The sequence below is a fragment of the Ictidomys tridecemlineatus genome, chromosome 8 (assembly GCF_052094955.1).
Source record: "Ictidomys tridecemlineatus isolate mIctTri1 chromosome 8, mIctTri1.hap1, whole genome shotgun sequence".
Lineage (NCBI taxonomy): Eukaryota > Metazoa > Chordata > Mammalia > Rodentia > Sciuridae > Ictidomys > Ictidomys tridecemlineatus.
Genome location: NC_135484.1, coordinates 140,809,917 through 140,882,005, shown reverse-complemented (window position 1 = coordinate 140,882,005; position 72,089 = coordinate 140,809,917). Strand labels below are relative to the sequence as shown.

At 39.0% G+C, this 72,089-nt stretch overlaps 2 protein-coding genes across 2 annotated transcripts in view; both read left to right on the top strand.

Annotated features, from left to right (window-relative positions):
* The window catches only part of Eef1e1 (eukaryotic translation elongation factor 1 epsilon 1), a 17,288-nt gene extending 13,879 nt beyond the window's left edge, over positions 1 to 3,409 (top strand). Inside the window, exon 4 of the mRNA XM_078020515.1 lies at positions 2,760 to 3,409. Within this exon, the coding sequence (XP_077876641.1) occupies positions 2,760 to 2,900 (141 nt within the window). The 3' untranslated portion in view covers positions 2,901 to 3,409. The remainder of the gene's footprint in view (positions 1 to 2,759) is intronic.
* A 10,974-nt stretch (positions 3,410 to 14,383) lies between these two features.
* Bloc1s5 (biogenesis of lysosomal organelles complex 1 subunit 5) lies at positions 14,384 to 49,351 on the top strand. The gene is made up of 5 exons (XM_005327481.3): positions 14,384 to 14,545; positions 18,771 to 18,853; positions 31,098 to 31,227; positions 39,697 to 39,755; positions 47,825 to 49,351. Exons 1-5 carry the CDS (start codon positions 14,431 to 14,433, stop codon positions 48,002 to 48,004), a joined length of 567 nt encoding a protein of 188 aa, XP_005327538.1. The 5' UTR covers positions 14,384 to 14,430; the 3' UTR covers positions 48,005 to 49,351.
* Positions 49,352 to 72,089: the final 22,738 nt, after the last annotated feature.

Sequence of the window (72,089 nt, the reverse complement as noted above, 5' to 3'; positions counted from 1 at the left end):
CATCATTTTCTCAGACTAGCAGGGACAAGTTCCAAAGTTTAAAAGAAAGTTAAAGTGGAACCCTGATCCTTTCAGAAAAGCTCTGTGTATCTAGCATAACTTTGTGAGGAAAAATGAGTAAATTTATACTCCTTAAAGTAAATCAACTAAAAATATCGTAAAGTAGATCATGTAATTGAAATTGTTAGTGTAGATTAGAAAATGTTACAAGCTTTAGAAGGTCTTAGAATAAAAATTACTGTGTGTGGGTGTGTTTATAGTCCTTACATTAGAGTCTCTGTAAGGTTTTTTTGTTTTTTGTTTTTGTTGTATGTGTTTTTTTTTTTTTTTTTTTTATGGTGGTGGTGCTGGTGATTGAACTCAGGACCTTGTGCAGGTAAGGCAAGCACTCTATCAACTGAGCTATATCTCCATCCCCATTAGAGACTCTGAATATGAAATTTTTAAGTTGGAGAATATTTATTTTGCTGCGTATTGAATGTTGTTCTTGTTTTAAATAATAGGTCTGCTAGCAACATATGCCAGTATTCTGTTTAAGCAAATGTCATTCTAAAATATTACTATTCGCTGTATATTGCCCTTTTCACTTGGTTCAAAATCAAGGGGCACAATTTGAATATAAATCAAACAATTATTAGTACTTTATTGGCAATGCTTTACTCTCTGTGTATTTTAGTACACAGAATACTAAAAAAATAGCACCTCACAAAATGGCTACATGGAGACTTTAAAATGAAAAAGCTCTGAACTAAAATTTAAAGAAGTCAGATTTCAGCCGACTGATTCAAAGTCAAAATGCAGTAAAAGTTACTTCTGTTTGCTTCAACTATCAGCCAAAGAAGTTTGCTAAAGTTGATTTTAAATTATATTTATCTGTTCCCTCTCCCCTGTGGATTGAGCCTTTCATCCTTCCTTCCACCGAAGATGGACTCTTGCTGTGTTCCCTGGGCTGGCCTCCAGTTCTCAATCCTATGGCCTCTGTCTCCTGACTGGCTGGGTTTATACCAGACTTGCATCACTGTGCCTGGCTCATTCATTCAGTTTCTTGTAAGAAAACTCAGACCCATATCCTGTTAGATTTAGATTAGCTGTGTTTTCTACTGATTAAGGTTTTTATTTATTCATTTATTTATTTGAAGTCTATGGTAAAATTTACATGTCATAAAGCTTTGGATAAGGACTAAAAATTGAGCTCTTTACAAAATATTTTTTTAAATATTTCAAAATACAGACTAACACTCAAGATTAACACACATGATTGCCTAAGTGCCTGCTATGAAAATGCACCAGGCAGGTGTTTTCTTTTGACTTGAACATGAATTCTATTTTAATAAAAATTAACTTTGATATTTAAAAAAGACATCCTTGATCAGACTTCTTGACTAATATATTAGCTTTTTGGTTTGGGGTCATGGACTTACTACTATATTGTTGATGAAACATGTATAGTAACATCTCCTTAGTTTCAGGGCACCTCAAGCAAGATGAACAGATGTTTATAATTTGCTACAGCCGCCTGTGTGTAGGACTTCAGTGTATATTGCTGAAACCTGAAACTCACTTGAAGTAAGCTGAGCCACAAATGAGTTCAGTTACTCGTTTATTGAAAAAATACTACCTTTTTATTGTTAATATTAATTTGCATTCTGTAGTAAGTTTTGAATAGTGAAGTGATTTGTATTTCAGTTTTATTGGTTCAGTCACTTAGCAAAACGTTTACTTGTAGCATAAGTATATGCTAAATTGTGAAAAGCCACAGGACTCTATCTTACTAAAAGTATCTCCAATGATAGAACCTCTGATTGGTTTGACTCCCTCTTGTCTTGACTGGCTTTTTTGTTCATTTTCTTTGAGCTGTGGAGATTTTGGAATATATGTTAAATAAATGTTGAATCAACAAAGGAGAAGGATTATCATACTACCAGTGCATACTACCACCCTGCTGGCTTTCTTTTTACCTGATGACTCTTAATAATTCCAAACTTTGTCTTAGAAGAGTCCTAAGAGTTATCTACTTTGAATTTGAGTCCAGTGGAATGATAGGCACCTATAGTTTTCATTGCATCTTTCTGTAGCCACATCTCTGGGTACTCATAGCTTGAGAGTAACAGGTGTGAACTGCTACATCCACAAGAGTTCAGCTTTATTGCAGACAAAATGCAGAAGGTATATTGTTCTTGTGTTTTTACTTGGTGTCTTTCTCTAATTCTTCTGTTAAGCAATAATCTCTTGAAATTAAGTGGGTCATTGTCTTGAGTGAGGTTTTTCCTCAGCTGAGTAGCTAGGCGGTAATATTATACATTATACAGTTATTTCAATGTGTGTGAATATATGATTGTTTTCTTTAACACAGTGTTCAATTGTTAAACATGTTGATATTTGTGAACCTCTTCATCTTTTGAGTTTTACTAAAAAGAAGTTGGAGAAAGAATTATGTCTTAGTGTTTCAGAAGCTGTTATCTTCCCTGTCCCATCTTCTTTTCCAGTAAAGTAAAAAACTTTGGGTGCCTCCCAGCCTGGATTCATATAAATTTTGCATTTGTGGAATATGTGATATTTCATTAGAAAGCACATCTGGTTTTGAACTAAACATAAACACATTTAATAAGTGGATAGCTTTCCCAAGTGGCTAAATACATTAGATTTTTGAGGGAGAACTCTTGGTTTTTTTCTTCTTTCTAATTTCTAAGAAGTATCTCATGATATTGATAGCTGTGCTTATGTCTGTATTATGTATGTGTGTTTTCAATCCTACTTAGGTTGACCTGACAGTTCAAGAAAAGGAGAAGTATCTCAATGTGTCTCGCTGGTTTTGTCACATTCAGCATTACCCAGGCGTCAGGCAACATCTGTCTAATGTTGTCTTCATCAAGAACAGACTATACACTAACTCCCACTAGAAGTCACCATGCCACACACGGCGTGATTAAAATGTTTTAAATGGAAAGTGCGTCTGGACCATAGTACTAATGTAAATTGATATGCTGTCATTGTTTATTTGTTGAAGTTGGTAGAATTTTTGAAGTATAAACCTGTGTCTGAATGTTTTATTTGTTCTTTAGTTGAAGTTTTGCAAATTTTGATGTAAAAAAATTCAACTGCTGTCCAAAAAAAAAAGGTGAAATCAAGTTATAAATTACCTGGTTTTTAAAAGATTAAATTTATTTTAATAAAAGTTGCAAATCAGTGGCTTAATATTTTTTAAAAAAGGTAGTATTTTCAATGGTTGATGTATTTGGCTATTTATTCACCTCTCTTTCATATTTTAAAATTCTTTTTCCTGTGGATATTTACCATACTTTGTTTATTAAAAACTGTGATAACTTATACCAAGGATTGAGAAAGGGAAGACAGATGTATTTGTTTTAAATATTTATGTGAGCTAGTAAACGTGGCTGAAAAACTCCCATTTTGTTTGTTCATTCTTTCCTGTAGTTGGTATTCATTGGGGTGAAACTAACTACTGAGCTGCCCTTAAGGGAACTGGAATAAGATACATTCTTCTTGAGTTAACGATTTTGTTCTGTTGTTGGGTTCACTGGAATATGCAGTGGCTAAAAGAGATGGGAAATTCTTACTATCCCTCTCATTTTGGACTTAAAATTACAATTTTTTTTCTAAATAGAAAGCCAGCTCTCTTAGAATCAAAGCTGCTATTGAAGCACTCTGTGAAGAAGAGATGTTTTAACGGATCTATAAATTTTATGGCTTTTACTAGCTGAGTAAATAGCAATCAACCTTTCCAAAGAAAGCTCTTTATCTTTCCAAATAAGAAAAGCAGAGTCTTTGGGTCCTTTTCTGGTTAATACTGTGCATACTTTGGTGCTGACCCCAGGCCTGACTTGTATATGATTCAGAGTTCCAATGGGAAGAGCAGGTACTTGAGAAAATGTACAGCGCTTCAGTTGAGTCCTGTATGATTTTAAGCAAAGCAGTGAACCTTATTTTTTAGTCTGTAAAAGTAAACGTGTAAAAATGAATATAACTGTAACTTACGCAGTTGAAAAGGTTACTTTTCAGAAGAAAAGGTTACTGTACAGAAGAAAACAAGGTAGAGCCCATGGCTATTAGGAAATGTTAGTTTCCTTTCTTATCTTCAGGCAGATGGGGATTTTTTTGTTTATTAGGAAATGAGGACTTGTAGGAACCCCTCATTTTTGCCTTTCATGTCTCCAAGTCAAGAGAACTAACAGGCCAAGTGTATGAGTATCTTACAGTAGATCAAGACAGTTTTACAGGGTTGAATTGAATGAATCCTGATTCATTGCCCTTGGGAGCATTTTTAATGTTAGAAATTGGCCTTTAATTTAGAGACTGGAGACTTGGTGTTTGCATGTTCAGAGACTAGAGAGGCTCAAGCTAATCATGTTACAAAGGGCACTGTCGGTGCAGGCTAGCCGATGTACCTTAGGTGCCAACCATCATACCACCTGGACGTTTCACTGCTACAAATGACTCTTCCTCTGGCATTTCACTCTTGTCCCCCTGGAGAGCAGGAGGAATGAAGGAGGACAATAGGGTTGGCACAAGAAGGGCTGCCCAGCCTTCCTGTCCCAACCATTGTGCCCTCTTCCCTCTTTAGGCTGTGAGTCTTAACCCTCTGAATCTTTCCACCTGCTACTCAATTCTTTCTTAAAGGGTACAACATAGATGCAGCAGATGTCCTGCTATGTGCTAGGACTTCCCACCAGTAACTTGGGTCCTAGAGGATGGCAGGAAGATGGCAGGAAGACTGGCTGGCTCCCGTGGCTGAGAGCTGAATGATGCTGTCAGTGTCCCTGTGGAAACTCCCCATGTTCTGGTGGGATTGCAATTGTGCATCATGGTCATTTCTGTCTGATAGTGCTCTGCCCCAGATGCTTTCCTTTTCACCGAATAGCCTCTTTAGTATTCAATCCTCTTCCCTTGCAGATCCATCCCTCAAAACAGTGACTGGTACCCACTATAGGTGCTCAGTATTCATCTAGGTCCATTTGAGCTGACCAGAAAAGTATACATTACAATTAGGCTACAATTGTATATAGCAGGAAAACCAAGTAACATCAAAGAGGTTTGTTTTTATCTCATGTGAAGGTGGGAGATGGTCTGTAGTTGGTGTAAGCACCCAGCTCCTGTCTCTGCTCGATACTCAACAGGCAGTTTCCATCCTTAAATTCAACTTAAGATCCAATATTGATATCAGAGCTGTAGATGTCAAGTCTGGTTAAGATCCAAAGGGGGAAAAAGAAAGGCCAAAGGCTCTTCTGCCAGTTCAGTCAGTCCACTGAAGGACCTTTCCTGGGAGCCTTGTTCATCTGTATCCATTGACACTGAAAATAGAGAAATGCCACTAGTAGTTCTTTAGTGGGGACATTGCCACCCAGAATAAAAACTCATCTGTCAGTGAGGAAGAAGGAAAAAGAGGCATTAGAGAGGCAACTAACTACCTCCACCATGGTGAGTAGTGCTTATATACAAAAACAAAAACAAAAAAACCTTCTGAATGCCAAACGGTCAATTTTAAAAGAACCTTGTAAATTGGATCGCCGATGTACTATATAACTTTTCACTGAACATAATTGAACTCTCATGATTCAGAAGCTAGATTCCAGATCCTGCGATATGCAAAGTTGTCATTATGAGGATCTGTTGATGCCTTTTTTTTTTTAAGTACCAGAAATTGAACCCAGGGCTGATTAACCCCTGAGCCACACCTCCAGCCATTTTTTTTATTTTGAGACAGGATCTCACTAAGTTGCACTGGGTCTCACTAAGTTACTGAGTCTGGTCTCGAACTTGGTGATCCTCCTGCCTCAGCCTCCCAAGTTGCCGTGATTATAGGCACGTACAACCGTGCCTGGCTGTGCACTTTAGTAAATGTTGTGCTATGAGAATTACAGCTCATTAAAGCATTTTGCGCTGTAGGGGCAGGGAGTGTCAAACATACTACCCTTTCCGTATATCTATTTTGAGACACTGGATAATTACCCATGAAATTCCTCATGAAATGAGTAAAAGGTGACTGATATTTCATTTGCATGGGAATTATAAAAATCACCTAGCCTGGTGTTGACTACACAGAAAATCAGCAGTGAAAGACAGATTGTAAAATCATAACCTAACCTACAATTTTATTAAAGCCAAACTCTTTGGTCTTTTTATTTGCCATCCCTGAAATGCCACCCTGCTGAACAGTGAGCTCCTCTCAGGACATGTGATGGCAGAGAATGTTGTCATTTTAGTAAAACATGAATTCATATTACTTGCCACTTCAAAAATCTGAGCCTCATTTTTTCAAACTTTTGGGGGAAAAAAGGTCCATTTTTCTTATTTTGCTAGTAAAAGATCAGTGAGATTCATCTAAAAGAGAATGTCCTCATCTGCATGCTTTTCCTTCTGAAAATGCTCCTTTCCAACCATTTTCTTTCTGAAATTCTCGGAAGCTTACAGCAGTGACCATTCAATGACTGCCTCTGAATTTATTGAGCACCTACTATGTATCAGACATTCTGCTAGGCCTGGAGATAACACAGTTAGATCCTCGCCCTCATGGGGTTTATAATCCAATGATCTGTGAACAAATTCCTGGGGCAGGGTACATGAAGCTTTCTCTGGGAGGCTGCCAGCTTCCAGATTCTTTGAAAGTGAATAAATAATATAATTGGATATCACTTACCAGTGTCTTCTGTGTTCTGGGCTCTGTTCCGGCCACTTCATACTATTAGCCTTATGTTGATTTTGGTGCTAGGAGAACAGACTAACTCTCCTAGAGGGCAAAAACCTCCAAATCGACCTCCCTTAGGGGCTGAAATGAAATTGTATGACTTCAGGGTTGGAAGACCTCCTGTCACTGTACTGTTCACTGGACTTGATTTGACTGCCTTGAATTAGTTACATGTCCCAGTTCCACATGCACATTTCAGGAATATTAAAAATTCCAAATAGGGATCATTCTTCAGCTGAGGATCCATACAATTATTCATTAGTAAAGAGTAAATACTAACTTTAAAAGATGGAAATAATGGATCTGGAAGCAATAATAAAAAGCTGTTTGTCTCTCGGCTCAGTTCTACCCAAAGCATCCAAGATATCCTGAAGTATTTTGTGAGGTTTGTGACTATAAATCTCAGTGACTGCTGTCCCAATATGGGTGACATAATTTCAAGAAAATCATTCATGCTTGATGTGACTTCCCAGTTGAATATCCCTTCCCCATCCAGTATAACAAGAAGATCATTTCACTCAAGTTTTTAACAGATAATTATCTGCAGGGGAATATGCACTAAGATCCCCAGTCAATTCCTGAAATGACAAATAGCACCAAACCCTGTGTACTAATTTGTTTCTCTGCATACACACCTATGTTAAAAGCTTAATTGTAAGTTAAGCATAGTAAGAGATTAACCATTAACTATTAAATAGACTAGTTCAAACAGTCTCTTAATACTACGAAAGTGAATCTGGTAACCAAAAGAGCTACTAAGTGGTTGGTGAGCAGGTAGCATACACAGCATGTCTACGCTGGATGATAGGAAGATTCATGTCCAGGGCAAGATTTTATCATGCTACTCGGAACTTGCACAGTTTAACTCATGAATTGTTTATTTCTGGAATTTTCCATTTAATAGTATCTACAGTTGACTGTACACAACTAAAGCATTGGAAAGTAAAACCTTGGATTGGAGGAAGAATACCGTTATGTGGGAATTCTCATTTTTACTCTCTGTTAAACACTGGTCTTCCAATGACTTCATTTATACCCACAATCATGGTTCACCATGGTCATTAACAGGTACCTCAGGTTTCTCCCAGGGACAAAGGCAGAGATAGCGGTAGAATGAATGGACAAGATTGCCCACTGCCAGCGGATTGACCTCTGTGTCCCTCACAACTATATCTAATTCATAAGAGCCCTGCTGAAAGTCTGTCCAGAATAGCTTCAAGATATGTTGATAAAAATTTCAGAAGATATATTAAGAAAGAATAGGACTCCATTATACTCAGGTCCACGTACATCACACCCAAAGATAAAATACACAACGATTTGACAGGTAGTCAAATGAGAATGATTGTGAACTATAGCTTTTTCATTTGTATTTTTTCCCTAACATTTGACTTCATTCCTTCCTTGAAAAAAAAAAAAAAGTCCGATGTTACATGAACTTTAATATTAATCTAGCTTTGGCAGAGATGTGGTGGTTTAATGGATTAGAGCATTTAGCTTTTTACCCCAGAGAGCAATATTTCTTCTTTCTCCCCATAATTAGATAATCTGCTGCTACCCATTACCAGGGCACTAAATTTCAAATTCTCCATACACCTGAGCGGGCTGTTACATATCTGGCCATCTTAATTTTAGTCTTGATTTATTGAAGCTGAATTACATTCCTAACTCTTCCTGGAGCGCTGGGTGAATTTTTATTGCAAAAGCAATGGGGAGAAAGTTACCATCATATATCTCTCTTGCTGGGCAGAGCTTTTAGATACACAAGGGGCTCCATATCCCACGGTTCCATGTCTTGTATGCTGGATTTATAACACCGAGAGGCCCAGCTCTAGGGTTACATACAGGCATATCGGAGATGAGATGGGGAATTTGATTTTGCAATAATGATTACTTGTTACGAAGCCCACATTCCTGCAGGCTCTGCCTTTATTCCCAACACTGCTGGTGAATAAAACTAATTCCAACTGCTACCTAATCTAGCAAAACTCATCTTTCATATACAGGAGAGAGGCCAAAAGAGGGTAAGATGGGAAGTCAGAGGAGAATTTGAGATGTTGCCCATTTTTGCTATTAGGTTCCTAGAACCTCTGTTTCCATTATCACAATTCCTTTAGAATCTTTTAATTCTCTAAACTTTTGCTTCTTTGTTGGGGGGAATGAGAGCTTTGCATCTTTTCCAGCCCGATGAGTTAATTTGGTGGCTCTCCCGTGCTATCTCTTCCACTTCAATGAGGCCTGGTCCCTAGGGCTCGCCAATTGTATTATGGATCCTGCAGATTTGGCCTGCCGTTCCTGCTGAGTGTCATCTGTCCTCACGGTCTTGCTGTGGATAATTTTTGCCCTCCCTCACATCATCTGCTTGAGAAATTTGTGCCTGGCAGGCCTGTCTGTCCAAGTTAAGCTTGAGATATTGTAGCCATACAACTAATTTGACAAGGCATAGCTCTGAACAATAAGGCCGCAGGCTTGCTTTGACCAAAAGGAAAAACTTTCCAACCACCTGATTATAGATTCCAAAGCTCCTCTGGGGTCGTCCATGGACTAGTCTGTTTGCGTAATGTAAGTTATCCCTTCTCCACTGCCCCATTTCTTCCTCGCCTTCTGCATCACATACACACCTTGTCTTAAAGGTCCTTAGGGATTTTTAATTTTCAGACTGGCCTCATCAGATTTCCAGTTCCTGACTTTTCCTGATTGGACTTGAGCCATGTCCCTCAGGTAAATGAACTCCACACAGCAGCCCCACTTACGCAAGGAGGATATATTCTAAGACTTTCAGTAGATGTCTGAAACCCCATATAGCAGTTATATTAATCAACTTTCTGTTACTGTAATAAAATACCTGAGATAATCAACTTAAAAAGAGGAAAGGTTTATTTTGGCTCAGAATTTTGAAGGTTCGGTACATAGTCCAGCAGACCATTCTTTTCAGGCCTGTGGTGAGGCAGCGTATCATGGTGAGGAACATGCAGTGGAGCAAGCTGTTCACCTTATAGCAAAAGGATGAAAGAGACCAGCATCCCACAATCCCCTTTGAGGGCACACCACTGTGACCTAAAACCTCCCACTGGGCCCCACCTCTTATAGAGTCTGTCACCTCCTGTAGCACCACTCTGGAGAACTAGCTTATGGGCCTTTGGGGACATTCCAGGTCCAAACTATGGCAGTACCAAACCCTACATAGACTGTTTTTTCCTACACATTTATACCTACAGTAAAGTTTAATTTATAAAATAGACCAAGTAAGAGATTACTAATAACTAATAATAAAATATGACTATACTGTAATGAAAAATGTTTAAAAGTTAGGATGTGGTTATTTCTGGAATTTCCCATTTACTATTTTCAGAGGTAGTCAACCTCAGGTTACCTGAGACAGTGGTGAGCCAAACTGGATAAAGGGAAGGACAGTGCTCAACCGTCATTACCAGATGTCTAGGGAGCAGGCCACATCCTGCACACAAGCCATGGGTCTCAGCCTTTAGCATGCTTGGGGATCACCTGCGGCTTCTTCAAACAGGTTTCTGGCCTCTGATTTAAATTTCTGATTCAGGAATGTTGGGGTGGGACCTGATATTTTGCATTTCTAAAAAAATTCCCAGGTGATTCTAATGTGATGTCTACACTATAAGAACTCCTGTGCTGCACCTATGAGAGCTCAGGACACAGTGGACTTGGGAGCTGGCTGCCTGCCTCCGAGGATCATGCTTTTTGCCCAGCTGAATCATTCCACCTGCCAATGGGGTGGCGCTTGTCACTGGAGCAGTTTGTCTTCAGTAGCTCTGGCAGGAAGGCACTGAAGGTGCTTTCCAAATGATGTCTTCACCAGAAGCATCTCGAGGGGGAATAGCAGGATTTGGTAGAGGAAGACCACTGATGCTAATTCACAGTGCACTGCTCCACACCAAAGGGACATTCATGCCCAGTGTGTCACATGACTCCCTAAACTTCAGGGAATTCATATGCAGTGAAATAGAGTATCTTACCCCAAGAGACCCTCTCATCTTTTCCCCTCTCTTGACTTCATCAGTTTTTGCATTTTCAATTTTCTAACCCTCTTCCAAAATAGGTTAGGAAAAAGGGAGATTAAAAAGCAGTGCCAACAGAAAATGTCCCAGGAACATATGCATGACAGTGAACGAAACCAGCGCAGATTTTTATTTCTCCCATGATGGTGGGGCTGACCTGCATATTTCTGGGACCATGCGTGGCTTATGTGACTGCATTCAGCTGGCTGATGGCTGGGTTGACAGGTTCAGGAAAGTCTCCTTCGTGTGTCTGGACTAGGTTGCTTCCTTCCTCTCTCATGCAGCCTCCGTGTGTGTGTGTGTGTGTGTGTGTGTGTGTGTGGTCTAAACTAACAGGAGTTCTCCGCCCCACAGCATCACTTCCTGTGCTTCTCCACGGGAGGAAAGCTATCCACTGGCACAGACATTTTCCCACTGTGTTCTGTTGGTCAAAGCAGCGACAAGGCCAGTTCAGATTCAAGGGGAGGCGACATGAGCCCTGTCTCTTGACAGTGCAAGCAGCATGATTCCTGTGTGTGCGGGAAGGGGAGGAACCACTATGACCATCTTTGGAGATTTTACCGCTGTCCTTGACCTGCTGTTTCCTTATCTGAGAATGGCCCTCCTGACCAGTCAATGGGTTCTTCATCTGGGAATTCAACCAACCACGATGAAAGTATCTTTTAACATTATGACTGACATGTTCCATGTAGGTAGGCCGATGATGGTTGTGTTGGAACATATGAAGACTTTTTCCCTTGTTGCCATTCCCTAAACTATACAGAATAACAGTTTTTTTAAAATATGTATTTTTTAGTTGTAGGTGAACACAAAACCTTTACTTATTTTTTTATGTGGTGCTGAGGATTGAACCCAGTGCCTCACACATGCCAGGCGAGCACTCTACCTCTGAGCCCCAGCCCCAGCCTGTAACAATTATTTATATAGTGTTTTTATCATGTTGGGTATATAAGTCATCTGTAGGTGATTTAAAGTCTACGCGGAGAATATGCATAGCTTCTATAAAAAATTAACTTTTATATAAGGGACTTACCGATTTGGGTTTCAGAGGGAGTTCTGAAATTGATCCTCCTCAAACCCTCTATTAGGTTAATAAGAGGATTAGGAGATATATGGCATATGATATGTGATAGCATTTTATACATTTCCAAGTGCTAAGCAGGTAGGAGATATTTTAGTGGTGGGTGATTAGAAGAATTGGAGCAGCAATTCACAGTAGCTAAGTTAAGGAACCAACCTAAGTGCCCTTCAACAGATGAGTGGATAAAGAAAATATGGTACAAATACACAATGGAATAATACTCATCTGTAAAGAAGAATGAAATTATGGTATTTGCCAGTAAATGAATGGAACTGGAGACTATCATGCTAAGTGAAATAAGCTAATCCCCAAAAACCAAAGGCAGAATGTTCTCTCTGATATTCGGATGCTGGTTCACAATAAGTGGGGGTTGGGAGGAATAGAAGTTCACTGGATTAGACAAAGGGGAATGAAGGGAAGGGAGGAGATGGAAATAGGAAAGACAGTAAAATAAATCAAACATAACTTTCCTATATTCATTTATGAACTCAAGACCAGTGAGACTCCACATCAGTACAACCACAAGAATGGAAGTTACACTCCATATGTGTATATATATATATATATATATATATATATATATATATATATATGTGTGTCAAAATACATTCTACTGTCATGTATAACTAAAAAGAAAAAAATTAAAAAGAATTAAAGCAGAATATCTAGCACTTAAAGAGCGGGCAGAGGAGGTTACTGTAGGTAAAAATATTTGGGGGTTATTTACTATGTTCCAGGAATTTTACTAACTGCTTTAAAGGTATTATCATCTTTAATCATCACAACAACCTGACAAGGTGAATATTTTGTTGCCATTTTACAGAAAGTAACTGCAGCTAAGTGGTGAGCTAGAGTTTGAACCAAATTCTGGTTGATTCTCAAGTCTTAAGCTAATGCAGCCAGAATTTCTTTTATCACTTATAACACAATCAATTGGCAATTTTTGGAGATGAAATCTGCATTTTTTTAAAAACATCCACAGTAACATAGGAGGAGCATCCATCCTTACTGTGCAATAGTGAGCCTTCTCAGGTTTTTCAGTAGTTCAAAGACACTAAGAAGACAGCTTAAAAGTCTTTTAGATTTACAGGAACAGCTGGGTGGGATGGCCCATGCCTGTAATCCTTGCAGCGCAGAGGCTGAGGCAGGAGGATCCCAAGTTCAAAAGCCAGCCTCAGCAACTTAGCAAGACACTTAGCAACTCAGCAAGACCCTGTTTCTAAATAAGAATTAGAAAGGGCTGGGGATGTGGCTCAGTGGTTAAGCACCCCTGGGTTCAATCCCAGGGACAAAAAAAAAAAGAAAAGAAAAAGATTTGCAGGAACAGGAAAAAAAAAAAAAAAAAGCTTGACTAAAGAAATTGCCTAAGTGGGGAGAATACCAAATGATGTTAAAAAGAATTAGGCTCTTTAGAGATTGATAATAAAAGTAAGGAAATGAAAGTAAGAACTGAATGTTTAGAAGTCAGACCCAATTATTACCAGTTAACTAAGTTAAGATTTTTTTTTTATTATTAATTCATCTGTTTGATGTCCTTTCTGTTTGGGGTTATCGTGTCTTCTGCTAGGAAACCCCAAGTTCCTTCTTCACCTGCCCATCCCACCCCATCCCAGATGCCTCTCTTTAAGGCCTGGGAACCAAGCTTTGCCTCCTCTGGGAAGCTTTTTCTGACCTGTCACCCCAGTGTCCTGCCGTGTGTGCCGCACCTTCCTCCACCTTATCATTTATTCATACGCCTTTATTGTACATGTTGGCTTATATTCCTTCCTCAGCACTAGACTGTGAGACCTTTTAAGTTCAGGACTATTTAGGAAGATGGGAGAAAGAAAGGGAGAGCAGAGATGATTCTTAGAACCACTGGATAACATGGGAAGTAAAGAAACTCCTGGGAAGTTGCACGTGGTTCTTGGGAAAGCATGAAGGCTTTTTAAAACGACAAGATGTGCATTATGGAGTTTATCAAATGGCAACAGTTAGGTACATGGCAATCCTGTGGTTTTCTCTTCACTACATCAATTCAAAGAAGCCTTGCAAACCAGTCCTTTCCATAATTATACATAGTTTATCTCACTCCATTTAAAAAACGGTTGACATTTTGTAAATACAAATGCCAGAGAATTTTTTTCACATGGGCATAAGTGAGTCTGACAAGGAACTTGTGCAAGTCACTTAACCCCTAACCCTTTCCCTGTTACTTCTTTTGTTATACATTATAGGTGTTTCCCCGAATGCCTATGATGACCAAATGTGACAGTGCATGCCAAAATGTTTTCTAAAAATTGGTGGTAGATATTAATATAGGTAATATATTTATGCTACTGTTAGAATTACGCCTTAGGTGCCCTCCACTGTCCCTGACACACAAAGAGCCCCAGCGATTTCAGGGAGAGATACTTTCAGGCACCTTCTATTCCAGAAGCATATGCCCTAGTCCAACATGGCGGCACCCGTTACTGCCAGTACGTCCCTGGCTACGCTACCTAGCCCCGTTTCGGAACCGCCCACTGAGTAGACGCAAGTCCGACGCCTTTTGATGACGAAAACACCTACGCGCTCTTCCAAAGCGGACCATATAGGTTTGCGCAGGCGCAGCGAAGTAGGCGGAGCCAGTCGGGATGAGTGGCGGAGGGACAGAGACCCTTGTGGGTTGTGAGGTCGCCCCCGGCGGCGGCGGCGGCAAGAAGAGGGACTCGCTGGGGACTGCGGGCTCCGCACACCTCATTATCAAGGGTACGAAGTGACAGGGCTGAAGACCCTGGGACGCTCCCAAGGCAGCCCGCCTCCCAGGCTGCGCCCTCTGACCCGGGCCGCGCCCCAGGCCGAGCCCAGCTCCCGGCGGGCGCGCGTGCGTTTGAGCGGGGCGGGCGGGAGTGAGCAGTGGTTGGTCGCCGCCTGTTTCTCCCAGCCAGCCGCCTCCCCGTACCCAGCCAACCCACTTGCTCGTCCTTCCTCGCTTTCCTTTTCCAAAGCCCTTAGCCACCAGGCCTGCCTTCTGTCTCTTCCCCAAGCTCAGCAACCCAAAGAAGGGCAGCGTTATTGTGGAGAGTCTCGCACCGACCTGGGAGTTGAGAAGAGTTTGGGTTCCCTGGCAATCACTTAGGAGTTGTTTTAGGAGTCCGGTTATTCCCTTTACCTACCCTGTCTGCTCCTGGGTCATGCCAGGAGTAAATGACATATGAAAGCGTCCCGAGGAAGGGTTGCACAGGGCTTAGGGTCAAATGATAGTTGTGTGCAATCAGTGCAATATGACTTTCAGTTGTTTTATGATGATAAAATAAAGAACGAATTTTATCATCCTCACAGTCTTAGAGTGCATAATTCAGTAATTTTACATTGTTGTGCTACCGTCACCAGCAGACAACCAGAGAACTCTTTTCACCCTGTAAAATTGAAACTTTGTCTCTATTTAATAGTAACTTCCATTTCCTCCTCTCGCCTTCCCCGTCACCAGGCAACCACCAGTCTACTACTTTCTGTCTGTGAATTTGTCTAACTCGCATGAGTGGAATCATAAGATATTTGTACATTTGTGACTGACTTTTTCACTTACAGATATCCTCATTGTTCATTCCATGTTGTAGCACGTACCAATTTTCGTTTTAAGGCTGAATATTAGCCTTTTGTATGTATATACCACACTTTGTGCATCTGTCTGAACGCTTGGGTAGCTTTCATCTTTGGAGGTTGTAATACTGCTGTGAATATGAATGTACATATATCTTTTTGAGGCTCTGCTTTCAGTACTTTGAGATTTATATCCAAAAGTGGAATCGCTGGATCTTATGGTAATTCTATTGTCGATTTTTTGGCGAACTGACATACTGTGTTCCATGTGTTTTACCTTTTCACCAGCACAAGGCTTCTGATTTCTTCATGTCCTCACCAACACTCATTACTCTATCTTTGGTAGTAGACGCCTGATAGGTGTAAGATGGTATTTCATTGGGGTTTTGATTTGCATTTCCGTAATATTTAGTGATCATAGGCATGTTTTCATGTACTTGTTTGCCATTTATGTATCTTCTTTAGAGAGATGTCTATTCAAGTCCTTTGCTCATTTTTAATTAAGTTAGTTTCATTATTGTTATTGAGTTGTAGTTCTTTATGTATTCTGGATCTTAACTCCCTTGAAAAGCAGTTTGCAAATATTTTCTCCCTTATTGTCAGTTGTTCTTCATTTTGTTGATTGTGTCTACTTTGATGTATAGTACAGAAGTTTTTAAACTTTGAGGTAGTGCTTTTTTTATTTGTATTTATTTATTTATTTTTGGTACTAGAGATTGAAGCCAGGGGTGCTTAACCACTGAGCCACATCCCTAACCCTTTTTATTACTTATTTTGAGACAGGGCCTAGCTAAGTTGCTGAGTCTGGCTTTGAATTTGTGATCCTCCTGACTCAACCTCCCGATCCACTGGGATTACAGGTGTGCACCTCGGTGCCTGGCAGTACTTTTTTGTTAAAAAGGTAATTCAGCAGGGCCTGGTGGGCACACCTGTAATCTGAGAGCAGCTCAGGAGGCTGAGGCAGGAGGATCTTAAGTTCAGAGCTAACCTCAGCAACTTAGCCAGGCACTTGGCAACTCAGTGCTACTCTGTCTATAAATAAAATACAGTAAAGGGTTGGAGATGTGGCTCTGGTTGAATGCCCCTGAGTTCAACCCCCAGAACCAAAAAAAAAAAAAATTCAGTCCTGTATTGTGTTCTTGAAACTTGCTAAGACAATAAATCATAAGTACTCTCTCCTTTGGGGGAAAATGGTAATTATACGTATGAAGCAGTGAATGTGTTAATTAGCTTAAGTGTGGTAATAATTTCACAATGTATATGTATCAAATCATCACTTCTTACACCTTAAATGTATATAACTTTTGTTGTCAACTGATACCCAAATAAAACCAGGGGATAAGAGATAAAAAATAAAAGTTGAGGATGGGGGATATAGTTCAGTTGGTAGAGTGCTTGCCTCACATGCACCACAAAAATAAACAAATAAATAAATAAATAAAAGTTGAGAGAAGAAAATAAATTTCCAAGGAACCCCCCACTCCATTTTTTTGCGGTGATAGTTATAGAACTCTGGGCCTTGCATATGCTAGGCAAGCACTTCACCACTTAGCTATGTATCCCCTCTACCCTCTTGATTTCTCTCGTGAGACCTTTTCATCTTGAAAACAATTTTTAATCCATCTCATTTTAAGACTATCAGGTATAAACAGCTATTTGTTGAATATTATTGCTGGATTTTAGTGAATATGTAAATAGATATTATACCCTGGGTCTGTGAGAGTTGCCAGCAATTGGTTGGGAGTAGGAAGAGAGGACTGGGAAACTGGGGAGGCTCCTGGAAGATGAGTGTCTGGTCTGGGTCTTAAAGAATGCAGTGTTGGGGGGTTGAGAAGAAAGAGGATTAGTGTTTGGGACTTAGTTTGGAACAGCATGAGCCATGCATGGAGTTCTGAAACAGGCTGGTGTATTTGGGAAGCTACAGATATTACTTCAGTGTGACTGAGAGGTGAGGCTAGGGGAAATCATACCATAGAGGATTTCTTACATTTTTAAGGAAAATGAGATTTTTCTTGAATAGCGGGAAACTATAGAACAATGTTAAAGAGCCATGTGGTTGGATTTGTTTTTTAAATATAGTATTTAGTTACTTACAGCCATCCTCATTGAATTCACTTAATTGCTAAAACAAACTTGTAACTCCGAAATCAATATTGGTGGTGATTTCAAGTTCATCTGCAATGTCAGAGTTTGAGTCATCTGATTTGCATGTTTCCCAGCTGAGGTCAAAGTGATGCTCTACTTTTTATCTCAGTAGTCATATTGTAAGCAAGTCTCTTTTTCCACTTTTTGGCTAGTGCCTTATTTGTCACATTTTGAGATTTTTCATTGGTGCTTTCTCTGTTTAAAATGACTTCCAAAGGTAGAGAACGATTAGCAAGTAACAAGTACAGGGATACAATTGGACATTAAGACTAACTTCTAGTGTCGTGTAGCACAGTAGGATAACTATAATTGTCAACTATTTAATATTTCAGAAAAGCCAATTTAGAAGATTTTGAATGTTTGAGGTGAGAGCTATACTAATTAACCTGATAAATGAATATGATGATACATATTTTTATTTGGATATTCAGTTTCTCCAGGAATTTTGTGGTTTACATCTTAAACTATTTGTTACTAAGAAGAATGAGTAGGCTCACCAAAATCTTTGAAAATTCAACACTTTCTTACTTAACTATGACTTTTTCAAACCTTCCAAAAAGTAAAGATACTTAGAATGAACACTCACCATCCACCTTAATAAATCATTAAAAGACCCACTGTGCACCCCCCTCTAATTACATTCATTGACTTCCCCCTCTGAAAAGGTTACCACTATCCTGAATTTGGTGTTTATCATTCTTCTGCATGTCTTTTATTTTTATTGCTTCTGTGTGTCTGAAGTATTATTGTACATATTTTTAAAGTTTGGGTAAATGCATTTAATCCTTCTGAAACTTGCTTTTTGTTCAACATTATGTCAGTGAGATTTATCCATGTTGTTATGTGTAACTTATTCATTTTTTACTTGATTTGTAGTATCCCACTGTGTGAATGTTTTTAGGATGCTCTCTTTAATTTTTCTTTTGATGGTATACCTATGCATAGTAAACAATTACAGATGGATTATTTATTTTCGCAAGATTTTTTTCTTGCATGTATATCTTGGCATGAAATTGTTAGATGCATATATCTTCAATTTTATTAGCTATTGCCAAGTTGCTTTTAAAAGTAGTTGTACCAATTTTGTACCAACTGGCAGTGGATGAGATTTTCTCCTAATACATGGTCAGAAATGGATTTTTAACCTACTTTCTCATTTATTTGTGGGGAAGGGGAAGAGTAAAACAAGCTAGAGATTATGTCATTTACCATGGATTAACCCAAAATTTCATTTTATCTTTTTTAGATCTTGGAGAAATTCATTCAAGGCTTTTGGATCACAGACCAGTTATTCAAGGTGAAACTCGTTATTTTGTGAAAGAATTTGAAGTGAGTATCAAAAGCTTATTTTGTAAAAATACTACCCTAATCATTAACATGATACTATACAGAAAGGAAATTCCTCTGGTTTTATTTCAGAGGCTTACAAAATATACTGAGTAGAAATTATTATTATTATGTACAAAGATGTGAAAATATTTTGGTGGGAAAAGAGAGTGCTAGGGATTGAACCCAGGGCCCGGTGCATGCTAGGCTACCATTAATCTATACACCTAGCCCCCAAAACTTACTTTTGTACTTTGATTAGTACAAGACCAGATAGCAAGAGACTCAGGTTCAAGTTCTAGTGCTTATTCTAAGGTATTTGATGCCAATGGCTTGCAGGGGTTTTATCTATAAAATGAAATATAGCTCAAAAAGAAATTTTAGGGCTTGATGGGTCTGAATTTTCCAGGCTTGTTTTACAGAAAATGAAAAATTTTTTATAGCCAGGCGTGATAGTGCACACTTGTAATCCCAGTGACTCTGGAGGCTGAGGCAGAAGAATCACAGCCTCAGCAACTTACCAAGACCTTGTCTCAGAATAAAAAGGGCTAGGGATGTAGCTCAGTGGTAAAGCACCTCTGGGTTCAATCTTCAATACCAAAAAAATTTTTTTTTTCTAGAAAGAAACTTTTTATAGAGAATTCTTTTTTTTTTTTTTTCCTCCTCAGTTGGGGCATCAGCACTCACTGACAGACACACTTAAGTTGAAATCACAAATTCCCTTGAGGGCCCGTATCCAGTGGACAGGTCTTCTAGATGTTACTGCATCTAGAATTCCAGTTCCTTCTGACTGGTGTGCTGGTTATCTCAACCAAGTCAGATCAAGATTTTGCCTTGCTACTACAGTGATCTAACATTATTTTACTTTTTAAAAGCCTTTGATAAGTATTTGTTAGCTGCAGGGTGAAGTCCAAGCTTTTCCACCTGCCACTGTTCACCTTGCATTTGACTACCAGCAATATGCTATCTTGTTCTTCTTAGTTTTGCATGTGTATAATCGACTCATTGTACATTAGATAATAACTTTCCAAGCTACTGTTGGGAAGATGATAAATGGCATTACACTATTTTGTGACTCTGTGTATATTGGGGTTCTCTTTTCAAATGAGACTTCAACCAAGTAGGGTGTCTAAATCTGCCAAAAGCCGAGACTCTTTAATAAACCCTTAAAACTACAGGAAGCCTGTGTTACTGAGCACTAAGATAGATTGAGCTATAGCATTAGACAAACATTTCTTAGTTCAGCAGACTAACTCAAAAACTATCATTTCCTTGTTCCTTCACAAGATAATGAAGATTAAAGATGTGTGAGTGTGTATGTCTGTACACGTGTGTGCACGTGTGTATCTTAGAATATTGTGTGGTACCTAGGAATAACCATCGGTTATTTTCATTGTCCTTATAGGAAAAGAATAGGTAGGACACACCGAAAGCTATCTTGAGACTATTCTTTATATGCTGTGTAAAGATTGTCACCAATTCTTTGTGAGAATATAATAGAAATTTCTATGGAAACTTGCTATGTTCCTTTACAGTGTGTTGTATAAACATGTTTTAAGAATTGCATTGAATGTTTCAGATAGGAATTGTGGACCCTACTGTTATCCAGCCCACCACCAACTGTCCCCTGACACCTGCCATAGGTTCTGCCTGATTTTCCTGCTTTCAACCTTAGTGGAGTGTTTTTCACACACTAGCCAAATGGTGTCTACGTCTGACACCCAGGTCCTCTCTTCACACTTACAGTAAATCTAGCTCCTTCGCTGTGCTTAAAAATCCTGCGTGATCACAGACTCCGACTTGTCTTTCATACATTATTACACATAGCTATGCATTTACTGTGCTTCCACCACATATTCTTTCTTTCTTTAACATATCTTGATTGTCTTTGCTCCCACAATTTCATCTTTCCTAAATGCTCCTCTCCATTTTTTGTACAGCTTGCTATTTTTTGTTTAGGTTGCAGGTTAAATGTCACTTGGTCCCTTAATTCACAGCAGTCCTTAAGGCATTCTATCCTCTCACCCTCTGTGATGCTATTCTTGTTTTTTAATGCCATGTAACAAATTACCAGAAGTTTGGTAGCTTATTTCAATTTGAAATACTGAATAGTTTTATTAAAACAATATTTATAAATATGCCTTTAAAGATCCAATTTATATTAAAAGAAGAATAGCATTTGGAATTAGGTTGTTTTCCCTAATTTAAACCTTTCACCTCATAGAGACTGAGCCCAAAATTGGAGCTAATAAACAATACCCATTAATTAGCTCAGAGTTCTCCAGGCCAGAAATGTGGTCACAGCATGGCTAGGACCTCAGCTCAGGTTCTCACAAAGCTAAAATCAAGATAGTAGCCAGGCTGTGTTCTCATTTGGGGTTCAGAGTTCTTTTCCCAACTGACATGATTATAGAGGGACTCAGTTCCTCAGCTTCCAGAGGACACTTATAATCCTTGCTACATAACCCCTTCCATCAGCAAAGCCAAAAGTGAAGAGCTCCCCCCTCAGAAAATTCCTCTCATGCTTCAAATCTTTCTGGCCAGAAAGAGCTCAGTCCTAGTTAACGACTCACCTGGCAAGACAGGTGCACTGAAGGTAATCTGTCTTTCTTAAAGTCACCTGATTTGAGATTTTAATTACACCTATAGAATCCCTTCACCATAGCACTAGAGTTTGATTGAGTTAACTGGGAGAAAGTGTATGTGCCTTAAAGGTGGAGATCTAGGGACCATTTAAAATTTTGTCTGCCACAAGCACTTATTGTTTTTATTTACTATTTATTGCCTGTCTTCTCTCACTAGAATGTAAGTACGATAATAGTAGGGGCTTGTCTTTCATATTCTTGTGTTCAAAATGCTTAAAAATACCTGGCACATTGTAGGTGCTTAATATGATTTAAAAGAACAAGCAACAGAGCTTGGATTTAAATTTGGGTTTTCTTGACATTAAATATGCCCTTTCTTATGAGTCATCTTTTTGTTAATCTGGTCAATTTGTAATACTGAATAGTTTTTATTTTTATTTTTTTTTAATATTTTAATATTTATTTTTAGTTTTTGGCAGACACAACATCTTTATTTGTATGTGGTGCTAAGAATCGAACCCAGTGCCTCATGCATGCCAGGCGAGCGCGCTACCGCTTGAGCCACATCCCCAGCCCCTGAATAGTTTTTATTAAAACGATATTCATAAATATACTTCTGAAGGTCCAATTTATATTAAAAGAAAAATAGAATTTGGGAATTAGGTTGTTTTCTCTAATCTAAACCCTTCATCTCATAGAGACTGAGCCCAAAGTTGGAGAGCAAAAAATAAAAAGTCGAAAAGCTAATTGATTAGTGTCTGAGTTGTCCTTAAGATACAAGTGTCATTATACTTCTTTTGGTGTTCTATATTAGTGTAAAATAGGACTGTAAAAACACTATAAAAATAAAACATTGAGTCTTGAATGGAAGAGGAAAGAAATGTTCAAGTTTACCTCAAAACATACCATATATATGCTTTGAAATATGTTGTATTCACGGTGGCTTCTTGTTGAAGCCATCACCTGTTTAACTGGAGCTGGAAGATAGCTGGCCAAGAGAAAATAGGCATGTTTTTGAGAAGAGATGCATTATCTGCTATGTGAGCTTTTCCTCACTATGACAAAATACCTGAGAAAAACAACTTTCATAGTAGAGTAGGGAGGGGGAGCATGGGAGGAATAGATGAACTCTAGATACGGCAAAGGGGTGGAAGGGAAAGGGAGGGAGTAGGAGGTTAGCAAGGATGGTGGAATGTGATAGACATCATTATCCAAAGTATATGTATGAAGAAACAAATTGGTGTCAACATATTTTATATATAACCAGAGATATGAAAAATTGTGCTGTATGGGTGTAATAAGAGTTGTAATGCATTCTGCTATCATTTATTTTTTAAAAATCAATTAGAAAAAAACTTGAAGGAAAAAAGATTTATTTAAACTCAACGATTTCAGAGGTTCCAGTCCATAGTTGGCTGGTTCCATTATTTTAGGCCTGAAGTAAGGCAGAGTAAAACTCACCTTATGGCCACTGGGAAGCAGAGAGAGGGGCCCCGGGGCTGGGGTCGGGGGAGGCCATGAATAAGATATACACTTTCAGGGCATGCCCAGTAACCTGTTACTTCCTCCAGCTAGGCCTTACCTCCTGAAGTTTCCACCACCTCCCCCAGAAACTCATCACCTATGAATCCCTCAATAGATTAATCCACTGAAGTTAGAGCCCTCTCAACCTAGTTAGTATATACTTAGAGACACATCTCTGAACCTTTTTGCATTGGGAACCAAGCCTTCAATATATGAGCCTTTGGGGGACATTCCTCATCTAAACCATAACACCTGCACTCTGCACTAATAAGTCCTTCAAAATCTTTTTGAAGAGGAGGCACTATAGAAGGGTAGCAAGAATATAGGCCTTAGAACTTGACGTGCCCGGATTCAAATCCTGGTAGTTATGATTACTTGGTTTATAAGAATCATTTTCCTTGTCATTAAAATGAGAACACTACAGAAGTTTTTAGTTTTTATGAGGATTTAATGATCTATCATTTAAAAAATCCTTGGTATATAGATGTTAGACAAATGTTTCTAACTATTAAGAAAAAGATTGTAGGACTGGGGCTATAGCTCAGTGGTAGAGTGCTTGCCTAGCATGCATGAGGCACTAGGTTCCATCCTCAGCACCACATAAAAATAAACAAATAAAATAAAGGCATTCTGTCCATCTACAACTACAAAAAAAATTAAAAAAAAAAGAAAAAGATTGTAACAAGTACAAGCAAACAAAAATGTGTTTATTCAGAATTTGCAATAAAGTGAGTTTAGGTCCAGTTTTTAATATCTCAAGGGAAAACATTTGAACTAATGGCATAAGCATTGTCTTAGAAAATGTTTACTGAAGAATAAAACTTTTACATTGGCTGTGTTGTGAAAAGCTTATTCTATAGAGTAAAACAAAACAAAAAAATATTTTTATTTTGTAAGACATAATGTCAGGACCCAAAAATACATTTGTATCCTATATGAAAGAGCATTCTCGTATTGCTTTGAAGAAGGGTCTCTGTCCTTAAGGAATGGTCTTGATGGGCTTTGAAGTTCCTGGTCAGCTGTGTTTGAGTGCTTTTCTTCTTCTTCTTCTTTTTTTAAATATTTATTTTTTAGGTATAGGTGGACACAACACAATGCCTTTTTTTCGAGAGAGAGAGAGAGAGAATTTTTTTAAATATTAATTTTTCAGTTTTTGGTGGACACAACATCTTTATTTTATGTGGTGCTGAGGATCGAATACAGCGCCCTGCGCATGCCAGGCAAGCGTGTTAGTACTTGAGCCACATCCCCAGCCCAAAATACCTTTATTTTTATGTGGTGCTGAGAATCCGGTTCCCGCCCATGCTAGGCGAGCACTCTACCGCTGAGCCACAATCCCATTGAAGAGTATTTGATCTGGGCTTTTTCACACAATTGTCATCCCAGTTGGTCTTTCCCAGGCTTAGTGCAGCATAGAAATTATTCTGCATATGGGGCTCAGCTCCCTTTTCTTTTGTTATCTTCTCACATTTCCTCTAAAATTAGAAGGGAAAAGCTGAGAGGCTTCAGGTTTGAATATATATCTGCAGTATTTACACATTTTTTAAACTACTTTGGCCCCAACAATAATATCCTATATTTAATAAAAATGTCCTTTGTTCAGAGTGTCCTGGGGGACAGGATAAGGTGATGAAGCAGGGGTATCAGTACTTCCTGGAAGTTTCATCTTCCTTCTGCCACTTAAATGTAGTTCACTTTAAGGAAAGTTGGATAGCATTTAAAACTAAAATTGTTTATATATTTAAAAGATTTAATGCATATGGCAACAGTTATCTTTTCCTTGATTAAATCTTATTTGTAGAAGAAGGAAATAAGTGCCACATGGTGGCAGCATTACTTAAATTATTGAAGAACTTGGTAGTGTGAGCCCTTCTTGTATTTTCATTAGTGTTTAAGGAGAGTTGACTGTCTTGCTCCTGATTTTCTGCAAAAATTATGGACAGAAGTTCAGAAAGGTCTTTCTTTCAGGTGGAATCCTATGAGTCAAGGTGTTGTCCTCTGTGCCATTACCTTTCTAGCTAGCCTTTCTCATGATGCTGAGGAGAGATACATGTTAGTGTATGAGTTTTATGAAATACAAATGAAATAGTGCTGTTCAAATCCCAGTGTAGTTTTTAGCAAACCCCATACACTTAGTGCTTTCTTGAATAGTTATTGAATACCTAGGTATATCAGTAAGAAGGTGTGTAGTTGTTAGTAGCAGCTGAAAAATAGAGGCTTTTTAAGAGGTAAGTTCTACTATTTGAAATTAGGCTGAACCCCTTCCTTCTAAAAATGGAGGAAACCTAACTTCAGTTAAACCTGCACAGAAGTCAAATTCCATAGAAATTTATTAGAAGATAAAAGAGCAGAATAGTATCCCTCAAGAAAATAAAATAAGAAAAATAACTACCCTGAAAGATAAAAAGCTATAATCTAATACTTCAAAATGAGCTTAGATAACATAAGAAAATTTGGGAAGTAAGGAGAGAATGATGACATAAGTCAGAAAAACTCTATCCAAATGATTGCATAGAATAGAAATGGGAAATAAAAGATGAGATGAACGAATTCAGGAAAAAAGAAAATTTTAGAAGTATTTTAGAATTGAAAACTAAATGAAAAAGAAGACTGAACAAAATGGCTAGTCCTTATGTGAAACTGAAAATAGGTTTAAAATCGAAGAGACGGGGATAAAGAGATAAAGACTCAAAAGGAAAGAATGTTCATTGATGATAAATACAGACCATCCAAGATTATGTGTGATAATGAGCTCCTAGAGAAGAAAACCAAAGCAATGTAAAGGACAAATGTAAAAACAAGAATTCAAGAAAACTTTCCCATATTAACAATACTATTGGAATTGTATTGAAGGGTACACTGCTTTATGTGAAGATTAACCTGGTATAACCAATACAGAGACATTTGCAGATAAAACTGTTGGGTTTTATAGGGAAAAAAAAAAATCCCCTGGGCATCCAGACAAAGTGGCCAAGTCCCTTATGAGAGGAAGAAAATCAGTTCGTTAACAGATTTATCTGTGTTGTGCTAGAAGACAGTGGAGTAACAATAGGGGGTTTTATATTTAGCCAAACTGATTCCTAGACATAAGGACCACAGACACACTGTGAAAGTCTGCAGGACTCTGGAAATACTGCTCAAATGAGCATTTCCAACAGACTGAATTTCAATGTTTGGAGACTCCCTCGTAAAATGAATTGGTAAGGGTTGTGGCTCAGTGGTAGATCGCTTGCCTGGCACGTGTGAGGCCCTGGGTTCGGTCTTCAGCACCACATATGAATAAACCAATAAAGTAAAAAATCCACTGGCAACTAAAAAATATTTTTAAAAAGTGAATTGGTAAGCATTAAAGATATGTTGAGCTAAAGAATTAAGACTGAACAGTGTAGAAGAAGAACAGTGTGACATGCAGTGGCTCCGTGTTCTAACAGTGAAGACGCAGCATAATTATCAGCAAATGGAAGGAGATGGGAAGGTGTATGAAAAGCAGGATTCCCTTGCTGGTTGCCTCATAAATATTAACTGAAAATATTAGTATTAGTCAACTTCCTGTCACTGTGGGAAAAAAATACCTGAGAAAAACAATTTAAAGGGAAGCTTTATTTTGGCTTACTATTTCAGAGGTTTTAGTCCACGGTCACTTGGTTCTTTTGGTTCTGAGCCTGTGTTAAGACAGAATGTCATGGCAGCAAGCACATGGGTGGTACAGAGTTCCTCACCTCCTATTCACCAGGGAACAAAGGGAAAGGGACAGATAGAGGCTGGGAAAAAATATTTTTCAAAGGCACATCCCAGTGAACAGCAAGACCCCATCGCCTAGAGTTTCCACCACCTTCCAGTAGCTGGAGATGAGGCTTCAACACATGAGCTTGTGGGAAGACGTTTAAGGCCCAATCCATAATAGACAGTATTTCAAATTAGATCCTGAGGAATAAGGAAAGACTAGAGAAAGGAAAGATGGTCACCTAATATATTCTTTATGTAGAGAACAAATAAACTATAGCTGAAAAAGTGGAGGTATTATATACAAGGTTATTGCATAAAGAATTGGAATATACATAACCATGAAAACAAAAATGCTGAGTTAAAAATACAGTCTCCAACTTTAAGTAGTTCAATTTAGATTTTTCACCTTTATGATGGAACGAAAGTGATACACAGCCAGTAGAAACCATCTTTCAAATATTTTGAATTGGATCTGTTCCCAGGCTTGTGACATCAGGTCCAGTCCTCTCACCATGTGGCCAGTACTTCAAACCACAGCTCCCAGTCAGCTACACAATCATGAAAGGAAACAAACAGTACTCACCAGTGTATGTGTTAAGTTAGAATGTTGGTAGATTAGATGAATTAAGTGCATTTTGACTTACATTATTTTCAACTTACATGCATACACATGTGTAATGGATGTATGTATCCTTACACTAAAACAGTGGTTGGATACATTTTTAAAAATAGTTACCTGAAGAGAAAGTGATAGAGGACACAAGGTACAAAGCATAAAGATGAAAGCTAGGCTTCTTTGAATTTTTTGTTTGTTTCACAGATGTAGTTTTGGAGCCATGTAAGTATTTTACATAATTTAAATCAAAGTTAAACTTCAAGGAACAATCTCAAAACATCAAATTAAATGTAGAGAAACAAATCGTGTTTTAGAAAGAAATCATTCCTAATAATGTTAAAACATAGTGATTGGATGATACATTTCTTTCTTTCTTCCTTTGGTACTGGGGATTGCCTGGCTTAAATATACATTTCTAATGTAATATACTTTCAAAACAGATAAGTTTTTAAAAAGTATTAAATTGTTTTTAGTAATCATTTTGTTAATGCTAATATTTAGTGTTTTTATTTGATCAAATTTATGATAAGGTAAATGAGTAATTGGGTTGGTGTTTTGAAAACCTGGAAAGAAAGAGTTAAAACAGAGGAAGGTAATTTGAAACTCTGTAGTCCTGGGGAATGCTGTGGCACACCTTGTAATCCCAACTACTTGGGAAGCTAAGACAAGAGGGTCCATCACAAGTTCAAGGAGAGCCTTGGCCACTTAGGGAAATCCTGTCTCAAAAAATAATAAAATAAAAAGGGCTGGGAGTGTAACTCCATGGTAGAGTCACTGGATTCAATCAGCAGAACAGGGCAGAAAAAAATTCTATAGTCTGAATTTGTTTGTCAATATCACCTCATGGTATTTCTTTTCTTTTCTTCCTTTCTTCCTTCTTTCACATAGCTCCCAGCCTTGTCTACTGAAAGGTTAGAAATAATGGCCAACCGGTAGCAGCCAGCAGCCCTTGTGCTCAGTTTCTGAATTCCATCTCTTGGTGCTGGTGTAGTGGTTAGAGAACTGCTGATTCTGGAGCAGATGTATAGGATGAGTCTGAAGCATCAGGTTATACCAGAAGGCAAAGAGAATGACAAAGAAGAGTGGAATTCTCTAAAAAGCCTCCCACAGCCAATTTGAAGAGACTTCCACTAGACAAAGCCCGGGACAGTCTTGAGTATCACTGAAGAGGATTACTGAAATAGGTTGGAAAATCCCAAGTAGGCTTAAATCTATAAGCTGTAGGATATATATAAACAAAAACTCTTTCTAATCATCCCTAGAGAATACTAAGGAAGTATTTTTAAATTGGTAAAATCAAGGGTGGTTTTGTTGTTGTTTTGTTTTCCTTCATATGTGAACATTCCTCAGAGTAACCAAATAGTGGAGGAAGGGCAGTTTGTCTTTCATAGAAGAATCCCTGCTGATAAATGAGGACGGAATGCCAACATCCTGTTGAGAGTGCATAACCCACCTCTGAAAAATTAATACAAACAAAAAAACAAAACAAAATCCTCAATCTGCTTGAACCTTTAGTTCTAACTACTAATTTACAGGAAAGGGAAGAGACAGTGGAGTATGTTAAAGTACACCACAGGGATTCATTCATTAAAAAACAGACTATGGGAAATTGTGCAGAACAAATGACTCACTTTATTTCAACAAACTGCAAGGAAAAAATATGATAGAGGAGAAATCTGTAGATTAAAAAGCACTTAAAAATGTTAACCAGTTGCAATATATGAATCTTAATTTAGGTTTTGGTCCAAACAAATGGAGGGATAAGAAAGAACATTTATAGGACATTTGAGGGAATATGAGCACTACTTTGATATTTAATGATATTAAAGGATTGTTGACCTTGTGTACAATATGTGTGTGTGTCTTTCAGGGGAGGGGGAGAATATGTGCCTTTATTTCTTTTCCTAAGAGGAATCTTTATCTTACAAAGATATGTTGAAATACTTACAGTGAAATGATACACTACCTAGGATTTTCTTCAAAATGTTCTAGGGGAATCAGTGAAGTATTATAAAGGGAACAAAATCAGTCATGAGTAGAGAATTGTTGAAGCTTGTTGACAAGTACACGAGGGTCCATTATATTATCCTTTCTCAACTTTTATAAGTTTTTAATTTTTCATTATGGGAAAATTATAAAAATTGAAAAACTGGCCACAGCTGTTTCATAAGCATGATTCAAATAAAAATCCCAGTAGTAGAACTTACTATTATAATCAAATTTATCACCCTTTTTTAATGAGCTTTTTGTTTTGTATTAATTTTGGATTTGCAGAGATAGTATCGAGTTCCCATATACTTCTCACCCAATTTTGCCCATTACTGATGTCTTATATTACCATGCCACATTTGAAGAAACTAAGAAATCAACATTGGCCCATTGCTATTAATGAAACACCAGACTGTATTTGGATTTCTTGAGTTTTTCCATTACTGCCTTCTTTCTGTTCTGGGCTCTGATCCAGGGTACCACCTTGCATTTAATTATCATGTCTCCCAAGACTTCTTTGGCTGAGACAGTTTATCAGTCTTTCTGTTTTTCTTGACCTTGATAGTCTTATACTAGCAAGGTACCCTATAGAATGCCTCCCAATCTGGGTTTGTCTGATTTTCTCTCATGATTAGGCTTTTGGGGTTATGGATTTGAGGGAAGAAAACCACAGAGTTGAAGTCCCCTTCCCATAGCATCACATTAGGGCTACATGCTATGGACATGATTCCACTATTTGCATGAACCTTCATGGCCCAGTTGAGGTCACATTGGCTAGGTTTCTCCTCCTTATAAAGTGAAGGGTTTCCCCTTTCCTTGTCTGTTCTTTCAAAGCACTTCACTAAGTCTAGCCCACCCTCAAGTTGGGTGGGGAAGGTAGTTAAGCTCTACTTTCTGGGGGGTGGGTATAGCAGGATCCCCAAGACTCTCCCCAGGCTTTGATTCATTACAAGAGCTCACAGGACTCAGCTACAGTTGATCCAGAGCAAAGCCAGGAAAGGGAAGAGGTGCTGAGAGAAGTCTGGAGGGAACCAGGCAGAAACTTCCAAGACTTCTCTAGCCCAATTCCACGGATGTGCCTGACTCCCCTAACAACAGGTTGTGACAACATGAGTGCATTCTATTGTACCTGGGTGTCCAGGGTTTCTACTTGGACTAGTCAAACAGGCATCCTCAGCCTAGCGAATACCAGAATTCCATGCCCAGAAGGAAGGTGTCAGTGTTAACCGCAGTCTTTGTGCAAACAGTTTAGGCACAGTGAGCTGTTTTATAATTTATGGAAAGTTATACCAGTGAAGGACACTGATTACTGGTCAGGATTCCAGTCCTCAGCCAAGGACAGCCTCGCAAGCAGGCTTTTCTGAGGACATCAGTCTCTGTTGCTGTTCATTCTATTCTATCAGGGGAGTTATCTACATATCATTACTTTTACCACCCATTTTTATTATTGAGAGTAAAAAAAATTGTAAAAAAATATAATGCACAATGAAATTTAAAGTCGGATCAAAGTGTCTAATTTCTTCCTAGTGAAATATGTGGTACTCTTAAGTCTCTTGTTCTTTTAGTATTTCTCTTGCCCATTTTCAAACATTGCTATAAAAATATTACTCGTGGCAATTTTTGGAGCTTTTCATAATTAAAAAAAAATGCCTCCAGGTTATGACCTCATTTATTGCCAAATAATTAGAAGGCTGTAAATTTCAGTAGTAAGTAATAACATAACAACCAGAACTTGAGTGAAAGCTCAGAAAATAATTATTAAGACTTCAGAAACAGTAAGTACTAGTCATTTACTTCCTTTTAATAGGAAAAACGTGGTCTTCGAGAAATGCGAGTTCTTGAAAATTTGAAGAATATGATCCATGAAACAAATGAACATACTCTTCCCAAATGCAGAGAAACGATGCAGGACAACTTGAAAGAAGTTCTCCAGAGATGTAAGTTTTTGATTTTGATTTCAAATTAATGCTGTGCCAAATTTATTTTCTGAAGTATTATGGTGGGAAAGGAAAAGAAGAAACTTCTAATCAGGACACATGAAAGTGGTTGTCTAGTGACTAATGCAAGTTGCCTTGATATTAGGAGCATGCATCTCCAAAGCAAGATGTGTGCAAGGCAGTCCTTCTAGCATGCAAGAAAATCAAAACAATTTTACCTTTTAAAAAGAAAGTTACTGGGCTGGTGTTGTGGCTCAGTGGTAGAGCACTTGCCTCACACGCATGAGGCATAGGTTCGATCCTCAGCACTACATAAAAATAAATAAATAAAATAAAGATATTGTGTCCATCTAAAAATAAATTTTTTTTTTAAAAGTTACCTGTAAGAAAATGTTTGATGATGTGGAATTAGGAGAATATGAAGTGGAAAGTTTTTTCCAAACAGACTATCAGAGGTTTTAGTTCCGTTCCCCGCCCCCCCCTCCCCCCCCCCCCCGCAAAAAAAAATAATCCTTTTATAAATGTTTGTATTTTATCACTTTTCTTTATTAAGTGACATATTCTAATGTAGAGTGATAGTTGATCAAAAGATTATTTATTAGTATTTTTAATATCAAATCATAACATAGAGAAGCTTTATGAGTAGCTGATTTTAAAATTAGCAGTATATCAGAAACTTAAGGCTTCTCCGATTTATATTGAGAACATTTGAGGTATGATATACTGGCAAATAATGATGGGTTACTGAAGTACAAAATGGAAAAGTATCCTTGATAGTGGTGGGGACAAAACTGACCTATAATAGAATGGCCATGAAGGAGATCAGCAGAGACCTTGGTTCATAATGGAGATAAATGGCTTTGTGTGGAACTAAGTCCAGGCTGATGTACTCTAATATTAAAAGAGGGTTGGAAGGATAAATTCCCGAGATCATATTTGGCTTGAGTGGAATAGCAAGAAGTCTATGTTTGTACAGAACCCAGACCCCAACAAAAGTTCCAGTATTATGCTAAAAGGAAAACTGCAATTGTTATTAATCAGAATGTTTATATATGCATTTGATATGTGCCTATAACTCTTCTTTTCCACACTTTGATTATATAAAAGTAAATTGGGTGAAACTCAGTAGAAAACAATGAACAGCTATTTTGACTGGTTGCCTTCTTGGTCTGAAACTCTGAATAAGGACAGCCTTTTGAAAGTAAAGTCTTCCCAGTGAAATAGAAAAATATTAACTGACAGTTTGGATACTGGACTGAAAATATATTTTCTTGAATGGATGAATTAAAACACAAAATGTGAAGTTAATGGGGTTCTAACATCTGTGAAATACTTTGGTCTTGTTGGCATTAGAAACCAGGCAATGGCTTTTGGAGCTGTTTTTCTGCTAATAGCAGGAAAAGCTTCTTCAGTTGGGCTCCAACATAAGAATGTCCTTGTGCCTATTATGCTGACTGTCAACAGTTACAATGGAGATAATTATCTGCCTTTAAAGTTGATATAGTTTTAAAAATTAGTCTGGACCTGGCTGTCATTCCTAGCAAGTTTTATTTTCAAAAACTTGACATTCTAAATTATATGTTAGCTTATTTATTTTCAGTACTGATTGATCAAGGAGTTTTGCAAAATCATGTAAGCAAGCTTATATATTGAATATTTTCTAAAGAGTACAAGACTAGTGATGAGTTTAGTTTTGTGCTTATTAGTAAAGCCTCCATGTCTGTATCTTCCTATACATGTTTGAGAACATACAGGGGATTCAGTCCATTGTCCTCCTAGAACCCTGCAGATGTGGACCATACTCTACTGGTCTGACATTGTACACAGAGCAGACTGTGGAACAGGAAGCCAGGGACCTCTAGGAGTCTCCCAGTGGAGAGTTGGGCCAGAATCCTCAGCTTGGCATCGTTTCTGCTTTTGGCTGCATTACTACTCACTTTGCAGAGTGTTCTGGGATTGGGTGAGCAGAGATTTTAGGCCAAAACTCATCCATGGTTCCTTAAAAACCACAAAAAGTAAATGAGTCTACCAAGATACAAGAAAGCAACCCTGAAGGTAACTGGTCATCAAAATATTGCCTTTACATAGTCTCATTCTGAATACACCAGTGGTGTCTGGGTTCCACTTATTGGTTATTCAATAGGCTTATAAATTTCACCAAGTTTGAGGTCAGAAGATCTTGCCTCAATGTCAAGGGTCCTTGATTTTAGAGAGTAAGGAGGACAAAAAGCTTCTAGGTTGTTCCTCAGATAACCTTACATGACCAAAGTTGGAGAATATTCTCTCCCCTTCTCCCTCTCTTTTTAAGTACAGTGATTTTTCTTATTTTTAAAGGATCTTTTTAAGTGATAAGAAATGAAGAAAAAATAAATTCTTTCTCCCTTTCTCTCTTCCTCCCTCCCTCCCTCCCTTCCCCCCTACTCCTGAGTTAAACCCAGGGCCTCACATATGTAAGCACATGATTTACCCCTGAGTTATACCTGCAGCTAAGAAAGCACATCATCTACCCCTGTGTTATTACACCCCTGAGAACTTTTTAAAAGAAAGAAAGAAGAAGAAGAAAAAGGAAAACGATAAATCCCACTAAATAATTACCTAAAAATAACAAGTGCTTTTCAACTTTGGTGAAGATCATTCCAGACATCTGCTTGTTTAATCCAATAGAAGGATAGATGGAGGAGCCATCATTGGATGAGTAGATAGGGAAGGATTGAAAGGAAGAAAGAAGAAAGGACATTTGGCAAGAATGAGATTGTATAATTTTTAAATTGAAGTATCAATTTTTTATTTCATTTACATTTGACAACAAAAATCTAAAGAAAACAGAAGGCAATACCTTAAAACAAGTGTTTTTACTATAAAAGATAGTAGTTACTAAAAAATCATTCTAAGGAGAATAATTATAAAAAACATTTAGAAGGTGCAGTGTTGTTGCTGCTGTTTATTTTTATTGTTTCCATCGTTGGCAGCATGAATGCACGCCTCCCCAGTGGGAGGGTGGTGGGGCTATGTCCCTGTCCTCTCACTTCTCTCCCCCACCCTCTTACTACTAAGTTCCCCTTTCCATTTATTATATCTGTAATGGTATTATAGTTCTCAGTTTATTTACTTAGCACTGCAGTCTCACTTTTTATTTCATTCTGTATTTTATCATCACATTTGATTTCTTTCATTAAACTCATTGTTGTTGATTTGTATGGCAAAGGACCTATCAAGAGTTTTATTAGGTTTTCTTTCAGAATGAATGCTCTCACATATCATGTTCCTTTTCCCCTCCCTCATCTATTTTCTTGACAAATGAAAGTACATTCGAATTCTAAGGGCTTTGGCAACTTGTTTTCTCTTTCCTATTTTGATTTTTGGGGGCTGAGTTGGATAGATGGGATTTGTATTCTTGATTCTTTACTAAAATCTGTGTTCGTATTCTTGGTCACCATTTTTCAGTGTTTGTAGTACACAGTCATAATTTTCTCGTATTTACTAAGCGATGAATTTTTAACCTTTTTTCAACTTTTTTATACTATTTTACTATTAGAATTTTAACCTCTTTTTTATTTAACTATAAAACCCAGTAAAATAAATATTTATTATCCTCCCCACTTTATAGTGGAGGAAACTGAAATTTGTAGTGATTTAACACTCCTGGTTCTTTGGGAGTTTCTATGAACTATAGTGCAAAGTAAATTCTGCTGACTCCAGAGCCCAAGTTCAGCTTCAGGCCGTCACCTTCTGTACAGCCAATAAAAGTCCTCCTTTCCTCTGGGATATCACTCTCTCTCGGATTCCCTTCTAACCCAGGCTCCTCCTTAGCTTTGTAGTTCCCACTTAGAGCTTTGACTTTAACATTGGGTTACCCCAACTGCTGTCCTATCAATACTTCATTTCTTAGTGATCTCATATAGAATCATAGCTTTAAATGTCAACTGCATGCCAATCAATAATGCCATATTTTTGTTTTCAACCTAGGCCACTCCTCTGAATTCTATATACAACTGCCTGGTCTGATAAGCATCTCACTATAATATGTTTAGAACCAAACTTCAAATTATTTTTGTTCAATTTTGAGTCTAATTAGAATCTGATCATCCTTGCTACTTCACCAACTGCTACCATTCTGGTTTAAGCCACTCTCATCCCTTAAGTAGATTACTCTAGTACTTCATACCTGATCTCTTTACTTCTTCTTTTTCCTCCCTATAGTCCATCCTCCACAGAGAAGCCTGAACGATCCTTTTATATAACTAAGTTCTTATCATAACTGACCTCAGAATCTCCTCATCTTGCATAGATTAAAAGCCCAAATCTTCATGATGACCTAGAAGTTTCTACATAATGTCCCACATTCTGACTTTTATTTCTTACCATTTCCTTTTCCCTCCCTTCATGCCAGCCACTGGCCTCTTTCACTTTCCTCTGATGCACCGAGCGTACTCCCTCCCTCCTCAGCATCTTTGCACTTACTGCTCCCTTGGAACACTCTTCTCTCAGATGCCTGAGCACCCTCATTTGCTGTAGGTCTCTGCCCAGGTGCTAGTGTGAGACCTTTCTTGGCCACCTCTTCCACTTGGCATTCCCTGGCTTCTCTGCCATGCTTTGTTTATCCATATCATCCTTCACCAGCTGACATGCTGAATGTTTACCTACATGTTGCCTGTTTTCCATACTGAAATTCAAGTTCCTTGAGCTTGGGGACTTTTTGTTCACTATAGTCTGACCTATGACTGTGTCTGGCACTTTGTAGCTGCTCAGTAATTATTTTTCATTAAAATGAATGAGTGAGCCAACATCTGCTTCTAACACCAAACCAAAATTATTATCATGATAGAATTTCTCCTTTATGTTGGGAAAATCGGGACAATGCTAGCTGCATGTTTGGCACAATAACTCTATCAAGGTGCTAACTTCCTTGAAAAATCTTGGTTAAGAGAAAGGCATCTGCTAAATTCCTGACCTTTTATTCTTTAAGTCAACATAACCTCCTAAAACAGTGAGACACCCGGGAAGTTTCTTTGTACTGAATTAGGTAGAGCCAGTAAGAGATGTGGAAGTGATAGGAAAGTTCCTAGAAATGAACCTTTTCCTCTTGGAGTCAGTAATTATGAAGGAAGAGAATGTTTGGTGTAGGAAGATGATTTTCTTAGATTTTACAAAAGCATATTTCAGAATTCAGAAAAGAAACTTTATCTGTTGGGTAGCTAATGAGTTAAAATGTGTTACTTCACAGGGGCTGAAATTTCTTAAAATGGGTGTTCTATCCAGACATAAAGAAAATTCTATTGAGAAACAAGTGTGCCTTTGTCAGATGTGTCATAACTAAAGGATGTAACAAATGACAAAATAAGTGGCACAGTCCTGTAACTCTTAGAGTAAGCTCAGAAGGATCTGAAAATGGCAACCAACTAAAGACAGCAAGTTGGATTTCTAAGTTATGTTCACAGAGCCAGGAAGGGGGAAAAAAACAGGAAATGATAGAACCACTGCTTGGGAAAGATGATGTCATCTTAATAAATGCTGCAGAAAGGAGGCAGATCTAATCAACTCCTATTTTGTTTTGTTTTCATCTTTTCTTTTAGGGAAAAAACAATGATTGGGAACCTAATTTTCAATTCTTAAATATTATCTTTGATAATAATTAAAATTAATGGTTGCTGATAAAAACATAGCTTTTTGAAAACAAATTTCTCCTCTTTTACCATATTCCCAGAGGGGGAAGCCTAACATTTTTCTGAAAAAGGAATCACAGTCCCTGCCCTGTTATGGAACTTGTGACCTAGTTGGGCCCAGCCTGGGGTGGGGTAGGAAGGCATAATTGTAAAACAATTAGATCAACCTCCATTTTAAGCAAATGCAAGATAAAGTGGTAGAATACACATACACGTGTATCTGATGAAAGAATTTCAAATCAGGAAAAATCTTTATAGAGAATAACTAATCTAGGAAGGCTTTGTGAAGGCAATGACCTTAAACTCAGCTTTTGAAACAAAACATTTTAAAAAGAGGAAAGGAATAAAGAAAGCACTTTCAATAGGGTAGTGCAGTAAATAGAATAATAGTAACAATAACATTTTGGGACTAATGGCTGTGAGCAAAGAGCTTTTTTGGGTGATTTTATTAGTAGTATTTGAATTATTATAAGCATAATGTCTGCTGTTATCTAATGTAACAATCATGTCAGTCCTGAAGTCCTATTATTAGTTGTTATGCTCATTTTACATGCACATATTAAAATGTATAGCCAGTATTCTATCAGACAGTTATTCTGCTTCTCAATAACAGAAATGCTCCTTGTGCCTCTAGTAACAGACTGCTTAATAGAGCATTTCAGCTTCTCTGCCACCTCCAAAAAAAGCCACCTGATGCTCACACAGCTCCATGAGACCACTACTTTCCTGCATCTTTTGCCCTTGCATAGATTACATTCCTTCCCTGTACTATCTTCCTTATCTTCTAGCAACTGAATTCTTATTTACCAATCAAGGTCAGCCTTGAATGTCACCATCATCCTAAAAAATTATTCCTCTGCCAAATTATACAAATTTCTCTGCAACTTGATCACAGTTCTTACTCTCCTATATTGTATTAGTTTCTTGACTGCTTGCTTTGTGTGTAAAGAACCATTGTAAGTGGTTTGTTGTAGTAGTAGTAGTTATATTATGCATATCTGGTATAATTATCATGTCAGTCCTGAAGTCCTATTATTGGTTGCTATGCTATAAGTGAGGAGGTAAGGTGTGAAGGGAATAGGAGCAGCAACAGGAACAGTGCTGGTACATGGTGAATGCTCAGTAAATATTTGATGAATGAATGACTGAGAAAACATGTCCAGGATCAGCCACACAACCAAGAGCTCAAGCCTGGATTGGGCTGACCAAGGCTTCCTCAGCCTGCATACCAAACATCTTTATTTGAGTGAAGTGAGAACACCTGTAAACAGAAATAATAGATCTGGTAAATGAAAAAATTTGAATGACTGAAGAATTGAAACTGGTTTCATTGATGAAATATTAAGAGGCAGTGAAGTATGGAGCCAAGTCTTTTGAGAGTCAGAAAGATTTGATTTGAAATGCTGTTTCCTGTTCTTATTAGTTGTATGATCTTCTTGAGTGACAGGATCACCTCTCTGTTCCTCAGATGTGTCATCCATAAAATGGGATGGTCTGTTTTCTAAGAGAAAAATAGGATTAAGGGGATTAAAGCATGTGAATTTCATTTTTGAATACCAAGGATTGAACTTAGGGGTACTCCAGCCCTATTTTGTATTTCATTTAAAGACAGGGTCTCACTGAGTTGCTTAGTGTGTCACTTCAGCTGAGGCTAGCTTTCAACTGCCTCCTGCCTCAGCCTCTTGAGGTGTGCACCACTATACCTGGCAAGCATGTGAATTTCTTAGTGCATGTCTTGGCACATAGTAAATATTCAAATAACTTCAGTAATGAATACATGAGTATCCCTTATCTGAAATGCTTGGTAATAGAATCATTTTGAATTTTGGCTTTTTTTCTTTTATTGATCTCAGAATATTTGTACATATGATTTCTTAGGAATAGGACCCAAGTCTAAACAGGAAATTCGCCTCTAATTCATATATATCTTATTCGTATAGCCCAAAGGTAATTTTATGCAGTATTTTTAGTATGCTTGCATTTTGCCTGAGACCTACTGCGTAAAGTCGATTTAGAATATCCCACTTGTGTTGTCAGAACTCAGAGGGTTTTGTTTTGTTTTGGTTCCAAGGATTGAACCCAAAGTCACTTAAACACTGAGCCTCATCCCCAGCCCTTTTTATTTATTCATTTTAACTTTGAGGCAGGATCTCACTAAATTGCTTAGGGCCTCAGCCTCCCTAGCTCTGAGATTACAGGTGTGCATCACTACACCCAGGTAGTGCTCAAAATGTTTTGAATTTTGGAGCCTTTTAGATTTTGGATTTTCAGATTAGGGATACTCATCCTGTACCAGCAGTTTGGGTTCTTAAGAAATGGAAATGACTTAATAGAAATGATCTGGAGAGTTAAACTTGTACTGGCTGCCAGGATGCATTAGAAGACAAAAGAGCAGGGGTGAGAAGAATGGTAGAAAGTTGTTGAAACTATCTAGAGGTGAAGCACTGCCTGCAAGAAAATGGTGGTATGGGTGAGGAAGGGTGGGAGTCAGCGAATTGGAGAGATGAGAGAAAGCCATAATTCCTCAGAATGCAGCCATCAGAGAATTCTGAGGTTGTTCTTGACACTTGTCATTGAAGTCAGTACACATATGCCCTTTGGCTTGCATATCTCAATGTTCAATGATGATGGTCATTCTAATTACAATATCCCAAATACATTGGCAAAACTTGTTTTTCCCCTTTAGCCACCCACCAGCCATCAAAATGATCGGTTTTTTTGTAGTTTCTTGAGATTAACAGAACCCAAGTCAGTCTCTCCTGACTAAAGTCTAACAATTGTAAACCAACTGTCTGTTTTATTTCAGTGCAAGCAGCTAATGACTCCGTCTGTAGACTCCAGCAGAGGGAACAGGAACGAAGAAAGGTAAAAGTAGATAATGAACATGTGATTCCTGGATGTTTCTTTTCATTTTTTAATTTTTTTGGTACTGTTGATTGAATCCACACTACCACTGAGCTATATCCCTAGCTTTTGTTGTGGGGTGAGGGGGGTTTACTGGGGATTGAAGTCAGGGCACTCAACCTCTGAGTTAACATTGCCAGCCCTGTTTTTTATATTTTATTCAGAGACTGGGTCTCACTGAGTTGTTTAGCTCCTTGCTTTTGCTGAGGCTGGCTTTGAACTTGCGATCCTCCTGTCTCAGCCTCCCAAGCTGCTGGGATTAGAGGCATGTGCCACCATGCCCAGCTAAAGAACTCTTTATTTTTTCTTTTGAGACTAGGTCCCGCTAAATTGCTTCAGGCCTCTCTAAATTGCTGAGACTAATTTCTTCCTGTGATCCTCCTTCCTCAGCTCCTGAGTCACTGGGCTTACAGGCGTGCACTGTAACACCCAGCTCTCTGGGTGTTTATTATCATCATATCATTAGCAATTGCTTTTGATCAGAAAATTCTCTGAATTATTTTGATTTATACAGTGAGTTAAAGTTAATTTATTGAATATGGGTTGAGGAGATGTGGTCACATGGTCACACCATCAATATTTTTATAATTCAAATTGCAGATCTCTTTTTTATCTTTTCAGCATTTTCACCTTTTCCCTGAAAGTGGTATTTGTCTCACAAAGAAGAGAGAAAATAGAAGTTTTACATGTAGCAAAAAAATACCTACCAGATTGGAAATATAAATCTTTCCTTTGAGCCTTAAGCATAGACTATATTATGTATATTTCTTCTAGAAAAGGAAGCATTCATGCCTGCAGATGGGTTATTTAATGAATAGTCATAGGAGTATGTGAATCACTTGATGGGCGGTGCTTTGCTTATTTGAATTATATCTTAATTAAATTCAGATGTGGAAAACAGCATACGAATGTAGGTTTCTGTGATAATTTGGTGTTTTCACTTGGACTTTTCATAAAGTGCTTTTGTAACTTATTCATCACTCTAAGTAAAGATACACCTTACAGTTACATTAAGAGATGTAAAAATACTAAGTCACTCTGAAAACAATTCCTTTTTGCGTGTGTGCATATCAGTAAATGTTACTATCTCTATCTCTTTGGAAATGTTGTAGTTAATCCACAGTACAAAGTTCAGATCTGTTACTACATAAGTATATAATGGAATGAATCTTTCCAGGGCTTTAATTTCTATACTCTGTACTCAATTCCAGATGTAAAGTTTGAAAATTCAACATTTGGATGATTTAAGTCTTACTGAAAGGACTCAACCGATGGGAAGGCTGCCCAAGGGTAGTAGGGTCCCAGCAGGCAGGGTCAGGGAGCACAGTCACTGCTGAGCACATGGATGAAATAGCAAGTCAAAGGGCCATAGTTGGGACTGTCCATTTTGGGGTGTAGTGCCAGCATGATGCTCCAAAAACTGCGAAGGCAGGCGTGGGGGCTTGAGTGGGTCATACCAGGCTGGAGAGCAGATGATTTTTTAATCCTCTTCTTGCTAGGCACCACTGTTTATGAAAGTTTTTTAATTTGTTAAGTTTAAGACAATCGCTACACTCAAGGAGTTAAAAGTTGGGGGGGCTCCAAACCCCTAAAGCTAACACAATGTAGGATAGTAAGAACTGTGATCAAGTTGAAGAAAAATTTGTGCAGTTTGGCAAAAGGAATAATTTATTAGGAAGATGGTGACATTCAAGCCTGACCTTGATCAGTCAATAAGAATTCAGTTGCTGGATGATAAGAAAGATAGTGCAGGGAAGGAATGTAACCTATGCAAGGGCAAAAGATGCAGGAAAGCAGTGGTCTCATAGAGCTGGTGTGTGAGCATCAGGTGGTTATTTCTGGAGGTATTAGAGGAGCCAGCCAAAATGCTATATTAAGCCATCTGTTACTGGAGGAACTAGGAACATTTCTGTTATTAAGAAGCAGAATAACTGTCTGATAGAATACTGGCTGTACATTTTAACATGTAGTTCTCTTGGCTTTCAAAATGGAAAAGCATCCTGTGCCTCATCTACTTCTCTGACACGTTGCAATGTGACTTAAGCAGATTAGGGTGAGTTTGCACTCACACCTGAGTTGGTCTTTCAGATATGTCAAAGCAGTTACAATTCTGATAAACAGAAATTCTTTTTATTCTTGAGTAGGATGAACCCTTAAACCATAATTGGAATATTTCCTCTTATCACTTTGAATTATATTCATATTTAACATATTAGCCTTCTCTATATAGGAAAAAAAAATGACCAGATTGCATAAAAAAAAAATCTGGCTTCTTCTGTTTGTAATGGTTGGTTCTTTTATTAGCTGACTGTAAGCCCTTGGACAAGTCCCTAAGCTTCAAGCACATGGGAGACTGAGGCAGGAGGATCACTTGAGCCCAGATCAGTCTGAGCAACATAGTGAGCCATGTCTCAAAATAAAATAAAATAGAAAGGACTGGGGATGTAGCTCAGTGGTCAAGTGTCCCTGAGTTCAGTCCTCATTATAGAGAAGGGAAAGGGGGCAGAAGAAGAAGGAGGACCAAAAAAGGTGGGAGGGGGGTGGCTCAAGAAATTAGACCAGTATATTTCTTAACTGTCTTTATGTCTGAGAATGTTGTTATACTAATTTTTGTAAAATACTAAAGTTAATGTTTTTAAATGTATTGCAAAGCTGAGTTTCACTGAGAATTACTGTAGAGTATGTGAAACCTCTGTTAGTGAGGAACCACCCTGATTTTCTTCTCTCAAGATGGTTTAGTAAAATTAATCAGCTTAAAGGTATTTAAGGGATGCATTTTCACAGCCCAGCAAAAAGTGAAAATTCTTTATAGTCTTAGTGGGACAATGAACCTTGTGTCTTAAATTTTCATTTTTTTTTAATGTTTATCTACTTACTAGAACAATTTGAAGTATGGATCTTTAGGATTTTTTAAAACTGCCATATCTAGCTTTTTCTGAAATTTTCACATGGCAGGGTGTTGGACTATATGTACAGTCCACCTCCGTGTGTGTGTGTGTGTGTGTGTGTGTGTGTGTGTGTGTGTGTGTGTGTGTGTGAGAGAGAGAGAGAGAGAGAGAGAGAGAGAAATATGTAGAAAACAAAAATGACTTCTATTTGCATTTTACAGGCTAATGTTAATTGTTGCTTTTGCTTATCCTGTTGGCCACATTTTGTATATTTGAAAGGCTCTCAAAAGCAAAGAAAGATGGGAGTAGTGATGGAATAAAATAGACTATTGCCATTAATCATTACTTCTTTTTTGCCAAGACAATTTGTGGAATTTTGCCGGAAGTAAATTGATAAGCGTCATTCAGCCAAATCACATTTCCCACAATTGATATCTAAAAGTATATTCAGAAGAACAATAAATGCACATTCCCTACTTATTTAACATGTCTTGAGAACTGCCACTAATACAAAGGTTACATTTTGGGTGCTAGCACTAAGTAGTGAATTGAAATGCAATTGGTTTATAAAGTTCACTAGCTCTGAAAAATAGGCCATTAGGAGACAGAAGGTGATTGATTTCATCAATAATTTAAATTTAGGTTCATGTGCAGCATCCACTCTTGAAGCGCTGTCCAGCCACGCCAGAGACAGTGAAATAAATGTAACTGTTTCGATCTTGTCCACAGATATTTATTAGATTTGGTTATGCTTCTTCATAATTTCTTTTCATGAGGGAGATGAGATCATATAAAGCCATATTCTTGAAAAGATTTGGAGAATACTGAGAAATATTTCCTGCTCTTTAAAATAATTTTTGGCACTTGTACTGATATTTCTTACCAAAGTAGATTTTTTCTGTGCCTGGGTAAAGTGTGTGTAAAATTAACAGCACGTATATTGCTGACATATGTTCCAGAATACTTTTTAAACCTTAGTTGGATTATTCAGAATTGTTTCTTACACCAGCATTTTTCACTTCGATGCTGTTGACATTTTGGACCAGATAGAAAGGTCTTTGTTCCGTTGCTGAGGATTGCTGCCAGTGCACCATGGGTTGGCTGCCAGTAGCTCCTCCCTGACCTCTGTTACAATGACCAAAAATCTCTGGAGAAAGAAACACTCCCCCCACCCCAGTTGAGACTCACTGATTCTAATTAATGTGAGCAAAACTCTCTTTATTTTGTATTTTGGACTTTATTTATTGAACTGGTTCTAGATATAGTTTAGCTTCAGGATTGGTTTTTATTTAAATTTATCTTTTATGGGATATAAATATAGATAGGTATCTCAGTATATTATTACTATTTCTTTCTCTGTTGTGACTTAATTTGTACAATTTACTCATTGTACAGGCTAATGTTAATTAGATATAACACCATTGCCGCTTATGACTTCTGCTGCATGTTGTAGCTCACTAATAAACTTCCTCTTCATTTTCTTTTAAACTTAGAATTTTCTAAGTTTATCCCCAAAAGAAAGCAAATATATCCATTTAAGAATGCAATTGTTTTCATCTGAAACTTGATTTCAATTTTTTTTTATTGTGGTAAAATATGTACAGCATAAAATTCACCTTCTTAACCATTTTTCCCCCCTAACCATATTTTTAAGTTTACATTGCAGTGACTTTAAATATATTCCCATTGTTGTGCTGCAGTAATATCACCACCAACTCTCGGTAAAACTCTTTGATCTTGCAAAACTAATGAGATTCTGTATCCCCTAACCATTAACTCCCACTTCTCTCTGCCCACACTCCTCAGAACCACCATTCTACTTTCTGTCTCTGAATTTGGCTGCTCAAAGTGGAATCATATAATATTTTGGTTTTTGTGACTGGTTTGTTTCTTTAGTATTATATCACCAAGGCTCATCTGTGTTTGTAGCATGTTGCAGACTTAAGTTCCATTTTAAGGCTGAAGAACTATTCCATTATGTGTATAGACCACATTTTGTGCACCTATCCACCTGTCTATGGGTGCTTGGGTTGCTTCCACCTTTGAGCTGTTATGGAAAATACTGCTGTAAGCATGAGTGTGCAAATATCTGTTCACATTCTTGCTCTCTGTTCTTTGGGATATGACCTCAAAGTGAAATTACTGAGTCATGTGTGATTCTACATTTAATGTTTGGAGGAACCTCTGTAATATTATATAGCTAGCTTTACCAAAAAGCCCAAGTTTTTGTCTTCCTTAAACATGGAGCCCTTATAGAACTTTTAAAAACTGTTTTGGATGAAAATCTTTAAAAATATATTCTATGTTCTTCTATGCATAAGTTTTATATCATGGAGAGAGAGTGGGGTTGGGGTCAGAGAGAGAGGATTGTGTTTCTATACCAAATGCCTTCAAATACTGTGCTTCGGGTTTTTCTGTCTCCTCCTTTGCCATAGGCTGACTATCATTTCTTCATATCTCATTTATCAGCTCTTTCTTTTTCTTATTTGTGATTTTTCATATGGTATAGTCCTGAAAACCAGTTAACTAGTTAGAATTGTGATAGGCCAAATAGGTTCAGAATCTTCTGAAAACAGCAGTTCTTGCCAATGGACTTTGTTACATCTTTTTTTTGTTGTTGTTAGCTCAAAGACCCTGCTGCATAGTTCCTCAGCTAAGTCTCAAGGGGATGTTCTTCCCAGGTAGCTGAGTTTTATATATGTGAAGACTGCAGTGTTGTCAATATGGAAACATATAGTCAACCTCTCTGTTTTTTTGTGTGTAATTTTTATGAAGAATGCATAGCAATTATTATTATTAATGGTGAGAGACTAAGAAATTAGGTCAAGTGGACTGACCTCAGGAACTTCAGGAGAAGAAAGCAAGACTGGGTTTTCATTTGGGGCTGGGGATTGTCAGCTTTCAACTTGTCTCCTGGACTTTGAGAGAAAGCAGTGATATAACTGATGTGGGAAGGCCACTTGGGTGTGTATGTCTTTAGTTATAACGTTCTGTAGTACAAAATGGAGACACTGATTGTTGGCAACCAATTCATCAGCAGTGGCTATATCCAGGAGGAATGCAGTGAATATGAAAAATGGGAGGGGCAAACTTACTTTATTTGCATTACTTGTATGCTTCAATTTATTACAAGAATATATTGTTAAATAAAGTAAAGGGGCTGGGGATGTGGCTCAGGTGGTATCGCGCTCACCTGGCATGCGTGAGGCACTGGGTTCGATCCTCAGCACCACATAAAAAAATAAAATAAAGATATTATGTCCACCTAGAACTAAAAATTTTTTTTTAAAAATTTAATTAATTAATTAAAGAACAAAAACTTCACTACAAGGGGATAAAAAGTGGAGTGATCTGCCTTCTAGATGCTGTGCTTGTGATTTATATAATAATATTTAATTTTTCTTAAGCACCTCAGGTACTGAGCTAGGAAGTTGACATGTATTACCTCTAGTCTTCATAAATATTATTTATTTTTGAACTAAGTAATATTTTTCTCATTTTTAGATTAAATTTTAACTTAGTGTCTTTAGACAACTGGCAATGGGTGAGCTAGAACTTGGAAGTGAGATTCATGTGGTTTCCAAGTCTGCATTTTTCTCCATTGAGCTGCTCTGGATAAAAAGTGCTGCCTGATAGGAGTAGGAACCCAGGCCATCAACCAGATCAAAAGAGCAGCTAAGCCAATTATGTCTGTGGCACATGCCTGTAATTCCAGCAGCTCAGGAGGCTGAGACAGGAGGATTGCAAGTTCAAGGCCAGCCTCAGAAACTTAGGCTGTCTCAAAATTAAAAAACAAAAAGGGCTGGGGATGACACTCAGTGGCTGAGTGTCCCTGGATTAAATCTCCACAACCATAAATAAATAAGTAGATAAATAACAAAGTAAATAAGTTAAAGCAAGATAACTATATTGATGAAGTTTTAATTTTTATTCTGTTTTTAATCTGTGACTTTTCTGTGAGACTATTAATAGTTTTTGGCAGAAGTCCTACCAAAAAATTAATTAAACTCTTCATGTATTGTCCTTTTTTTTTTGGAGTTGAAATCCATAAGGCTGAGAAGTTAAAAAGGAGTGTGCTGAAGTTGTTTCCCTTCCCCTGGTATATGAACCCTTTCCCACCACCACTCTGGTACTTATTCAGATTCCCACTACTAATATACAAGCTTCAGGCTCCAGCCTCTGAGTGGCCAGTCGAGTCTCTGAGCCCACCAGGTGTCCCTTTCCATTAGAGCTCTATGGAGTTAATATGGAGGAATCAGTTGTGATTTCAGATGCGTTATAGGCTTCTGTGGTTTGCTTCTGTCACAGTTTCCCTTGGTTTGTTTAAAAGAACATAGCGGGAATCAAAACCACATCAAAACTTCTAACATGCATGTAGAATACTTGAAGAAAATATAGAAAGTTACTTTTCATACCATTTTTTTATTTAATTCTTTGTTGTGTGTGTTCAAAGATAATAATTGAAGTTTTTCTTTCAGGGTAGAAAATTAAGTTGCTGTTGTTTTTCTACAGTAGTATTCCCTATTTGTTGCTGTGGTGCTCCAAAGAAAAATCCTTTTATCTTTATAGAAATTTTAAGGACCATCTCAAGAAGAATTTAGATATTTGACATATTTGACCTTAAATATTTGAGAAAACACTAATTTGCCTGTTTTAGATGTTGATTTGCTTTAAGGGCTAAAATTGAACTGAAGAGATTTCTCGATTTCTCCTTCAGTAGCTAATGATCTATGATTACTTCTATTGTACTCAAAACATATTATGTAAGACAGACATTTTAATTTCTTATGATTGTCTTAGCATATGTTCTTTAAACTTGATAAAGTATATGTAATTTGGAACTTGAGAAAAATAGAGGTATTAAAATTACTTGGATTTTTGTCATTTAAGGATACTAAACACCTATGAATTTTCAAAAATGTGAGTACTCATGTTCAGTTATAATAAAAAAAAACCTTCAGTGTTTCTAATGTGTCCTATTCTTATTGGATGTTAAAATGATAATGTAATTTTTCTTATTGTGATTTATAGTTGATCATTACAGAAACCAAACATCAAGCAATAAAGTTACATTTGTCTCATCTGCATATAGAAATAACTGTATAGAAGATCTTAGGTGATTTTCACATTTTCTTTTCTCAGATGTATCATGACCACTTAATAGCTACTGAGAAACAGCATCAACTCCAGTGGGAGGATTTCATGAAAGAACAACCCCGCCGTCAGGCTGAGGTGGATGAAGAACACAGAAGAGCCATGGAAAGGCTTAAAGAACAATATGCTGAGATGGAGAAGGGCCTAGCAAAATTCTCAACTTTTTAAGAACTTGAACAACAACATTCACAAATGGAGGAGAATTCATTGACTGCTCCACAAAATACTCCCACCAACAGTTAGCCTCTGCTTCAAGCTTAGCAATACCTTCAGTGGCACTCTTCAGTGGCACACGGAGAAACTGCAGCTGGAGCCTGACTGAATTTCCAAGAGAAGAAGAGTGCTCTACCATTCCTGTTTCAAGTGCCTAAATATGATCATTTGAATGGGGAAGAAGAGGGGGAAAATGGGATGAATTTACTCTTTGTCAGAATTTGATTTGTTTTCTGATCATTAGCTGAGAGAACTATAACTACAGACTTCTTAGAAGGATCATTCACCTCATTCTCATACAGGGTTGATGTTAATTACTGTAGCTTAAAAGGCAGGTAGCATAGCTGCCTCCCACAGCTTCCCTGGCTGTGAGAGACCTAAGGATGCATAAAGTGTTATTCCGTGAGTAACGTAAACAAACAGCTGGTCTTGGAACAAAGATCACATTTAAAAGAGGGAATGATCAAAGCATTGTCTCCACTATGACAAAGATGGCTGTGATGGTGCTGGTACTGCCTGTTGGGAAAGATCAGATTTTGCAGTGCAGCAGAGTGCCGTTCGTTTCCCTGGAGGACAAGACGTGTATGTTAAGTTTGTGGCCTTCCAGCTCTTACTATTTTCATCTTTTGAAACATGCTTAGGAGGAAAAGCTTACCAAAAATATATTTTGGTTTTTAGCCTTTTTCCAAGAACCACAATCTTGCCCATAGTATTTACCTCATTTTTGTGTCTATTTTTCTGTGGGTAAGCTTTATAAGATAAATAACGTCTATACATGTTCAACTGTTTAATGAGTAATTAGCAAATTCTGCCAAGGAGTCCCTCTGGAACCATATAAGCATTCTGGCTCTGAAAGAACCAGAAGTGTTTGTCCACGTGGCAAATGATCCATGTTAAATGTAAATCCTTTTTAATGTTCACGTCTGTTCTCATAAGCAGGTGTTTTATGATGAAACATGTACCAGTTTTGTCATCACTGTGATTCTTCAAATTCTGCATTTAACAATTGAAGAACTAAGTTGATTTTGTTTGCCATAAACCAAGCAAAAGTAAATGCAATAATTTCAAGAGATTTATGGAAAATGAATTTGAGGTATGGCCAAATCTTTGTAATAGTTTTCATTGCTTTTCAGTCAAGAAAGGTACAAGAAAGAAAATACCTAACTTTCTCATCTTATCTCAGTGTTGCGACTGCAGAAAATTGACAAAGCTTGACTGTGTAAACTTATGGCTTACTGTCAAAGCTTCATTCTTGGCTGCATGTTGAAAATGTGATTAAAGTTAATAGAGGAGATGAAATAAGTATTTGAGATTTCTTTCAATAACACTGAACTTCTGCCAACTTTCTCTGTCTGCTACTGTAGGCTTGACAGGTTCATCAATCATCCTCTGGTACCTGGACTAAAAAGAGTACTTGCTGACACTAAGGCATGCTGGAATTTTCTTAATTCTCTTTCAGTGGATGGAAAAAAAAAAAAAACTTCCAAAAATATCCCACACATAAAAAGGGAGGGGAGCCTTAAATGAAAATTCCCTTTGTATCATAGGCACTTTACGGAATGCCATTAATCGCCAACACACCATTGAACAGATGCTGTAGCCAAGAACTCGGGATTGTATGTGTGAGTGGGAACGTGCTCTGTGGTTGCTCAACTGGCACAGGAAAACTTTTCTGATAGTTTTTGTTAATCTCACATGAATAAATACTTTACCTTGTAAGTTTGTATATATTACACAAGTATCTAAGAGACTTTTAGATCAAAACAAATTCAAGGGGTTCTTGAGCTTTAAACAGTAAGATACTCAGTTCTTTCTTTGTAATTTTGTTATTCAACCTGACTTCTAAAAGGGCTGGTTCGTTTACCCTCCTTTTGATATTTTTAGTGCTGAACACTTTTGCTTCTGTTTCCCAGTTTTCCAAACTACTTTTGTTATGTATTTATTTTATATAAAAATTGATATTAATGATTTCATAATTTACATTTCTGCTATGTTGAACAGAAATACTGTGGGTCCTCTGAAGTTCACGGGATTATGATATGATCAAATGAAGTAATATTTTGTGATTTTAAAGCACTATAGAATTATTTAATTATTTTAAATTCTAAGTATTTTCCAGTATTCATTATGATTTCTTGTCTGACTGCAGGAGGCTTTTCCCCTTCATTTCCTAACAGATTTTTAAATTCTGTTTTGGTTATTGATTCTTCCTTTAATGGAATTATAGAGAATAGATACATATAATACTGATCTGCTGAAATTCGTTGATAACTGCTTTAAGACCTAGACTGTGGTCAACTTATGTAAATGTTTTTTGAAAAGTATACATATTTTCCAGATGTTGCTTGTTCATTAGAACAACATTTTTTTTTTTGTATTGCTCAAATTCTCTATTTTACTGTTACCTTTTTTCCTTCTACTTGATCTCTCATATTCTGAAACATGTTAGAATTTTCTAGTGGAGTTACTAATTTCAATAGCATCTATTTCTAGTGATGCTTCAGTTTGCATTGCCTTAAAATATAAACTAGTTTAGTATTTATATGGGATTTTTATCCTTTTGTTGGATTTCTCTATTAGGTTTTAAGTAGGTCTCTTCAAAACTATAAATGGCTCTGTCTTTCCCTCTGGGTTTTCATTTTATTTTCCACACTGAAGCCGAGAATGTGACGGGATTAGGTACACTACTTTCATACATTGTCAGCATGGGGTTCCACTGACCTGTAGAATTTGAGCTGTTCCGTGACCGAAGGTGCCAGAGATAAGCATTGAAGAGCTTGTACCTTGAAGGTACTTTTCTGAGATAAGTTCCTGAGTAAGGTGCTTCACTCTGGGAACACTTAGGGCTTCTTTACAGTAACCCTGAGAGGTTAGCCGAGATTCCAGGTTACCTCACTGGGCCTGTAGAATTCCCAGGGAATTACATTAAAATATCAAGTTTGGGTGCAAAATTTGTGGCTTCCTCAAACCAGAACTCATGATAAACTTCAATATTTTCCATCACTTCATTGAGTGAATACAGTTCTGCAGTCAAATTACTTAAAAGTGTAATTTTCTTTTTGGTTATTTTTAAAATTGGGAATTTAATCTATTTACATTTGTTGAAATTACTAATTTTAGGGATTATTTTGTGATTTATTTTATTTCTTGGTTTCTGTCCTGCCTTTTCTGTTTTTTCAAAGCCCTGTTTTCTTGTCTTCTTTTAGATTGAGTTTTGTTATGTTAACTTGTAATAGTTTATATAAGTTAAGTATTCAAATTTTATCTTTTAGTGCTTATCAGGAAATTTAACTTGCACAGTTAACAAAATCTAAAGTTAATATTTTTACTCTCTTCCTAAACATTAGAGACTTTAGAACTGTCTGATAGTCTCCCCTAAATTTACAAATACATTATTGTCTAGAATTTTAGTCCTGTCTAGGTTTAACTCCAAATATAATTATTTTATAGAGTCAATGTTTGTTTAGACTTACCTACAAGTTTCCATTTTATTGTTCTCAAAAAAGCTAGCTGGAGGCTGGGGCTGTAGCTCAGTGGTAGACTGCTTGCTTAGCTCGTGTGAGGCACTGGGTTTGGTCTTCAGCACCACATATATATAAATAGATAGATAGATAGATAGATAGATAGATAGATAGATAGATAGATAAAGGTATTCTGTCCATGCACAACTAGATAAAATATTTTTTTAAAAAAGCTAGCTGGGTGAACACGTCTAGGTTGACAGCTGTCTTCTCTCTGATATTTCTCCTCCATTCTCTTTCTTCAGTTATTCCTTTGCTTCTGAAGTGACAGCTGTCAGTGTGACTAATATTCTTGTAGCTACTCTGTCTTCTCTCCCCAAGTCATGTTTAAGATTTTTGTCTTTGGTGTTCCACAGCCTTGTGTCATCGCATCACAATGTGTTTAGCTACGGCTTTCTTGTCATCATCCCAAATTAATGCTTAATTTAGGCCTTTTGTGAATTATGGAAGGTTCTTAGCTATTATCTCTTTGAATTTTTTGTCTCCTGTGTTCTCTCTATTCTGTCCTTCACAAAATCAAATTAGCCTTGTGTTTTACCTTCTCCCCGACTTCTCCAGATCTCTAAATCTTGGTTGCATATTTTCTACATATTTTTCCTCTGTTTGTTGAATTCTGGATAATTTCTTTAGATCTGTTGTCCAGTTCACTAATTTTGTCTTCTCCCTCCACCTCTCCACCCTCTCACCTCTTTAACTTCTCTTTTGCTATTTTTTAGAGTTATTGTGGGTTTTTGTTTTTTTTTGTTGTTGTTGTTTTTAGAAGTGTTGCCTTGGTACTTTTTCCAAACTTTTCTTATAATTAAGGATAGTTCTATTAGGCCCTTTTTTCTTTTCTTTGAACATACAAAATCCTTATTTTGAATTCTGTGATAATTGTAGTATTTTGGGGGGCAGGGTGTATGTAAGGCGTTCGTGTGTCTGAACCTATAGTTTGTTGCTGTGGCTGAAACAAGCTTATGGTGACTGGTGACTAGTGTCTTAGTGTGACTGGTGATTGTTGGTTGTGAGTTCATAGTCCCCTGGACTTTTGCGTGTACTACCGATACCTTTCTCAGAACACTGCAAACCCCACACAGCTTCAATGTCAATTTCTCCTTGGTGCCCTGCCTCTCCAGTTCCAGTGCTGTCTGTGAATTTAGACCTAAACAGATATGACTGTGACAAGGCTTTCCCAGAGGACTCTCTTGCGCCCCTTTGTAACTCTTGTGGTTTATTCTTAATCCTTCAGAAATGTTTTATAATTATTTCACTAGTTTCAATTCTCATAAAATGTGAACATTAATATTTTCTCTTGGTACAGCTCATAGTTATTCAGTGAACAGGGAATAGAAATCAGTCAAATTACTGTTTGCCTGTTCTTCCTCATTCTGCTCATTTTAAAATTTTATTTATTTGTTTTGGTATCAAGAATCAAACCCAAGGGTGTTTAACCACTGAGCCACATCCGCAGCCCTTTTTTGTATTTTATTTAGAGACAGAGTCTCTCTGAGTTGCTTAGGGCCTTGCTAAATTGCTGAGGCTGGCTTTGAACTTGCCATCCTCCTTCCTTAGCCTTTCAAATCACTGGGATTACAGGCATGGGCCACTGCACCTGGCTTGCTCATTTAAAAATTTTAACTCCCCCAAATAGTGCTTTCTTGTGACTATTCTGGCAGCCACAGCAAAGCAGTATTCTGATATTTATATTCATATTCCACAAGCAAGAGAACACAAACCTACATTACCAACATTTCAGTAACTTAATAAATGAACTAATATTTGGTCCTCACAAAAACTCAGGGTCCAGATCTCTGAAGAAATAGTCAACATAAATGTAAGGTATTTAAACACAGTGCATATGTTTGTATAATGTAGCTTGCAAGTACTTTTAAGTGCCTTATATATAATTTCATCTTACTTTGTCCTTGTGACCAAGTAGTACCCACTTGGCCCTTTTAAAGAAAAAAACGTAGGGAAACATGAGGAATATAGTGTTTTATCTACCAACAACCCATTGCATGACTAGATGAGACAATACTTTTATGCTTTTTAAAAACTTTCCTAAGTGATATCATAAAGATCCATAGTACAGATGGATCAAAAAAGTTTTCCATAGCTTTCTAAAAAGTCTTCTGTGCTACAAACATTAATAAATCAATACATAAAATTTTGTTTAACCATTCACTAGGTCATCAGGCTGTGCTGCAAGATAGAATAGAATGTGAGGTGATGGATATGGTAATGAGCCCGACTTGGTCTTTCCACCATGTATATGTGTATTGAAATATCACATTGAACACCATAAATATGTACAGTTATGGTTTGGCAATTTAAAAGAAAAATATATTGATCATGACCAGGTTAAGAAGCAGTTAAGTACCACCCTGCAGAGACCAGTGAGTGACTCAAGGCCACTTGGAACCAGCCATGCTGAGTGAAGTGGCACCCTGGCGTAGCGCTTACTACTGAAGCAAGAGAGGAGGACGAGGGCTGGCAAGGACGTGTCTCTCATGACCAGCAGCTCCATGCTCAGCCCCAATGCACTCTGCAGAAAATGAAGGTGTGTGCCTTTTCATCGTTCCTGGAGTAATCATTTTTCTTTTTAAATTTCAAAAAGAAAATGTGGTGAAACCAGACAGGAATCAGAGTCAACCTGCAGAGCAAATATTAGCACCATCTACGAGTGTGAAGTTTGTGAGAGAAAACTGTGTAAATTGGCTAAAGAGGGCTTTAGTTGGCTCCATGTGAATCTGATTCCTGACATTTACGAAATCACTCAGATTGCTACCATAATTCTTCAGAGAAAAGATTCTGTAAATGTTAAGATTTAATATAATTCTTACCTTAAAATAGAAGTGGTGAAGAGTTTGAAAAGAAAATCTCAGGTCAATTCACTTTTTTAAGTTTTATGTCATCAGAAATACTTAAGTAGCTGTTTTGGAAGTGTATTTTTTTTTTAAGAGAAGGATTCATAAAATTACAGTAAAAAAAAGATTACAGTAACATCATTGTCACAAAGGAAAAAAATCTGGTAAAGTGTATACTAAACAGCTTTGTTTTTAAGATTACTTATACATCAAATTATTTATTAAAATGGAAAACATTGATATTTATTTTACTAAGAAAAATTCTGACTAAATGATCTAAAATTTGTAGCTAAATACTCACCAGCAGGTGTCACTACGATAACAGATTTTTTTTTTTTCCCCTTCTACTTTCTAAGCAATTTTGTGTAGTGGGTATATTACATTCGTGGACAAAGATGTGTAATTTAGCAAAACATGCACAGTGTTCCCAGATGGTTTTGATAATTGTATTTTTTCTTACCTTTCTTCATGTCTCAAATATACAGATTCCTTTATTATATAGTTGAAGTGATGGGTTTATTGGGAATAAAAACAGTTTAAAAACACAGTTTTTGGATTTTATATGGATATACAGAATAGTACACAAATCACGAGGTTACAGTTGTATAACCAACAGTATCACTAGTATTCCCCCCGGCACTTTGTACTCCTAGAAGATATTAGGGCTGAAGGGTGCCTCAAACTTATTTTTTGCCCTTATTTTGTCAAAAACGCAACCAGAGAGCTGGGGATGTGGCTCAAGCGGTAGCGCACTTGCCTGGCATGCATGCGGCCCGGGTTCGATCCTCAGCACCACTTACAAACAAAGATGTTGTGTCCGCCGAAAACTGAAAAATAAATATTAAAAATTAAAAAAAAAAAAAAAAACGCAACCAGAGATACTCCTGGCAAATCCAAATCAGAAACTATTTCCAATGTTTTTATATAGAATCTGAAAACCTCCTTATTCCTTTCTTGAAAATTAAGATGGAGTCAAAATTTTTAAATCAGCATTTAGAGACACAAAAATATAGCAACCAATGGAAAATAACAATAGAAATTCAAAGCTAGTATTTGGGTAATTTTTCCCACCTAGTGTGGAAGCAAAAAGTAGAATTGCATTTGTTTATCGGAGTCTTGAGCAGGGTCAGTGTTGTAAAAGAAATCCAGGCAGTATAGCCCTCTATGCTGAAGGACTTTACAATCCAGTTGTGCACATACAGTAATAAAATTGACAACCAAGACCAAAAAAGATCTGAATATTACATTGAAGATCATTCTATACCAAGCATAACAGTACATGATTAAAATAAGTAAATTCCAGTGGGAGCCATCTCTGTGACTCATGATTAGGAAATCATTTGTAATAAAGACAAAGAATTCATTAGGATTTGGGTAATGGGAAGCTGGCAGAGTGTTTCCGATTGGTTTAGTTTAGTGAGCACTTAGGGATCACCAGTATTCCCCAGCACTTTGTACTCCTAGGAGATATTAGGGCTGAAGGGTGCCTCAAACTTATTTTCTGCCCTTATTTTGTCAAAAACACAACCAGAGATACTCCTGGCAAATCCAAACAGTAACTCATAGACTTCTTGATGTCCAAACAGTGGTAGATAAGACCAGAAATTGTAAAGCACCCTGAGTTGAGAATCAGAGCCTTGCATTTTAGCTATGTTTACATCACTAAATTTATACAGGGACTTCAAAAACATCACTTGGATGGTTCTCACATTGTCCCCAACTTCCATAATTTGTGCCTAACCTTCAGATAATGAGACTATTAAAGTAAGAGCCACCATAGAAATGTTACAGGAAGGTTGCTCTGTGGATTCAGATGAATGACTGATGGATCAAAGAATTTGCCAGCCCACATAGGATTTTTCAGAATGTAGCTGAAAATAGCATTTCCTAGACAGACAGGGGTAGAGGTGAAGATATTAGTTTGGAATGTAAGATTATGGGAATTTTAATACCCATATTTACATAGTCTGTGTACTATTTATATTCCTTACATTACTGGCACAGCCTGGGATTCAGATAATCTGCCCTATTTTCCTTTTTATGTATATTTATAATTGTTAGTCCCCATGACTGAATTTTTGAAAACACCACCACTACAAATTAGGAAAATCAAGAAAGTTATTAAAGCTATTTCTGTATGTCTCTTGAAAGAAATATTTTGCTTTTATCTAGTTGGTGAGGAAATACTATGAGGTTTTATTAAGCCACTACTCCTATTTAAGGATTTCCCATTTCCTTTCCCAGAAGACTAAATTGTTCAAAGACAAAGAATATTTTATGAGTTTTTATATCCCATGCTTCAGATATGCATTGACTATGTATTTTATTTTTTATTTATTTATTTTTTTTAGAGAGAGTGAGAGAGGGGGACAGAGAGAGAGAGAGAATTTTAACATTTATTTATTTTTTCTTAGTTCTCGGCGGACACAACATCTTTGTTGGTATGTGGTGCTGCTGAGGATCAAACCTGGGCCGCACGCATGCTAGGCGAGCGCGCTACCGCTTGAGCCACATCCCCAGCCCCTTGACTATGTATTTTAAAAAGGGAAGTTCACATTATAAGGCCCATCAAGAGTGTGGTTAAAAAAGATTTTAATTATCCTTACTATTTACATTTGTGTGGAATATGAAGAAATACATAAAGATTAGATGTGTTTCATTATTTTTAATCTATACTGTCAGGTTTCTAAGTAGTCTTTAAGTCTTTGATCACCTCGTTGAAAATATTTGCTGTTTCTTTCTGTAAAGCTTTTGTTTATTTGTAAAACTCGGGATTGAACCCAGGGATGCTGTACTACTGAGCCACATCCCCAGCCATTTTTTTTTTTCTTGAGACAGGGTCTCACTGAGTTGACCAGGCTGACCCCAAGCTTGCCATCTCCCTTCCTCAGCCTCCCAAGTAGCTGGGATTATACATCTGCACCATTGTACCTGGAAACTTCCTGGAAAGGTTTATTCTGATGTTATTGTTTTTAATATGTTTTTTATTTTGAATGATTATTATGAAACAGTGAACAGGTTGGCCAGGTAATTGCTAAGACCAACATCCATCTTGAAAGCTGCATGATGCAATTCTTGTTCAAATATTCTGCTTCAGCCATTGGTTTTACACATCACTGTATGAACATGCCACATGCAACTCTTCACTGATTGGCTTAGCATATAACTGTCCCCAGCCTGAGTACTCTAGAAAGGAACTTCTGGATCTAAATGAATGGAAGTTTCTTGTTGTTTGTTTATTTGTTTGTTTATTCGTTTTAAATCTTTGGATTCGTGGGGCCAACTGTTTTCTAGATGGACTTCACTGTAGAATGATGGTTAGATTATTAAGGTAGGAAAGTGGTAGCCAAATTCTGGATCTGCTCACTTCCTAGCCAAATGATTGAGGATTTATTTAATTCCTGTTGGTTCAGTTCTTCATCTGGAAATCTGGAAAGTTTTTAAGGTAAATTATATACAGCTAAAATAGAAACTTGAAATCTTACTTCTTTGGAAAAAAAACAATTACCCCCAATTAACAAATAGTTTATTTTTCTAAAACTTCACTTAGGTCATCTGTTTGGAACTCAGACTGAGTCTCCTAATAGAAACAATGATGTCCATGGTGATTAGGCTCTTAGCTGGCCCTCAGAGATAATCATGTCTCAAAATATTACAGCAACAGTAGCAGTCTGTAATGCTAAAAGCTCATAATCAGCCACTACATTTAATGATTTTTAAAATCCACAGTCTTGCCTAGTAGGAGCTGGATGTAGGCTTTTGCTGCAGCTGTGAAAGTAACATTGCCAGGTAGGAGCAGAGGAAGCAGATTCTCTTAGTTCTGGTCACCGAGGGAGGCTTCTATTGAGGGCCAAGTCCTCTTTGGCCCCAGCCCTGGCCTCCCAACAATACACTCCCCTTTCTGTTGCTACCCTACTGACTCAAAACAGTTCTTCATCTCAAAAAAAAAAAAAAAAAAAAAAAGGAGTCTCAGTTTCCTTCTTAAGTGATGCTAAAAGAGTTTATAATATGATTTCTTGAGAATAAGAAGTAGATGAGAAGGACCCCTCTCCTCACCCTAACACAAATACTCACATTTTTAAGTGTGTGTGGTTGGCGGTCATGCTCTTCAAACCCGTCACCAGGTCAAGGCATCTCCACCTGCAGATTCAGTGAGCTTCCGTAACATTGCAGCCGGGTCTCTGATACTCTGAGGTGCCAACATTGGCCATGAGATTACTGCCGACAGTCTTACCCTGGGGCTGGAGAAAGAACAACTGAGGTAGGGAGCAGCCCCCCAAGAATTTCACTTCTCTTCTTGTCTACACCAGCCACACCTGTCCTCACAGACATGTGAGTCCCACATGTGGCACAACACTCTCCGACCTTGTGTATCTGATACTCGGGCCTATGTGTGTCCCGTGGATTGATGTTGAGTTACTGTCTCAAAATCTCATGAAGGTATTTTGTTAAAGCTACAGAGTTCAGGCCACACTTGAGTCCTGGAGTGAGGGGACATCATTAATGTTAATGGCCCGAGGAAACGGTGAGTTCTGAGAGAGGCCCAGGCAGGTGTGAGGACCTGCCTCTGTCACACCCTCTCCCTCTCCCCACCCTCCCTTCTCTCTCTCCCTCTTCTTCTACCGGTTGGAGTTTCAGATGACCCCTGCCACCTGGAGGTGGACTTTGGTCTGCAGGCCTCGTCTGTGTAGGAGTGCCCGAGACAAGGATGAGTGATTTATGCTTTGTAAACCAGATTCTCTAGTTTTATTTGTGGCTGTTTCCATTTTGTAACCCCCAAGTCCTCCATGAAACCTTGCTTAAATGTTCCAAGATGATCTCAGCTGTGCAGAGGGAATTAAGAAAGGCGCTCTCCCTCCACATCAAACGTGTGGGGCGTGACGGCTGGGAGGGACCTCTGAGGAGAAGTGGGTGTCGGGCCTGTGAGCTCCTTACCACTCTCCATGGCGGATTCATCTCCTCACCCACAAGGGGCAACTACACTGGATCTCGGCAAAGAAGAGGTCAAGTTTTCTTTTCAAAGTGCTAGAGAAAGCAGAACTCCAGCTAGCCCCTGAAAAGTAAGTGGTCAACTCAAGGTTATGGTGGCCCCGCTGACCGGCTGAGCCACGTCCACACAACCATTTGTATGCTACCTCGTGGCTCAAAAAAATAATGACATTCTGTACAAAGACTAAATGTTTACAGGAGAAAAATAGATTTCAAACTGTTATCAACTAAACTAATTTTTATTTTCATCTTTTTAGGAGATGAAGAGAAAGGAATTTAGAGATTATTTTAAAGATCATTTAACATATCCCAAGTGTGGTATCAGTTGCCACTCAAGCCCAAGAAGCCCTCCGAGGCTCCACATCTGTCCTTCAGTTAGGGCCCCAGTATCTGTTCATGTGTGTAGCAAATGTCTGGGAAGAGCTGCCTCCACTTACCTAACTCCGTGTTCTCCCCTGACCCCTGTATAACCCACTTTCAATTCCACTCCTCCCCAAAACCAATCTCATCAGGATCACCCGCATCCTCCGTGGAGCACACCACTTTCTTCACTTGGCCCTGATTGCTGGATATTCCTGGCTTGCCTTCTGCCTCCAGCACGCCTCATCTTTTGACTAACATGCCCTAAGGACAGGCCTCTGGCTCCTCTCTTCCCCGGGGGCCATTCCCTGCAGCCAGTCCCCCAGCTGGGGACTCCCAGTTGACACCTCTAGCCTCACTTTCCCCTCTTCCTTCCCTGCCCCAGCCTTCCCCATTTCAGTATGTGGCACCACTGTTGACCCACTGTCTTGTGCCAGTATCTAAGCATCATGCTCGATTCTCCCTCCTTCTCCCTATCTACCTCATCAGCTAGTCAGGTTGACCCTGCCTCCTTTCCAAATCAAGCCACCCATCCCCACCATCGCCCCTGCCCCGATTCTAGGCCGTGCCTCTTAACCAATCCGCTTTTATGGTTGCTCCCACTAGCTATTTTTAGAAACAGCCATGTCATTTTCCTCCTTAGGACACTGCTGACTCTCCCACACAATGAAACCCACAGCCCCTGCCGTGGCCTCCCATGTCCTGCCTGTCCCATTCCTCACCTCCCACCCCTGGCCCTTGCTGGGTTTCATCTAACCCTGCGGCCTTCTTGCTGGCCTTCAGACATGCCCAGGCTCCCGTCCACCTGGGAGCCCCGCCTCTCTGTCCTTCCCTCAGGTCCTGTCAAGACCTCCTCTCACTTCTTCTAGCTCCCTTCAGACATCACCTCCTCAGAGAGGCCTGCCCTGGTCACCCAGTCTAAATAGCGCCTTTCCATTCTTATTCCATGTCCCCCCACTGAAACGTAAGCTCTGTGACAGCAGGACCCTTGTTCACCTCATCTGTCCTGTATTCCCAGAGCCTGGAATATGGAATGTACTGATTGGAGGGACTAGTGTGTGGTACAGTCGGGGGCTCTTTGCACCTGGACTTTCTCACACTTGATACTGGAAATACTTAGATTCTAATTAGAAAATATTTAGAGCCTCAATAGAAAATTTCAGTATGTTCAGTATCCTCTGTTAAGTGTAACCATTGTCTCATAACTGAGTCAAACAAAATTGCCTTCACATCATGAGAGGTGGCAGAGCAGAGGGGATAAGAGAGTCACCAGAGCAGGTCCCAGCTGTGTTCCTTGCTAACTAGGCAACCTCGGGCGAGTTACTTAACCTCTCTGTGCCTCAGTTTCCTCCTCAATGAAGGAGAGATGCAAAAGTACCAATACTTTCCTCGTAGATTTGTTTGGAGAATTAAATGAGTTCATGTATATAATGTTTAAAGAACCTGACATGAAAGTATGGCATTTAATGTTTGCTTTATAGCAATTTCAGCGTCATCATCATCATTGATTTGAGATGTCCCTTGGGGAATAACTCTGTGTGATCAGCCATAAAAAGGTTGATAGGTTCTGATCATAAAAACTTTAAGCTTCTTAAATTGAAGTCTGTAATGATTCCCCTTGGAGCACTTAGCCGGATTAGCCTGCTTTCTATGGTCTTAAAATACGCATTAAAGGCAAAGAAGTACTAGTTTTGTAAATCCTTAGATGGCACACCCATCCAGCTGGTACCACAAATGATGTCACATTTCAGGAAGATCGGCTAATATATTCCATGGAATCAAAGGTACTTCTTGGGATGAAATGAGTTTTACTTCTCGTTCTCAGGCTGGTTTTGGATTTGGACCCAATATGGAGAAAAGTTGACCCTTTCCAATAGATCCCTGCTGAACCCATTGTGATAGCATTTAATTGACCCAAGTTATTCATGACCACATTTAGTAATTTTGGTGATATCTCTCATTTCTCAAAACAAGACATGCTTACACCCTTTCCAAAGAATGTGATTGGTATGTGGGTACGTTGTCTGAGGCCAGCCTCTTATCTGGAGACCAGATTCAAAAAGTCTGAGTTCAGCGAAGTGACTTCGATGGTATGCTCTGTTTTGTTTTGCTTTAACATGCATGTACGGGTCCTGCTGCACCCCCCCCACACCTAGGAACAATGCTGCACACATCATTTCCTGAAATAATGGAGTTGGAAGGCAATTATCTGCTCACAAAACAGGCTGAAACAACAGTTCCTGATATTCTTCTCAAATACTTGAACTTCCCAAGGAATCCGGAAAAAATAATTCCATGAGCCGGTGTTGTGAATGAAGGTATGAGATTCCAATTTCCTTCACTAAGACCCAGTGACCAGAGATAATTAATTCCACTCAGTGTTACTGAGAGGGGCTGTGGTCTGTGAACAAGGTACTGCCTTCCTACTCCTGCAGGGTTGGGGGTCCAGGTACCCGAGGATTACTTGCAGTTTATTCCAGTTAGACTTATTTTAGGACTTTTACTCTGAAAGGGGATTCAGGACTTCTGTTTCAGACTCTCCAGATAAGAAACGTACACTTTCTAGAAAGAATGCATATCCACTGCAGCCGAGCATGTTGGGTCATAGTGGGAGAGCTTCTTGAACCCCTTGGCTCCTACATTGTGGAGGTGGATTAGCAGACGTTCCTCAGAACTGTCTGTTCTCCAATCCTTAAGAATCTAAACGTCACCAAGGTCGCTTTGCGGTAGTCATGGTGAAAAAGAACAAGAAGATTGCTACTAGTTAGACGTTGTCTTCTGGAATTCTCATCTGAAGGGAAACTGGTAGATCAGCCGGGCACATCCATTCTTGGTATCTTGAGAAAAACCATGGGGACCCCCCCCCCAGCAGGATAAAGAGAAAAGAGAGACGCTCTCTGCAAGGATCCTTAGGGAGGGTGTGCGGCTGGCTCCAGAAGCTTCCCCAAAGGCTGGCCGCTGTTCTCAGTCTGGCTTATTTGGGAATTCAGAAATCTTATCCCTTTTTGGAAGCCCAGGCTATTGATTTTGACTTCTGATGCACCAGAATCAACTTATCTGACATTTTCTTGAATGAAATATATAATTGTTAGAAGTGTAGTATGAAATCTGCAATTAAAATTGCTTAGTTTTTATTATATCAGAAACCAACCGGTTCCCATAAGTCGTAAGCAGAGCTGCTGTGGTGTGGCTAGGTGTCCCCAGAGGCTGGGTCCCCTGGATGGCCCTGTGGGGATGTGGTGGAAACTTCACAGGTGTGGCCTAGTAGGAGATCCTCAGGTCACTGCCTGGGGACTGGGGGACCCTGGTCTCTTCCTCTCTCTCTCTCTTTCGCTTCCTGGCTATGAGGATGAGTGGTTCTACTCCATCGCCCACTCCTCACCGCAGGCCCAAAGCAACAGGGCCGACCAACCAACCACAGGCTGGGACCTCCACACCTGAGCCGAAATCAATCCTTCCTCTTTATAAGTTAATGATCAGATTTTTGTGACCATGATGGAAAGGGCACTGACCTAGAGTCACATTGAGGTTTTCTTCATTAAGATCTCTCTCCAGTTAGCCCTGCCTCTGCCTGATGGGACAGTGTGGCTGGCCACATGTCCTCTGTAGACAACTCCTTCCCTCTTCCTTCTGTGTCCTTTGAACTCCCACCGACTCACATCCATCCAAGAAACTCAAATGGAGAAACTATACGTGGAAATGGGTCCATTTGCTTCATTAAAAACAGCCCTAGGTAAAATTCATCACATCTGAAGGGTCAGTGACAAAAGGCAAAAGCAAAAGAAGGGCTTGTATGACCTCGAACAATCGATACAAAGTGGACCACGGGCAGCTCTGGGGTTGGAGTTCAGCTAGTTTTTCGGGATGGTAAAGGACCAGACGTGAGGCTCTGGCATCTCACTCATTCTGGGGAATATGCTGGAACCTGATTCAGGCCTCGTTAATAATTCCCCAGCAATGAACTGCGTCTGCAGCTAACCCTGCAGGCTCTCGTTTGTATCAGTGGAATCATTCCTGGCGTTCCTATCTTGGCTCATTCCCAGGACTGGCTTAACACAATAGTTAGCCAACTCTATAAATTACAGTTCCTTACTGGTCTTCATAACTCACTCCAGAGGGAAACACCAGCCATGAATAATCAGCATGTCTGAGAAGCACTTAAATCTTAATAGGCTGCCATATACATCGAAGGTTGGTGGACACATGTTTTTTAGTATAGATTATTTTTCTGGTAGGACAGCAGTTCCGGAAGATACAGTATCACTTTTTAATAAGGACCAAGAGTCTATTAGCCTTCAACAGCTGGGTACATCATAGCCTAGGCTATCTACAGGTAAGAAAGTTAAAACTCCTTCCTCGTTTTTAGTTCACCCTTTCTGGATAATTTACCCTTTCTGGGTAAATGGTAGATTATGAATCTGCATTTGCTGTATACCTGTTTATATGCATTTCTAGCAGGAGCTATTTTAAATGACAGGCTGCGTCACTAAGCCAGTCAATATTTATCTATTTCTCACTGTGTACTTTTCTAAGTACAAGAGATATCAATGAAATGTAAATGTGGCTACTGCCCTGTAAAAAAAAACTTTAGTTGAGGAAGTAAAGGCTAAAACCTAAGTGAAATAGTTGGAAAATGATTTTACACTAAGTCTTGGCACTTTTGAATTTTGTAAGAGGAAGAAATCATCATAACCAGGCACGGTGATGCAGGCCTATAATCCCAGCAGCTCAGAAGGCTGAGAAGGAGGATTGCAAGATCAAAGTCAGCCTCAGCAATTTAGTGAGGCACTTAGCAACTCGGTGAGACCCTGTCTTTAAATAAAATACAAATTAGGGCTGGGGTTGTGACTCGGTGGTTGAGTGCCCCTGAGTTCAATCCCGGTACCAAAAAGAAAAGAAAAAAGAAAGAAATCACTGTAGGTCAATAGGTCATTCCATCTTCCAGAGAGGCTGCACAGAAGAGGCAGATGTGAAAGATGTTTGGCGAATAACTGAGCAGAAACAGAAGGAGACTGCAACATTCATGGAGCCTCTTGGAATGCCATCGTGTCCATAATCGCATTAATCCCACGGAAGTAGACATTCACATCCCTGTTTATCCGTGAGAATGTCAAGGATTGGAGAGGTCAAGTAGCTTTGCTCAAGTCCACAAGCTCATGAATTCCTGGCAGGCAGCGGTTGAGGTGATTGGCTCCATATCCCAGACAGCTCTGCCCTGAACAGGCTTGTAAATTGTTTCTTTGTACTTCAATCTTTCATCCGCTGGAGATGGAAATAATAGCAGCTACTTCAGAGGTTTATGTGGTGCGTAAGCATTCAGGGAGACAAGGCACTTAGCACAGTGACAAACTGGGAGCACTCCACAAATACCAACAAATTACACAGACCTGTGTGTATGTATGTGTGTGGTGTGAGTGTAGTGTGTGTATGTGGTGTGTGTAGTGTGGGTGTGTGTTTTGTGGTGTTGTGTAGTGCGTGTGTGGTGTTGTGTGGTGTTGTGTAGTGTGTGTGTGGTGTGCGTAGTGTGTGTAGTGTGTGTAGTGTGAGATGTAGTGTGTGTAGTATACGTGATGTGTATGTGGTGTGTGTGTGGTGTGTGTAGTATATGTGGTGTGTAGTGTATGTGTAGTGTGTGTGGTGTGTATGCAGTGTGTGTGTGGTGTGTGTATAGTGTGTATAGTGTGTGTGGTGTGTGTATAGTGTGTATAGTGTGTGTGGTGTGTGTATAGTGTGTATGGTATGTGTGTAGTGTGTGTAGTATATGTGGTGTGTGTGTAGTGTGTGTGTGGTGTGTATGCAGTGTGTGTGGTGTGTGTGGTGTGTATGCAGTCTGGTGTGTGTGTAGTGTGTGTGTGGTGTGTGTGCAGTGTGTGTGTGGTGTGTATGCAGTGTGTGTGGTGTGTGTATAGTGTGTATAGTGTGTGGTGTGTGTGTGTAGTATGTGTGTGTATATGTGGTGTGTGTGTAGTGTATGTGTGGTGTGTATGCAGTGTGTGTGGTGTGTGTGTAGTGTGTATAGTGTGTGGTGTGTGTGTGTAGTATGTGTGTGTATATGTGGTGTGTGTGTAGTGTATGTGTGGTGTGTATGCAGTGTGTGTGTAGTGTGTGTGGTGTATGTAGTATATGTGGTGTGTGTGTGGTGTATGTGTAGTGTGTGTGGTGTGTATGCAGTGTGTGTGGTGTGTGTGTAGTGTGTGGTGTATGTAGTATATGTGGTGTGTGTGTGGTGTATGTGTAGTGTGTGTGGTGTGTATGCAGTGTGTGTAGTATATGTGGTGTGTGTGTAGTGTGTGTGGTGTATATGCAGTGTGTGTAGTGTGTATAGTGTGTGGTGTGTGTGTGTGTGTGTATATGTGGTGTGTATGTGGTGTGTGTGTGTGTGTGTATAGTGTGTGTGTGTGCAGTTTGACTGAGGGTCAGAGCCACACCTTGTCTGACTCGGGTCCTCTCTGTATTCTGTCCCCTGTTGAAAGATCAAGTAGAAAATCGCAGACAGAGAGTAAGCACAGGCCCAGGGTCTGCCCTAGAAGGGAGACTGGAATAGGGAGGCTGGCCAAGTGATGGGAACCTTCGATAAGGCAGATGGCCGCGGGGACTCCAGACCAGGTGCCCCAGGGACCGGGCTCGCCAGCCAGCTCCTGGCAGCTCCCGGGTGGGAGAGCCGGAAGAGGGTGGCTGTAGGCAGCGTGTGGGGGCCGGGTCTGCAGGTCCCCCTGGGAAGCTGAAGTGCGGGTAATGTGGCCCTGCGCTGAGCCCGGGAGGGACAGCAAGGCCAAGCTGTCCTCCTGCGGGAGGGGCCGGCCTGCAGTCTCAGCTGGGGACACCACCACAGGCCTCCTCCACCTCCTGCCAGAAGCCCCCACCCCCACCCCACCCCCGCACAGTTCTCTGTTACACACGGGAGCCACAGTCCACCTGAAGTTCACCAAGAGTGAGTCTGTCTTGATCAGAGGATAAAATCAGTAATGTTTCACTCTAAATAAATCACAAACTAAAATGAAAGAAAAACATGACACACTCTGGCGTGTCCTAAGGGAAGAGACCTCAGCCTTGGCAGAGCTCCCACTGTTTCCATCAGTCCCATTTCTCACGGGCCTGACATTTCTAATTCTATATGCCATCCCGCCTTTCTTCACCCAGTGACGTGTTTCCAACTTGAAAGCGAGGATGCCCAATCCTTTTTCTCAACAGTATAGGCTGGTGCTTATAGCTGCTAGGTCACAGAATTAACTGCAGAAGTTTACACCTGAACATAAGAAAACAAGTAGCCTCTATTAACTGAGTGACTCCTGAGCAAATCCTTTGTTTATGGAACTCAGAGCTTAAGTCATGCTAACACATAACAGAGCCTGAGTCAGACAAACTGTTAATTATTATGATGTTTGCCCATTAGCTGGAATTAAAATAAGCAAGAGTGATAAACACAGTAGTAATCATATCATTAGTTAGGAAAACTGTTGACCATAATGATTAAGAATATGGAGGCTGGGTGCGGTGGTGCACTCTTCTAATCCCCTCGGCTCAGGAGGCGGAAGCAGGAGGATCGCCAAGTTCAAAGTCGGCCTTAGCAAATTAACAAGGCCCTAAGCAACTTGGCAAGACCCTGTCTCAAAATAAAATATAAGAAAGGGACGTTGCTCAGTGGTTAAGCACCCCTGGGTTTAATTCTTGGTACCAAAAAAAAAAAAGAAGAAGAAGAATTTGGAATTGAAGCCATTAGTCACGAGGTGCTCTCCTAACCTTGCTCCTCACTGGCTGTTGAATTTAGCACATGACTTCAGGCTCCCTAGGCCTCAGTTTCCTCATCTGATTGTTAAGAGGGATAGTTGGCATCATCTTTATGAGGCATTTAGAAGAATATCTGGCACTTTTAATGTTCAATAAATATGAGTACTTAATTGTATCACCTTATAGTTTTTTTAAAAAAAACTTGCTCATATATTCATTCTCTTTGATCTTGTCACCTCCATGAAGTGGGCAGGAAATGTGTTAATATTCTTACCTGATGTTAACTGAAGTTTGAAAAGAGGTCAAGTAACTCAATGAAAGTCAGTTACGGACAAATCCAGGACTCAAAAATCCCTCTTTCCTCTAGATTTCCCAACTGCACGTATCAAAAACAAGACTGTAGCAAGAGAGGGCTCCTGGTCGCAGTCATTGTCCAAGTGCGGATCCAGGTACGGCCATCCCATGTGACACAGTTGTCCTGAATGTGTCATTCAGATTCTCAGGCTGGATGGCACGGTGAGGAAACGAGGCTCCATGTGGTGAGTTTAGACAGTTGAATCCATCCAGCTCCAAGAAGTGCCTTTTATTCTCAGGATGTAGCTTTCCTACTTTTGGGTGTTAAAATAATTTTATACAGTGACAACAGAGAGAACAGTTGTTTTTTGGTTGATATCTCTGTTTGATATAAGAGAACCTTGGCAAAACCCAGGTTGAGTCACAAATTGTAGTCTGAAATTTGAGAATCACTATTCTAGAGTGACTTCATTATTTTATGTAGATATTTTACACTTAAATTATTTTATAGTAATTTTTTATTTTTATTATTTTATAGTAATTTGAGTGTGTAGTGTTATTTAGTTTATCTACACAAAACCGTAAACTCAGGCATTTGGATTTTTATCCATGTCATTTTATCTCTCTCTTTTTTTTAATCTCCTAGATCACTGGTTCTTAGCTTTTTTGGCAGAAATCATGGACTGTTTTGGAAGTCTGATGAAAATTATAGCACTTTTCCCCGCCTCCACCCCCACAAACACAGACTCAGGCAGTTGCGGGTGCAGGCTGGCTGGTTGGCAGATTTGGTGGCACGTAAGCCTGGGGACCTACTTGTAAGTGGCTCTGTCTGGCTGCTTGTTTTTTTCATCTCATTTATTTTGTTCTGTTAGATTTTAGCGTTTATGAGATGAGATTGGTGTGAGAAGAGACTGGATGGAAGGCTCAGAGTCAGGACCCAATTTATAAAATTTCTTATGAGGATCAAAACCAGGGCCACACCCTTGTAAAGTATGTGCTCCACCCCCTATGCAGGACTCAGGTGTGTTTGTTTGTTTTTAAATCCTCACACCACAGGAGGGTTTTCAAGCAGAACTGCATATGATAGAAAATTGAAAAATATAATTAGAAGTACTGTGTTTACAAAAAAGTGTGAAGGGCTCTTCCTATACTGTTGGTGACAGTTTAAATTGATATGACCTCTTTGGAGGGCAATCTGGAAATAGCTATCAACATTTAAAGTGCACATACTTTCATTTGTATGTTAAGACCTACAAAGATCTTTGCTGGAGCTTTTCATATACAGACAAAACACTGGAAACAACATACATTCCCATCAATATGGAACTGGTTGATTCAAACCATGGTGCAGTCAAACTGGTATATTAGGCAGCCCTGAAAGAAGAATGAGGCAGCACTGTCTGTGGAATGATGCGGAGTAGTCTCTGAGATGTGTTGATATAGAAAAGCAAGATACATTTTAAAAGGAGGAAATGCACACATATTTGGATTTGGGAATTTCTTGAGCACACCCCAGCAGTTGGTATTATTGCCTGCTTTGGGGTAGGTCAAGATTCTGCAAGTCTGAAGTGGCCGATATGTTTGCTTTTCCTATTTATTGTGGGTCCTAAACATTTCCAATCAGTTCTTTTTGTCACTCAGAATTTTTGGAAAAAGTTTAAAAACAGTGTTAATTTTTTAAATTACTATTCAATATGAGAAAAAAAAAGACGTTAGAGGATATTTAAATGGTCTCTCTGAAAGGAACGATGGAAAAGGAACAGAATGCCCCCCCCCCTGGGGTTTCCAATGTGAGAACAGGGGGTGCCTCATGGAGTTAAGAACTGGTAGAGGAATAAATCAGAGGAAATAGCCTCTGCCACAGCGTGTAGCCAGTCCAAGGAATTTACTGCCACAGTCATGGATTCAAATATTGTGGAGGATTTTTTTTTTTTTTGGAAGTCTGGTCACTATGAGCAGTCATAACATTTGTAGTTGTGCAAAAAAAAGATAAGGATAATCAAATCTGATGGTGCAGGATGTAAGCTGATCACTGCAAAGGAAGGAATTTCTCCCAGCCTCCTTTTTTGGCTTCTCCAGTGCCTCAGAATAACATTACACAATGAGCTGGGTCTGCTTTGAAGAGCTGACAGTACTTCCTCTGAATCACCAGGTCTCCTCCACGGCCAAGGGAAGGAGTCCAAGCTGCCAGAGCAGCAGAGCCATGGCCCCTTGGGTTCCGAGTTCAGCGTTTTGGCAGCTGAGCCTCCTGCTGCTGGGCTCCCCCTGCCATCCCCGGGCGAGAATGTGTTCAAAGGGCAAGACTGGGCTTCGCTTCTCCTGGTGAGCTGGCAATCGCCTAGAAACAGCAGACCCTAGATTATGGGGGGACAATAGATATTCAGGAAATCATGTTTCCATCTCTTTCCTTCTTTGGCTTCAACTAGTAATGAATCCCTCCACCAGGGGGTGGACAGAAGCCATCAGAGAAACCAGCGCTCCCCAATGGCATGTAGTCCCAGTTACAGATTTGACATTGTTTTAGGCCCTGGGCATCCACCGATACAATAAGTACTGCATCCATGTCCTTCTGTCTTATGTTTGAAGATCAAGTGCAGCATGTGTCAAACTGACTTGGATTTGAGCAAGTAAATGCAGCACAGAATTCATGCCTGTCAACAGAGCAAGATGAATTGCATTAGCTGCAATCAACTGCAGAGTGACTTCATCCCGTGCCTCCCATGTGACTAGGTCAAGGGAGAACTTCAAAGTGTCTAACTACATGGGTAAGAGAACCTTCTTTTTAAACAGGCTCTCACCCACGTGATGGAAGCCAGTAGCAGACAGACAGGGTGTGTTTGCATGTGTGCTCGCATTCATGTGTGTGTGCGCACAGTCACTGGGCAGTCGGTGATCCCCAGCCCATCTGGTGGCTGCACACAGGGGCACAGCATCTTGCACGTCCCACAGACCAGATTCAAGACACTCAGACACCCACACACCCAAAGTGCCAGGAGAAAGTTTGCATCACTTTTCAAGGTTTAATTCCATGTTAAAAAGTTTCATCTGCAATTAAAAAAAACCTCTTATTTAATTGCATTTTTTCATAATCACTCGTTTTTGCTATCCACACCCATGCAACCCTAACTTTCAGTCTTTTACTTTTTTCTTTTTGGTACTGAGGATTGAACACAGAGGCACTGAAATACATCCCAGTCCTTTTTAGGGTTTTTGTTTTGCTTTTTGAGACAGAGTCTCTCTAAGTTGCTGAGGGTCTTGCTAAATTGCCGAGACTGACCTCAAACCTCGTGATCCTCCTGCCTCAGCCTCCCCGGTTGCTGGGATTACAGGTGTGTGCAGTGCTCCCAGCAACTTTCAACCTCTTTAGGGGACCCATTCCATCCCAGTGTGGCGTAGTGGAGCTTTCTGTGGTGGCAAAAGGTGGTAGAAATGTCCTGTCCCTGTGCTGGCACTTGGACGCGCCTACCATGACTTGGTTTAGTTAACTTGTAAACAACAACGCCAGCTGAGCTTTGGCATTCCTTATGTCACCAGCCCGGTCTGACTTTAGCATCTAGCAAACATTCAGAACTGGCAGGACCATTTTCTTCCTTCCTGAGAAGAGTGCTGGCTGTCTTTATGGTCACTAAGATCTTTGAAAACAGTCCCAAGGTGCCATTTTGCTGTTTTCCCAGGTTTAGGAAAAGCAGCACAGGCTGTCCCTGTGCAAGGCAGTGGCTGTGCTCAGATCCCCTCCATCACAGGGCGGCCATGTGTACCTGATACCCCAGGGGCAGCCTCAACCTGCTACACCAACGAGGTCTTTTTCATTCTCCAAGTGGCATGGCCTATAATTTTTTATACAATAATAAAAATTTTTAATCTACTTTTTGCCTAGCCAAGAGCAACACGGGGTATTAGGAAATTCCATCAGTAATCCAAACAACTTCTTGGCAGCAGCAATCATGTCTTTTATCTGTTTCCTTAGTTCTTAGCATAAATTTTAATAAGTGCTTCTCAGATGGGTGAATTAGTATGAGCCTGGATGAATTAGCGTGGCTCAGGAGTGATGCTAATAACATCACACTGGAGACACGGCTCCTTCAAGTTTCTAGCCCCCTCGCAGGTGCCTTTAGGGGCAGAGACGTACGGAAATACATTTCCGTGTAAGGCATGGTGCCTTCATCTTACACAACAGCTAATGCAAAAAGACTGCAAACTCATCCAAGACGAGTTTGCTATTCCACAAAATAAATGGTGCCCTATGTTTATAAAGTGTATGGGTTCAAAGAAAAGCTCCATTTTCCACAAAACGTTAACTTC

Bases quoted from the DNA above. Each gene is read 5' to 3' on its own strand.
- Bloc1s5 (XM_005327481.3), top strand. From the start codon at position 14,431: ATGAGTGGCGGAGGGACAGAGACCCTTGTGGGTTGTGAGGTCGCCCCC. The intron at 14,546-18,770 runs GTACGAAGTGAC...TATCTTTTTTAG, and splicing joins CGCACACCTCATTATCAAGG to ATCTTGGAGAAATTCATTCA. The intron at 18,854-31,097 runs GTGAGTATCAAA...TCCTTTTAATAG, and splicing joins ATTTTGTGAAAGAATTTGAA to GAAAAACGTGGTCTTCGAGA.